Source organism: Anastrepha obliqua, chromosome 2 (genome assembly GCF_027943255.1).
Source record: "Anastrepha obliqua isolate idAnaObli1 chromosome 2, idAnaObli1_1.0, whole genome shotgun sequence".
In the NCBI taxonomy this organism is placed as follows: Eukaryota; Metazoa; Arthropoda; class Insecta; order Diptera; family Tephritidae; genus Anastrepha; species Anastrepha obliqua.
The window spans coordinates 76,252,469-76,324,307 of NC_072893.1; the positions used below are offsets into that span (position 1 = coordinate 76,252,469).

Genomic DNA, 71,839 nt, shown 5'->3' on the forward strand with positions numbered 1-71,839 from the left:
ATTGATTAGTTTTTTTTTTTATAGCCGACTCAAAAAGCAAATTTTACATGGCCCACCCTAGACTCAGAAAATGAGCCCGGCAAACACTGTTTTCGCATTTTTACGGATGGCTCCAAGACCGAGCATGGCTCCGGCTCTGGGGTCTACGTGGAATCCAGCGGGACAAAACTGCACACTTTTATCTTGGAATGCATGCATCTGTGTTTCAAGCGGAGGTCTATGCAGTTCAATAAGCGATGAACTTTGTTGTGGAGAAGCGATGGAGAGGCAGATCTATATGTGTCTGCAGCGACAGCCAAGCTGCGCTTATGGCCTTAGACAGTCTCCAAACCACATCAGAGGTAGTCAAGTCCTGTAAATCTAGGCTAAACTATGTCGGTAGACATAATAGCCAGATGCTAACATGGGTCCCGGAACACGTGGGTATCGCGGGTAATGAGACCTCTGACTCCTTAGCTAAGATGGGCTCTGAGGAAAACTTCTTTGGCCCAGAGCCCGTTTTACCACTCCCTTCTGCGGCCATCACAGCCATGGTTAGCAAATGGGCAACTAACACCCACAAGCGACCACCTTGGCTCCTTGGCACCACAAGATCTACTCAGATTTCTTCGGAGATCGGGTAGATTTAAAGAAAATTAAATGGGAATCCAAGTGTAGTACAATGGACTTAATTAATGTCTGAGTGCTGCACTTGCTAGTTGTCCCGACAAACAAAACAAAAAACAACTAAGAAGCGAAAAGTAGTTGTGATCAAACAGCAAGCAGCCTAACATTGATGAGGGCGCCTTTTTGGTATTGCATGATTTGTATATCTATCTAAAAAAAAACTAAAATTAAATTTTGCCAACTGCTCTGAAATATTAAAATATTTTTTTTTTTTTGTTTTGCCTCCGTGTCATATGCACTAAGTAATTCTTTCTACAGCTTAGATCTCATAACATTAATCATTATCAAGTTGTTATCAAGTTTTTAAGTTGTTGTGTGAGTTTACAAGTGCATGTACATAGCTTTAAATTATTCTAGTTTTCAGCTGAGTTGGGGTTGGTTGTTTGAGCCGCCTGGAGTTTGCCCTTTCTGCTGATGGGAGTTGTCGCATGTCAGTACAGGTATTTGTATGGTTCATTAAACGGACAATATGATTTGTGGCGCGTTTGCGAATGATTTCTGCTACTGCATCGATGTTGAGGTTGCGATGAATATCTTCGTTTGGGACGTACCGAGGTGCTTTGGTTATAATTTTGAGTATTTTTGATTGTAGTCGTTGAAACTGCTCGAAACTGTCATTGCTGAATAAAACCCTTATATACAAAAATGTGATTGTGCCAATCTGGGCATACGGCATAGAAATCTGGGGGACTGCAAGTAAAAGTACAACGACTAAAATCAAAATAAAAACTAATATGTGATTTGTACACCTATATACTATATACAACAAAAATACTATTTCAAATACATACTTACATTTAATTAAATATAACATTTCGAACAAAATATAGCTTTTTTGATATTGCAGTGATTTTGTACAAATGAGCAATTTAGTTTGAGAAAATGCTATGAAACTGTGAAACGAACTCTATAGAACTTCAAAAAGTAAAGGCCATCAATATTTTTATTTTTATTTTGAATGAGTGTTAAACAACAACAAAATATATGAAGTTGTACAGCAAACTCACCATGACGTTCATCATTACCACACTTTTCTCCTAAGTTGGAAATTCGAACCAGTATAAAGTTCTAGGAGTTGTATTCTTCATTTCTGTAATCTTCATTTCTGTAATCTTCACTTCTGATTCAGCTACGGTGTAGCTATTTCAATGATTTTTGTATCAAAATGTACGCTTCATATGCTGATACTCCGCAAAATCGTATGTAATACATAAATCTAATAGAGACGAATTAGTGAGAATCTATTCCAACCATTCTGTGCTTCTCAACTATTTCTAATTTTCATCCAGGAGAACTTTAGAGCATTCACCCTGATATATTTCTGCGCATAACGCAGCCTAAAAAACAATAAACCAGTTACATCTGAAAGTCAATAACCAGTATTGTCCTCCCTTTCTTTTTTTTTTTAAGGAGGTTGAAATCAAAATGTCAGAAACATCTCAAAGGTGCCGTCACACCAATGGTATGTGGGGCGCGCTCCCACTAATACTATAACAATCCTCCACCTCGGCTAATTCTGCCCTGGGACCACAAAAGTATAACTTCTGGGTATAGGTGCGTTTATGTCCGAAGACACAACAAGTACCTGCGTCCAGGTTCCTTTCCTGTAGGCGTATGAAGGCCACACACCATCGATAGTCCCATTTACTCCCACTATGTTTATAGGTGGTTCCAAAGTAATGGAGACATCGGAAAACTTGCAGTAGAGTTATCTTTACTCACTACCGTCTTGTCTTCGGTACGATACTCTATTGAGTGTTTCACTCAAACGTCTGTACTTGTTGTAGGTTCATCAAAACTGCCCGCCTTCTCTGTTGCTGAAACGCTTTGCGTTCCCAATCAATATGGGGAAGTCGCGTCATAATCTTACCTGCGAACGATTGCGCTGCCTCCCACTTACCGCTGGTTGCGCACATATCTCGTATAAGGGTGCTGGAGGACGGTTGATGACCCAGGGCTTGCTCCAGTATAGTTAGAATGGTGCAGGTATTCCTGAAAACAGTCATGTCCGCTGAGCAACTGCGAAAGGTGATAGTCGGTGTCTCCATGTTTTCTCATTAACCATTCATCAACACGTGGTATGAGTTTGTAGGTTTGTCCTCCCTTTTTACATACATATATAAGTATATCCATATTAAGGCTGCAAACACAGTGCACGCTGAGACGAAGACGATGATGAAGACGAAGCTGAAGAGAAATCGCTTGCGTTGCGAGTAAGCGAATGTCACAAAATCAAACACTTTATTTTGATGCACGGTGTCAGGATATCTTTTTTATTAGTTTAATTCACAGAATTCAGGTGGTTTTCTATTAACATTTAGTACAGTTCTATTAAATATAATAAGCAAGTAAAAATATTTCTATAAAGTCCGTTTACGATTCTAACACGTCTACTCGGCGGGAACGTTGCGTACGAAGTGGCCGGTACTCGATAAGCGGTGCTGTAGTATGCTTACGCAGAATCATTTGTTACTATGGCCTTGCCACAGGAGTAATATCATGTAACACTATGGCGTTGCCACAGTAGCAAAATCATATGACAGCTCGGCCTCTCCTGATGATGACATCGCCCCGATGTCAGCAGCTTCGCTGTCTTCTTCGTCGGATGAATTATCGTCGATAGACGGCTCAAGTTCAGGTGGCATAGAACACCACGGTTTCATCTTATCTGCCGAATAGACTGATGAAAATTTTTGTCGACTGTTTTGCATGCCGTCGATATCGGTAAGTAGATAGCGATCTTTTCCAAGTACTTTAGCCACCACAAATGGACCACGGTACTTTGGTTCTAATTTACGAGATTCGCCTGTTGCGGGTGGTTCATTGTGAATTACGACCAAATCATGCTCTTTATAACCAGTGGGCGTTTTATGCTTTTTATCAAAACGCTCTTTCCACAGGTTACGATGTTCTTGAATCGAAGACCATGCGATGTCACGTTTTTCTTGTACAGTTGGTTGTTCACCCTCGTCGTTAACAACTGCAGCCATCAATTGATTTCGTATTATATCGTTTAATTTAAAATCGAATATAAGTTCATTCGGTGTATACCCAGTTGTAGAATTCCTTTGGGAATTTACTGACCATTGCAACTCACGCAAATGGTCATCCCATTCTTTCGGATTTGAAGACGTAGTACGGAGGTATGTTAGAATTAGCTGGTTTACACGTTCCACTTGACCATTAGCGCGTGGAGTTCGGACAGCAGTTTTAATATGTACCAAATTATTCTCAGTGCAATAGTTTACGAACTGTTTTGAAGTAAATGCTGAACCACGGTCGGTGACTATGCGCGCAGGTAACCCAAAATAGCTAGATACTTCGTTTAATGTTTGTATAACCGGTAAAGTTTTAGTACTACGTACCGGTTTCACCACTAAATATTTTGTAAACGCGTCACTAATCGCAAGAATATGTGTATTACCTCGTTTACTTTTAACAAATGGCCCTAAATGGTCAAGTTGTAAAAGTCGAAATGGAATTGGCTCCATGGGTTCGGTATATAACACACCTTCTGGTTTTCCACCTTTCGATTTGTAGTAGCAGCATTCTACACAAGATGCCACGTAATCTTTTACATACTTTCTAATTCTTGGAAACCAAAAATGTTGAAGAATTCGTTTTATGGTTTTCTCGATACCAAAATGACCAAAATCATCGTGACAATAACGAGCTACACGCCATCGTACTGCCTTAGGCACGACAAACAATAAATTGCCATTTATGCGCCTATACAGGCGATTTCGCTGAAGACAGTAATCTTTTCGAATCTGTTTTGATTGCGGTGATTCGTTGTCGCCTTTCAATACTGCTATTGTATCGCGTATGGATTGGTCTTTTAATTGCATTGTCAATAACCAATCATCATCAGCATAGTCAACACGAAGAATTTTGTCCGGCGGTGCAGGGGCACGACTCATTGCGTCGACGTGAGCCATTTTACTCCCAGATCGATGAATTATTTCAGCGTCGTATTCCATTAGACGGACTCGAGATACGTGGTATTGGTGGGGTTTTAGCTTTCAGAGATGAAATCGCAGAACAATCAGTGAAAATTTTAAACGATTTGCCTAATAAGTATATGCGAAACCGCTGCAATGCTTCCACAACTGCCAATACTTCGAGTTCATAGCTATGATAACTCGATTCTGCAGGTGTACAGTGACGACTAAAATACATAACTGCTTGCCACTTGTCACCTTCACATTTTGCTTGTAACAAGACTGCTGCGATACCTACACTGCTTGCATCAGTGTGTACTTGATGTTGAGCATTAAAATCGTATAAAACTAGCACTGGTGAGTTACAGAGTCTATCAATTAAAGTGGCAAATGCTTTCTGTTGACACTCGCCCCATTCAAACTGTTCTTTACACACTTTCGTTGTTAATTTCGTTAACGGTCGTGCAATTAATGAATAATTCTCCACGAATTTCCTAAAAAATCCGGTTAACCCGAGAAATCTCCTCACTTCAGTCTGTGTTGTGGGTATCCTAAAGTGCTTTATCGCTTGAACTTTTCTTTCACCCGGTTTTATACCGTCACGTGATATTTTATGTCCAAGAAAGTCAATCTCATCTTTCAAAAATTCGCATTTATCTAATCGTAAAGTTAGACCGTTTTCTTTAACAACACACAAAAAATTGTCAAGTTTCCGTATACCCTCTTTTACCGATTGACTGGGAATAATTACATCATCCAGATACGCAATAATGTTTTTCGATTCACATGATTTAACAAGTTTGTTCATAGTTTCTTGAAACACGGCAGGGGCATTCACTAACCCAAACGGCATACGATTGTATTCGTAATGACCTTCGGTGGTCACAAACGCGGTGTATCTCTTCGAACACTCACTCACTTCAATTTGGTGGTAACCCATTTTAAAATCCAACGTGGTAAAGAAGTTATTACCCGACAACTGAGCAAAGAGCTCATCGATAATCGGCATCGGGTACGGCTGTTTTACAGTAATCTTATTCAATTGACGATAATCAACACACATTCGGAAGCTGTTATCCTTTTTCTCAACAAGCACGATTGGAGACGCGTACGGAGAACTCGATGGACGGATTATTTCGCATTTCAATAAGTCTTCGATAATGTTCTTTACAATCGACCGGCGCGCGAACGGAAGTCTATAGGGTTTCACATTAACAGGGGTATCTGACGATAACACTATATTCATTTTCACTATACTTGTTTTACCTACTGTACCCATTTCGTTTGTAAAACACTGTTTATATTTTTGCAACATCTTGCTCAAATCACCAAATTCACCATCTTCAAGTTTCAATATTTCGTTATTCGGTTTTTCAATAACCCACATTTGATTTCCTTTGAACACAAAATGTTTATCGTTACCATGTATTACGTTAATACCAAGTAGCACCGGATAATCAATCATATTATCGTCTACCACTAACATTTCTGTGTTACACACATTACCGTCTATATTCAACGCAACATTAAGTTTCGAAGTACACTCGTATGACGCTCCTCCGAAACCCTTCAATGTTATACAACAGTTTTCCAATTGTCCAATTTTACACGCCAAAGATTTTCTAATCAACGTACGACAACTACCCGTATCCACGAACGCATTAGTTTTTAAACCATTTACTTCGATTTCTTTAATGGTAAAATCATTCTCAACTTTGTGGACCGAATTGCAATTTGTCTTTGCTACCGTCGTTTTGCAATTATTCGTGGAATGACCCACCTTCAAACACTTTGTGCATCGTTCACGTTTTTGCGGCTCAGAATAATTTCGCGAAAAGTGTCCGGGATTATTACAATTATAACAAATAGTTTTTTTCGTTTGATTATCTTTCTTTGCACTGGAATGAGTTGGCTCTTCAACGCGCTTTACCCAATTTGACGTTTTCACCGTATTATATTTGCAATAATTAATAATCGCCCGTAAAAGTTCATTACACGTACTGTAATTATTAACCGAAATACTTCTCTTTAGATCAACGTCATTCATTCCGTTTACCATGTATTTTATTATAGATGCATCGTCAATATTACCGCGTCGACCCGTCGCTAAAACTCTATAGTAAAAAGATTCGGCACTTTCACTATAATTTCTTTTCATATTCATTAGTTCCATATGAACGTCAGCAGCATTTACAAAACATGGAAACTCGTTCAAAAATTCATTAGCAAAATGTGACCAATTTAGAAAAATTTCCGCACTGGCATCTATCCACATTTTTGCTACGCCTTCAAGTTTTGTTTGCACTGCATACAACAATATTTTATCGTTCCAATTATACACATTTCGTAGTTGTTCAACACGTTTCACAAATTGTTCAGAGGTTAAATTCTTTTTACTCGGATCGTACGTAGGCAAAATTGCAATAATATCGCGAACGTCACCAAAAAATACTGATTTATTAGTATTCATTTCATTGTTTACATTTCTACACACTTCATGTGGCAGCATTCGTTCTTGTAATGTTGGCATTACATTATTTCGTATTTCATTGCTTCTTACATTCGTTTGTTGTATTGTATATTGGATCGGTGTTTGATTTTTCCAACGAAAATGTTGACCGTTGCCGTTTAAAATTTCGTTTCTACCGATTACGTTAGGCATTTCGACATGTTGTTGCCTGTTCGTGCTGTAGCTATACCGAAGCTCGTTTTGTACTACGTCGTTTCGTTTTTGATCCGCCATGACTGTACTGTCAGCAGAGAACGTCGGCTGCGACATTATCGTTTGCGCACCCCAATGAACGTGTCTGCTGTCTGCGCTAGCAGGTAAATTTTGGATCGGTGGTTGGCTTTGAACACAAAACATAGCGTTGTTTGTGTATGTATGTGCCACGGTTGGTACACTACTGTACTGTACTGTACTTACATTAGTTCGACCATTGGCGTCGGCTGATGACACATATACCTTCGGCTGCCCGTGAACGTTGGGCAAAGTAACTGGGTAGATCGGCGCTGCGTCACCATAATATGTCGGCTGCGAGATGCCATCATTGGCTCCCCAATTACCTCCATATGCATCCGTTTTCAAAGGTGCCGTGAACGTTGCACCATTTGCCGTTGTGGTCACACGCGTATATGAAGGTGAAGGCACCGTCACTGTAACCGGAGACGAGCTACTCAGTGGCCTTTCTTCATCACGCGTATGTTCAAAGGAATTTCCTACTTCCTTACTTTCATTGAATAGCGCACTATGATAGGTAGCACTCGCAAAGCGTTCTTCATTAAAATGTTCACATAGTTTTTCCACAAGTTGCGCTTTATTGCCGGCAGCGGATAACCCTAATTCACGCAATTTCTGCCGCAATTGCTCAACTTTTAGTTCACTGAATCTCGGCATATCGTATGTATTAACAAACAAAAATCTGTATTTTATTTTTTCCGCGTAGGGCGCAAGTAAATTCCACTTCTGAAAATTGTCACAAAATCAAACACTTTATTTTGATGCACGGTGTCAGGATATCTTTTTTATTAGTTTAATTCACAGAATTCAGGTGGTTTTCTATTAACATTTAGTACAGTTCTATTAAATATAATAAGCAAGTAAAAATATTTCTATAAAGTCCGTTTACGATTCTAACACGTCTACTCGGCGGGAACGTTGCGTACGAAGTGGCCGGTACTCGATAAGCGGTGCTGTAGTATGCTTACGCAGAATCATTTGTTACTATGGCCTTGCCACAGGAGTAATATCATGTAACACTATGGCGTTGCCACAGTAGCAAAATCATATGACACGAATAGGTTGCACAGTGCAAGACGAATTGGTTGCGCTTTTGTTATGTTAGTCGCAATGGATTCCTCATCAGATGACGACCTGCTGATTGAGCAAAGCTTATATTTTAAATTAAAACGTATAAAAGTAAATAAAAAAGTACACCCTATAAATTTGGGAAGAGAAGCATTTGGTGAATTTCATCATTTGTATGATGAGCTGCGCCACGATGAAAAGAAATTTGTGGAATATACCAGAATGACAATTAGCACATTTGATTATATTCTAATTAAAATTGAGCCACTTATTATTAAAAATTGGACTAATTTTAATAAAACGCCAATTATATGTGCTGAAAGGCTAATTGTGACGTTAAGGTAAAAAATAATTTAAAATATATTTAGTTTTATGCCTTTTATTGATTATTACTTCTCATTTAATTACTTGTTTATCGACTGTCTTAACTTAATTAACGTGCCAAAGCATAGACAGAACAAACAAACAGAAACCACGGTAACTAGCAAGCGATTCGTCTTCAAATTCAGTACAGCAGCGTTTGAAGCTGATTGCTTGCGTTTCGTCTTCATCTTCGTCTTCGTCTCAGCGTACACTGTGTTTGCAACCTAAGTGTACATTAATGTCACTCATACGACATGTTGCACGGTTAAAAATACTCTTTATTTACATCATATTATTATATTTTATAAGTACAGTAGCAGGTATAACGAATTTAAGCACAAATATTGGGTAGTCGAAAAAGTCTTTTCGTATTTCTACTCAAACTTTAACTCATGTTTTTATATATTTATAATAAACTTTATTAAACCAAATATGTACCATTTTGGTCGACCACCTTTCGCCATTTTTCTTCTAGAGACATTATTCCATCAGTGTAAAACTTTTGTGGTTTCTCGGCGAAAAACTGCGACAAGTAATTTTCACAGGCTTCTCTTGAAGCCAACTTTACCCCATTAAGGGAGTTCTGCATTGACCGAAACAAATGGTAGTCCGATGGTGCAAGGCCAGGGCTATATGGTGGATGCATCAAAACTTCCCACCCAAGCTCTCTCAGTTTTTGCCGAGTCATCAAAGATGTGTGTGGTCTAGCATTGTCCTGATGGAAGGTGACGCCTTTTCTGCTGATCAGTTCTGGCCGTTTTTTTTTCGATTGCTTGCTTCAATCTCATCAGTTGTTGACAGTAAAGTGTAGAATCAATCGTTCGAGCAGGCTGGAGCAGCTCATAGTGGATAATTCCTTTCTAATCCCACCAAACACACAGCATAACCTTTCGAGGCATCAATCCTGGCTTTGCGACCATTTGTTGAGCTTCACCACCCTTGAACCATGATCTTTTCGTCGTATTTTATCCACTGTTCGAACCATTGTTATGCTACACGACTTGATACAGCATCGTCTCCGTAAACTTCACAAATTTCATTGGTGGCTTGCGTGGCATTCTTCCCTTTTTTATACAAAAATTTCAAAATTTAGCGAATTCCTTCGTTATTTTTACTCATTTTTGAACAACTATAACTTTTTTTCAACTTTTCCGAGTTTAATTTTGTTTTGGTTAAATGAAGCTTAAAATGTCACCTTTCTAACACCATATCATATGACACAATGTGATTGGTAGCACTGGAGATAGATGACTCCAACGACATCTATTGACAAAATACGAAAAGACTTTTTCGACCACCCAATATTACCTACACGCACTAAAATAAATTTGAATGTATGTACACACAATTTCGTTTTGCTATTTTTTCACACATTACTTATGCAATTTCGTCTTGTGTTGGTAAGGCAAAGGTTAACTAATCCATGTGTTGCCAACAACCTTGCCAAGTGGAGCGTTTGTGTTTGTGCATGTGCGCATATTTGACTGATTGAAGTATTTTTTCAATGTACATACATTAGTCAGCAAAATCAAAGTTATCATTAAAAATGAAGATAAAGTGGAAAAAGTTCAACAAGGCAAAGTGAATGCCAAATGGTACGCTCATGTATTGCTAACTAATACTACTACAATATAGGTCCACAAGACGGAAAGATCAATAACAAAGCAAGATGAAAAAGATTTGAATTTAAAGCCAAAGGGACTAAGGAAAGATTTTAAAACTAACAGGTGGCGCAAAATTAATCAATTATGGAAAGATTTTTGATATTTGCAAATATCGTCCTACGGCAATCATATTTGACACTTGTGAGCTAGACAGCTGCAGCATACAAACAGACAAGCAATGGAGCACGTAAGGGTCAAAATAAAGACTTCCGTCATTCAAAATAATCTTTTTTTTTTAGTAAACAGTTGAATGGTTAATTTTGCGCCACCCTTTATATAATATTTAGAGGTAAAGTAAATAAACACAGGACTTTTAGGCCTTAATTTTTGTATTGTATATAATATGTATGTATAAAGGCTTGAAAAAATTTTAATTTAGAAGCCTTGAAAAATTATTTATTTTTTTTTAATATACATAGACTACCATTTCTAACGAATCTTATTTTAATTCTAAGAAAATTTACATAAATACATTCACTTGTTAAATGATTATTTAGTGTACATTGAATTATGCCAATATTTAACAGTTACTAAATTCTCATTTATAAACTATAGTTTAGAAGACTATGAAGCTACTCCAAATATTCCTTAGCTTACTCCATTTTCAGTCTTTTCTTTATTTCTAAAAAATTTTATTATTGTACTAAAATTTCTCACAATGTTTCATTGCGGGTTGGTAAAGGCTTTTAGCGCAAACAAATCATAACCCTAATACGTACATTTGTATTACTTAATACACTTCTCAAGTGTCATAACTGGCGATTTCGAAAATTAAAAATCCATGCGAATTTTTAGGTATGGAATTCACGTGGCAGCACTTAAGCGAGGACGAAGGGAAAATAGTAGTATTAAGGCTCAGAAATAGCAAAGCCACCGCAGCCTCTGGTATACCAACTGAACTGTATAAGACAAAACACGTGGGCTAAAAAGTCCCGGGCCCAACAAAGGAAACATGTTTTTTTTTTGTTCAAAATTAGCTTTATTTATCTACATTATTTCCATTAAGAACAACGCAATCATTCCAGCGCCGCTCTAACATTTCAATACCAGAACGATTTAGCTTTTGCCTCAAAATAGGCCTCCATTTCAGGGATAGCCTCTTCATTCGGGCGAAATTTCTTACCGGCAAGCATTTTTTTCTGCGTCTGCGAATAGCCAGTAGTCGCTGGGCGCCAAACCTGGCGAATACGGTGGATGTGAGAGCAATTCGAAGTTCAATTCATGCAGATTTGTTTCTTCATGTTTGTTCGTGTTTTTGGCCAACAGTGTGCTCACTGCGCGGTCACTTTGAACAGAGTTTTCTCATAGTGAAATGCTTGCTTAGCTTGGACGGTATTTTGCCCCATCATGTGTGTAAAATTAATACACAAAATTATTTTGTATTCACTGTTTTAAAAATAACAAAAGTAGCACTCTTAGCACAAAAACTCACGAACAAATGAATAGAATATCATGAAACTTTAACAGCTGCCTTTTTAAGGTTAGTGCTAACTAAAAAAGAGGTGAATGCAATAAAACTAGTGCCATTCATGTGCTAGACCCGGGACTATTCAGCCCATGTGTTGAGAATCCGTATCATTTTTAGGTACTGTATTCGCGTACCACCATTTAAAAGAGTACGAAAGCAGTGTGAGGCTCAGAAAAGCAAAGCCACTGGTAAACAGACTCATCTGTACATTTGTCCCACCTGCTAAGCTGATGAATGCATGCCTAATGATTGGAATTTCGTCAAAGTAAATTAACTATTATCGCTTATTTGGCCTCGGCCAAACATCCAAAAAGGGTGTACGCGACAATTATATGTATGTATATATATATATATCTATATACTATGTATATACAATTGCATGAGCTTCTTTAAGAACTTTAAGGCTAAACTATCGCATAAGGCAAAACACCGCGAATTGGCGTAAATATCGCATCATTTTGTATGTATAACATAAAAAAACGACACACATTAATCTATAAATGCACAACAATCGCCCGTCAAAGCACAATGCAAACTATTCACCATCAGTGCAGGGAGTGGCTCAGTCAATAGCTTCTGCCCGCAACGAGGATTCACTCAAAATTCATTCATTTTTTTCACGTCGCTATGAAGCGGAAACACTCATTCTTCGCAAGGAAACCTGTTCCGGCTGCACTCATATTTGAGTTAGCTGCTTTTGGTGGCAAATGAAAACATGTCTGTGTGTAAAATATAATGCTGCCATATTTTGAGCATTTCTAATTTTAGCTATAGCACTAACAACAGGTGGTCAACAGCTGATGAGGGCCTAAACACGCAGTCGCGAAATTACAGCAATAAACAAATATACTTACATATTAACACTCAAATATATATGTATAACACAGTATATACTGTGCTCTATTTGTTGTGAGTGAATTTTTCGGTGTTGTTAACCGTTGTTTTTGACTATCATAATTTTTTTATGAAATCTTAGATTTTAGCTCCTATACCAAGAATGATAGACTACAACGTTTAGCCATCCCAAGCGAAACTGTAAGATTAACTTTGTCAGTTACCTCTGAAGGGATTTGATGAATTTGGGAATTAAATGAAAACGGAATGTGTAAAGTGAAGTTACAGGGACCGGCACTCGAAAAGGCCATAAATTTAAGGGGGAGCACCACTGTGAACGCGTGAAAATGAAGTGACTTTCATGAATTTTTTTTTTATAAGTAGGGATGATTATTTGAGGATCAGACAAACTATAATTTATTTAACATATATTCAACTATACTGACACAAATTTTTACTAAAAAATATTAAAAATTACAATTGTTATTAATATTAATGCAATGACGTCATAAAAAACGGATGCACCCTGGTGGCCACGATACAGCGGTGAAAAATCATCTGCAAGCAAAACCCCAAAAAACTTCTTAATCTATATATCAATGGCTATCTTCGTACGTGGCGGTTTTTTTTTTTTTTGTTTTTGAGAAAATGGTGCAGGTTTGAAAAATGAGTTTGTGTTTATATGCCTTTTTTTTGTTTTCAAAAGGCTTGAAAAAATATTAATTTTTGGAATACTTAAAAGCGGCTACGTACAACGATAGTCAATACGATAACAAACATTAAAAAAAAAATTAAAATCGGTTCATAAGTCTTCGAGAAATCGAGGCCACCGTGTTCAGAAAAGTCGTTATAACTTCGTCAATTTTCAAGATTTTAAGTAAAATTTTTTTATATAATTTTGAATATATCTACTTTAAGAAAATGCAAAAAAAACTCGATTTTTTTGAAAAATCACAAAAATCAAAATTTGTGCAAATAATACAAAATTAATAATCAATTTACTTTTGCGACATATGTCCACCTTTTGTCTTGACTATGGCCTTGAGACGGTCCAGAAACGAATCGCAAACTGCCCGAATGTGACTTGCAGGTATTTTGGCCCACTCGTGGACAATGGCTATTTTCAGCACCTCGAGACTAGTGAATCTCTTAGTTCGGGCCTTACCCTCCAAAATGGCCCAAAGAGAATAATCCATCGGATTCGCGTCTGGTGGTTTTGAGAGAAATTGTGCGGACGTTATGAAGTTCGGAACGTTAGTTTTTAGCCATTCTTGGCTCTCACTCGAGATTTGTGAGACGGTGACGAGTCCTGTTGAAACGTCCATGGACTGCAACCGAAATATTTATCTGCCCACGGCTTCAAAGTAACCTCCAGAATACTTTTCTGAGAATTTGTCGCATTTACTTACCTTGACGCCAGGCTCGATGGAAACGATTGGAGAGCGCCCATCTGTGGTTACAGCGGCCCATACCATTACCTGTGGCGGGTGCTGCCTCCTGGTGGCCAATCGAGGACTCGAACTCTCGTATGAACGGTTGGTCAAATAAATCCAAGTTTGAAAATTTTTCTCGTCAAAAAACACAATGCTCGGAAATTGACCGCTTTCGGCCGAGCGAAGCACCTCCTTCGCTCTCTCAAATTTAACTCATTGTTGCTTTGGTGTGATATCATGCGCACTTTGGATCTTGTAAGACTTGAGATAATCTTCAGTATGCGGCGGATGCTACGGTTAGATATTTTCAGTTCTTCTCTTCACGTTTTGAACCATTTTGCGTGACGTTGCAGTATTTTGATGACCACCTCCATGACGTTTCCCGATGCTACCAATATCATTGTACGAGTAATGGTGCGATAAAAAAAAAAACTTTATTTAATTTAAGGTGTTCGAGCTCACAAACAATCGCTGATGGTGATTTTCCAGCCAAATATAATGCAATCACACTACTACGTTTGAAAACCATTACTGATTTTCTTATTTCGCGTGTATATGTATATGTATATATATATACATATAACTGGTGCGTACACCCTTTTTTGGCTGTTTGGCCGAGCTCCTCCTCCTATTTGTGGCGTGCGTCTTGATGTTGTTCTACAAATGGAATCACCGAGATTCGAACCTACGTTCTCTGTGATGATCAGCACTAACTTAATGTGCAGAGGCGTCATTAACACTTTTTCCGCTTCAAAAATTGGCTCAAATTTTACGTTTTTTTCTCCCGACACAAAGTTCTGTTCTTACAGGCCACGACCGTTGAGTATAATGCTTAGCATCCGTTCTGCTGTCCCATAAGCACAAATAACACGGATACTTTGTATGTCCGCTTTGGAGTCCCATTAAAAATCCCACCATTTTAAAATCGGCAATCAGCTGCCAGTTATACTCGCGATATTTTACAAAATTTTAGCAAAATTTTAACAATTTCATAATTTTCTTTGTGGTGTACTGAGTGAGCAATTGGAAGACATGGAAATTTATTTCCGTTGTGTAATAAAACAGCTTTCAAACTTTTTGTTGAGCTGTCAATGAATAAACGCTAATATTTCATGTCTAGTCCGCTGATCCGTAATATTAACATCATCAAGCAAATTCCACTGTTTTAAACGAGAGCCTAAAAGCTCTGCTTTACTTTTTGATTAATTGAAATCTCTAACAAAATCTTCTGTAGTGATGAAATGATGTTTTGGTTGTTCTGGTGCCGGTAAAACCTCTTTATCGGAATTACTTTTATTTGAACTAAAAGATGAGCCACTTTTCTGCGATAGTTTTTTCGGTGGCACAGGTACTGGTCGTGTCAGATCATGTGCGACTGGAGCAGAAGAAGATTCTAGATCAGGATATTCAATAGGTTTTGCATTTTTACCTCTACGTCTTTTACTCGGATTCACAATGCAAAAGTAGCAGTCTTTAATGTGGTCTTTTGGTTCTCGCCAGATTCTTGGTATGGCAAATTTCAAAGACCTTCTCTCACCTCGATACCAACCTAAAATATAGAAACAAAAATCAATATGTCTATTAAATTTAATTTACTATGTAAATAAAATTTACTTACCTTCCAAACATCTTTTACAGTAGCTACAAGCAACATGTGGAGCCCATGTCCTGTCTTGATTCCGAACAGGATAGCCAAAGTATGATTCGTAGGCTTCACAGAGGACGAGAGATATATTTAATTCATATTTTATATCTCGAACTTTAATAAATTGTCCACATATATAACAAAATGCATCAGCTTCATATTTACACTTTCGCGACGACATTTTAGGTTATTTTAGATTTGTACATAACACCTGACGGTGGCACTGTGTGATCGTTAAAACCCTACTCTAATCGCGCGGTATTTTTAATATATTAAAATTAATTAAAATTCATAAAAATTAAAAAATGAGTATTGTTACTGTAACTATTAGGAAAGCAAACTTTATACCGAAAAAAGGTATTTTCTCTTCGTTTTTGTTCATAATAAAGCAGAAAATCATAAAATAAACTTTAGGACAAAGAACGAAAATTATTTTGTAGAGTCATGTAATGAATAATAAATGGCTTGTTAGAGTTAATAGACAAAATCTCGAATAATTATAGTTTCAATAATACTTAGCTGCTTGCTCTCATTCGGTTAAAATTTAGGGTCCAATCAAGCTGTATTATACATTTATGGATAGGTGAGTTATTGTGAATAGTAAAGGACACAATATCGTAAGCTCGAAGTGCAAACTCGACTTCATTTTGTTACAAATAAGGTAAACGGGAATTATTTTAGAGGGAAATAAATACCAAGATGTCGAAAAAGTCGGAAGAGGAGTCATCCTAAGTGATTGTCAGTTCGCCCGCAAAGCCCTTTCTCTTGCTATTGGTTCCTAAGTGCGTACAGCGGCTAAATGCCCTAGTTGCAAATTGAACAGAGCTTTCCTAGGTTGCAGGCCTTAAAGGCAAAAAGTTCAGCAAGGACGCGTATAGTTTAGCAAAAAAGCAGTAAACAGATCAATAGAGCCTCCAGAAACCAAGCACGATCCCAAAAAGATCCCAGGAAAGAAGAGGAACTGCACTGGAATCAAGCAATGGGACAAGTCGTGAAGCTACTAGAAAGGTACATTCCAAGTTAAGATATCCTATGAGATGACTCCAAGTAGAGAAATTACTTAAATAGTCAACGGCATTGATCTCTGATGTCGTTCCTAACACAATGCACATTTATCCTTTAAAGAATAAAATGAGTCTAAGATGTGGTCGTTGTTGTTGTAGCAGCATATTTATTCCCCATACATGTACGGGGAATGGTGTTGGAGTGACAAGCCCTTAGCCGACTGTCATGGAAAATGCAGAAGTGGTCGTTGTTCTTGTAGCAGCTTACTAAACCCTGTCAGTGCAATGTAGTTACCGGTCGTCTTCGTCTAGTTGACCTAACGGTGGGCCCAGGAAACTTGCTGTTTCGCCAGGTTGGATCCAGAGGCAAACGGGAGCTAGGTGAGTAGATTTAATGGACACGTGAAAAAAGGGTTAGGCGGGGTGCCTTCACATGCTGGACACATGCTTGGTATGTCGGGGTCAATTCTGGATAGTTAGGAGTTTAACCTGCTACAGTATCCAGAACGTAATTGCGCCAAGGTTACGCGGGCCTCGCGGTAGCTGGAGCTCTTCATCTGCTATGGGTGGTGGTTAGACTCCGATTACGGCATTCAGAGGTCGGGTGTTTAGGAAAGTGGTAAGGGTCTCCAGATGAATGTCATTTAGCGTTAGTCTAAACACCGTTCGGTTCAGTAGTTATAAGTTCGTTTTGTCCTGGATCGCGTCAGAATGGTTGAAGGGATGTCTCTTGATGTGCCTGCCTGGGAGGCGGCTCAGGTTTTAGCAGGTGTTTACGGGGGTGAAGCCTTCCAGTACCCAAGCAGAAACTGTTTGTTGAGCATTTTATTGTGCTTCAGTGCATTTGTGTCTCATTGTATAGGCATTGTAGGGGGGGCATCAGGAGGCATCCCGTGGCAGTCCTGTTGCAGTATTTTGGCATATCTGCGTCCTCTGCGAATCACTAGTCCCAGGTGACCAAACAGGTGCAGCATGGTTCGGAACCGGCTGGCCAATTGCTTTAAATGTCGCCAGCAACATTTCTTTGTCTATGCCCTAAATACTGCCGGCTAGCGATTTGACGAAGATAACTCCCAACATTTTGGCGTTGTTTACTGTCGGTATTGGTGCATCAACTTTAAGCTGTAACTTGACCTCCTTTGTCCAGGTGGTAAAGAGGTTTGCCATGGACTTAGTTGGGGAAAGTTTAAAATTCCTCGCAGTGAAGAAGCGAAAAACACTGGTGAGATAATCGTTTACTTTGGATCACAGACCAAAGTACCTTACCAGAAGTGGTAATCGAAGGGAGTGGTTTCAATGGCCTGTAAAAATTAAGGACTTAGTTGTAATCGGTTTTAGGGTTAGGGTTTGATATTTATATTACCAGAGCTATAGTATAGAGTAACTCTCTCACTCTCTCAGTTTTCTAGTTTTCTCATAAGGCGGATCTCTTCAACCCATTTGCAAAATGCAGTAATCAACTAGTGATCAACCATTCTCATAAATCAAAGCCCACACAGTGGCATTGTTATCTGAACTATTCAAAAATATTTCTAAATGGAGGTTTGAAAAATACCATATCTCGAATGTACTTGATTGTAGCACCATTCTCGATCAACGGATAGAAGGTTTAGAACTACAAAGAAAGTAGGACTTTGAATATTTGCCAACAGCCAAATATTTGGCTTTTAGAAAGAACCGTAACTAGTTTAGGTCATACCCGACCACTTTTCTATGAGCGCTTTTACTGCTCGAACTCCTAAGCGGATTGTATAGAAGGCTAAAGTCAATAGTTAATAAACTGATTCTTCATTATCCGAGTGACTCTAAGACAAGCAAATCCGATATCGACCAGATAGATATTCGCTACGTGCCATACTCTGGAATAGATCTAAAAACTGAGAGCTAATCAAGAAATGTAACGGAGAATCACTCCAACCAGTTGGTGCTACTTTGTACCGGCACGGGTAGCGATTAAAGGAATATAGAGGGAAGCGAAAAGTAGAGCGTGTAATTGATGATATTAGCAATGCGCCGTCTGGTCTCTTTGGTGAGTTCCTCGACTTGTCATGAAAGAAGTGGGCGGCAATAAACAGCATCTACATAACGGCTTATGTACTCCTGAGCGGATCTTAAGGGTTTTACTTATTTTACAAGCCTACACGTAACAGAAGTATGAGTTGAGTTCCATAGCTGAGTTCTCCTGATTCGAGTAGTTTTTTTTGGAGACAGCGCTGACTTTAGCGAATGCTTTCATTCTAATGCCATGAGAGGCATAATTCTTTCACTTAATGTAATTCCATTGCCATACCATTGACGTTTAATATCCTATAAATTATGAAAGTATAGATATGGATGGGAGGAGATGAAGATAGGTTTGTATGATGGTTTCTATATTTTATTGGCGCTTACACCCTTTAATGGAGGTTTCCCATTGCCCGCCGAGGGACAACCACTATTAGAAAAAACGTTTTCTATCATTTGGTGTTGCATGCCCGGAGAATCGAACCTGGACACATCCGAGAATTTTCCGTTAGTATCAAGAGTTCTACTTAACGGGAGTAAAGGTCTGATTAATTATATTCTCCAGTTGTAGCAGGAATCCCAGTATGAACCCGATTGCAGTTATGAGATGCTTCTCTGACGTTTTACAACTTACTCTCCCAATTTCATTGGTCGCTGAAGCATCAGAATTTTAATTTGCAAGGTCAGAGTAATCCTGAAGGGTTTTCCAATAAGGGCGGGTAGATGTGAAAATGGAATAAAATGGCGTTTGCTGTGTGGCACGTAGCGCCGTCCTGCTGGAACCACATTTCGTCTAGGTCCATATGGTTCAATATGGGCCAAAAGAAATTGGAAGGGCCACCACGTCTACCGAAAAATGGGCACAATGCGCGCAACGTTTGCGTTAATGAACACTCATTTTGATAATAAAGTTTTATCATTTGAACGTGCTGTTCAATCGTGTAACTTGCCATGATGATTTGGCATAAACAACTGAATAATAAACAAAAGATTTGACAGATATCACCAAAACAAAATGGCTGCCACAGGGCGCCAAAATCGACCCGCGCCAATTGAAAAACCCTTTAATACTCCTTTTAACTCATCGAAGTAGTGGCTTGTAAAGCTCATCTGATAGTTGGTATATCTACGTCGAGCTCACATGTTTATAAAACGTATTGGAAGTTTAAAAACAATGGTGTGTCATTAAAAAGTTAAGAGTAGCAGAATTTCAGAAAAAATCGTTTTGGACTGATGACCTTTCGATTATTACTGGTATTCTATTTTTGAAATTATTCTTTGAAAATTTCAAATTATTTGAATCAATATTGGCCGAGATGTTCGACAATCAGTGATGTGCTTCCGGACTCTCGATGACAAAAACTTTGAATGCGTTTCTTCGAAACTGCATATTTCCAAAATCGCTGATCCCTGTAATTCGATAAGCACGCGATTGGTATTTATAGATTTCACTATTGAAAGCATAAAAATACTATTATAGTACATGACGTTTCGTTTTTGTTTATGTTGAAAACTTCGATTTCGATTAAAAAAAAGCAATCGATTTAAAAAAAAAAAATGAACTGCTTCATTGATGTTTTATGAACGAGTATAATGGGGTTATTTCGATTTTTTTTTTTTGAAGAATTTTTGGAAAATAAATAAAGTAGGAAATAATTTTTAAAAATACTCCATTTCCATATCCCTGACTCCAACTAACCTCGTGGTTGTTTGGTTAAAGTGGTGATTCATCCAGAATCCAACTACCACTTCCGCACCATTTTGTTGCCACATCCTTGCTACCAACTTGTTTCATGGTTATTTACAGCATGACTATTCCAGTCTATGCGGTTTAAGAACCTTATGAGGTTGTTGACGTCTAAGCCAGACAGTTGTTCGAGACTTGCGAACAGTGGTTTGCCCAGAGTTGGCATTCTCTCCTCCCATAGGGCAAGGCATTCACAGGTTGTTTACAACTGTGGTAGTGTGTGTTGTGAGGGATGCCTATTTTGGGTGCTTGTTTCTCGACAGACCAAAAGCCCGTTATGACTGCTGTGAGTCTCCAGGCGTACCATCGTTTCATGTTTGCCAATATTGACGATTGTTTGAGGTTTTAGGTGGGCCATAACGTTTTGCTAATTTTGCATGTCGTCTGGTCTCTCCATCTACAATCCGCGATTCGGAGGTAGTTTAGGGAAATTGTATGCTTGACTACACTTAACGGCAGATCCCCCTCTTGCCAGTTCAACTGCTTTTTTGTTACCTTCAATGTTGCGTTGCCCGGGACTCAGATCAAGGTAACGTTATGGTTTCCACTCAAAGAGGTAAGGCTATTCCAACTTTGTTTCACCAGTTTAGAGATTGTTGTAGTCGAATCCAGTGCCGGGATTGCAGCTTGGCTATTTGAAAGAATAGAGAAAAGAGAAGTCTGCAATCAGTGACCTACAAGCTTCCCCAATTGCCAGTACTTCCCCCTGGAAGACACTGCAGGGATTAGGAAGTCGTACAGATTTTTCAATTTAAAGTCTGTCAAGAATTTTTTTTTTTTTTCTAGCTCATTATGGGGTAAATATTTCGTAACTTATACATGCGATATTGTTTACACTACGGTGGCATTGCCAGAAACCACTACAATTAATTTTCTTTCCAAGCGATTGTATCCTTAATATCTTCTTCTAATAGACAATAAATTTTGTCCTCTTTCAACTCTGCAATACCCATAGTATTCCAGAATATTTTACAACTATTTTTCCATTGTCGCAAATTGTAAAATCCGCAACATTTTTCCTCACCATCCTTCAGTAAACCGAGGAAACACGGAAATATCTGATCGGCATGCAACTTGGCCAACATGTAATGAGCCTTCTTACGATTCAAGACATCACCGAGTTCACCGAAAATTTGCTTCGCCAACGTAAATGCCTCGCGTGCTTGGTCTTGTTCTAAAGTTTCAGCCGCATAAGCTTTACCAATAGCCACAAGCGCTTCAGCTTCTCTCACCTTACAACCACTCTTCTGGGCCAACTTTAATGCTTGTTCCATTTTGGAAAGTGCATCACTTTTAAGGTTTTGGCTAAAAGTGAGATTTATGTGGGTATTAAGTGCATGAAAAAAATGTGTCTGTATTTAGATTTTCACTTACTTCCATAAGTACAGTCCTTCATATAAGAACAAATCGCTGAGCAATTTGGGCTCTATTACGTTGGCACTATTGGCAACCTCCTTGCGCACCTTTAGCAAGATCTTGTAAGATGCATCGTAATTCTCCGACTGCAACAGGTATTTGGCACGTGATAGTAGGGCGCGCATATATTGAACTTTATTCTTTTCTAAGCCAACTTTTAAAATTAAAAACAAAAAATGGTACGGATAGGTTAAGTAAAGATGGTAAAATTTTAGAGAACCTTTAATATTTTTGAGGTGAACAGAGACCAGTGTCGAGTTTTTTTAGGTCCCTTAAAAGTCAACATCCTCTTTCACTTGAGGTAAACCAGATTCGTTTGGGAATTCGAATGGAGTCTTAATATGCATTTCGGGGCGATATCAAAAAGCCGGTTTTAGGTTTGGTAGACTATGAATCCTTGTGTCCAAAAACACGAGTAATCTGTAACTACAATTGACATCTAACAAGTTTACCATAGTGAGAGTCACTACTGCTCTCATAGAGCTGCTTTCTAAAGCACTACCTGAGCGAGCGGTGTCAGCACAGGTCCCATTTCCCCCGGCATCGGCTGAAAACGTCGTTGTTCTTCAGCTAGCCATATGTGAGTGTTTAAGAATAAGAAACGAGAAAAAAAAGATTGGCGGAAAGGTAGGAGTGTGAAGAGTTTGAGATTACAATATACTTCGAGAGTAGAAGAGAGGGAGAAAGGTGTAAATGTGCAGAGGTTGAAGTGACGATCAACATGAAAAATGCTCGAAAATACTGCCAAAAGTTGCGACAGTCTACAGAAAGCTTTGAAACTAGGATCAGGTTTCTGGAAACATATTAAAGACGATCTGGTGAACGATGACTGGAGCACACTTAAATCACGGAAGGATCATTTCTCTACTCTGAAGAGGAAGATGGTAAATTTAATGAAAATAATGGAAAACCCGAAACCCTAGTTGAGGACGATGAATAGCATAGCATAGCGAATAGCAATAGCGTGGTTAAAAAAACAACAAAGCTGCGGATGCTGATGGATGTCTGAAATGTTACTCAACTTATACGGTTGCTCAAAATGGCTTCCGAAGGACGTTTGCCCGGCAGTCAGCGATTTATCATGTGATTCCTTTCATCTGGCGTGGAAAAAGAAATTCGAGCTGTAGTATTGAATAGCTCACGCACCGTCTTAGCGTAAAGAGCGTGGAATTTCTGACTTCTGCTGATGATGTCGGTGTAAAGGACTTCGTTTACTTGGGACACCGTCAATGCCAGTTTTAAAGTGGAACGAAGTATCAATAATGGCATTCGAAGTGTCAATAATGACATGAGATACTTCGTTCCATTTAAAAACCGACATTGACTTTGGACTGAACAGGTAACTGAGAAGTAACTACTTGACTAATAAATTGCACATCCTATTAATGGCTCAGAAGTTTGGACTTGGCGAAGGCGATATCATACGAGACGGTTCCTGCAGTATACGTGGAAAAATCTGTACGCAAGAGAAATGGGCCGAAGCTATTGAGCTATGTGATCATCGCAGGCACATAGAGATAGTGCAGGCAACTTGAATAGCGTGACACGCTAGAGACCAGAGACTGTCTAATGCAGAATTAGTTGTGGTGGCAAAGGAAGAGGAAGACTTTTCCTGCGTCGGAAGAACCTAGTGGAGCAAAATTGGGTATCACTTGGTGATTCTACTTACAGTAACTTCTGGATATAAGAGCCAAAAGAAAAAAAATCCCCAAAATTCAAATACTTTCACAGTGCTACAAAATTTTTGAACTTATTTATACGGGATTTTTGTATAATTTTTTCTAAATGGTAAATGTACACGAAAATGTTTATATCCGGCCGCGGTAGCCGAATGGCCACCAAATGATAGAAAAAGTTTTTTTCTAATAGCGGTCGCCCCTCGGCAGGCAATGGCGAACCTCCGAGTATACATGCGTCTGCAATGAAAAAGCTCCTCAGAAAAATCCATCTGTAGTTCGGAGGCGGTATAAAACTGCAGGTTCCTTCACCAGGAGGAGGAGCTCGGCCAAACACGCAATAAATGGCGTAAGCGTCAATATACCTATACTTATATAATTGTACTGTACAGCAATTTTACCAGTGAAAGAAAAAAAAAACCAAAAGCAAAACACCAAGGAAAGTCCAGCAGGTATACTTTCATTTCGCAAAACGTTTTACCTACGGCCTCATTCACAGTCAACAACTTTGAAGAACTCTGCAATTACCTTCTGCAAGATTAATCATGGCTTTGTGCGCGAATTCATCTGCAGCATTGGAATCTTCCGCAGCTATATTGTTTGCATAACGTAACAACAAGTCAGCAACTTCGCGCCCCGCTACCAAATGCAGTGTCGGATAAACGCCCCACTCACGTTCAGTGACGTATTCGGAGAGCCAGGCTTCATTCCGGCTTAATTTCATAGCTTTTTCCATAAATTTGATTGCCAGGAGGAGTGCGTTTTCTAAGAGTTTTCATATTTGTATAATCAAAAAAACAAAATAATCTTTCGAGAGTTAAAGTCACTACACTAACCTCTTGTGCTGTGAAATTTTGCAGTTTTGAAGTAAATACGAGCAATGGTCTCGTCAGCGATGGTATCATTGAAACCCTCGATGCTCTCACAAATCGGTATAATTATATCATAAATATGCTCCAACAGCCAATTGAATTTAATTTTATATGGTTCTAGTAATTGAACAATTTGATAAAAGCATTTGACTGTCGCCCGGTAACTGTGCGCTTCTTCTAGTTTTCGTACCTTCTCGGCAACGCGCATATTCTCAAACAATGCCATCAACAGTTCAATGTTATCAGAAACGCGATCTCGTATGACCTTCGTTTCGTAAAAGAAAGCCTCTTTTTCGGCCAAACTTTCAAGATGACGAGCACCTATTCTACAGCCTTCCTCATACAACTCTTTAACCAGAGCACAATAGATGGGTCCTTTAAGGCGACGTGCCTGCACATAATTGAGTGGCACGAGTTCGGAACGGATTTTCTCACGATTGAAGAAAGTCACACCTTTACGGCTCTGCATTTTTATAGCACAGATTTGGAAACTTTTGAATACGCGTAATTGAAAAAAAACGGAAGAATAAGTTGATGTATGTGTTTAGTGTAAATATGTCATTGTAAATTATGTCCTTATGTGTCGGTCTGCTTCGCTATTGCCTGTTTATTAAGAATAATGTAAAATATATTCGTATAAGTGCCAACTTAAAAAAATGAAATGCAACTAAAATTAATGTCAAATTTTCAAAAACTTACTAAGATTTGTGTGTGGCACGAAAGCATTATCAATCATAGAAAGAAATGAAAGGAAAGTCAATCGTGTAGTAATATAAAGCCTGAGTGTCGAATCTTGTTTTAACGTGATAACGTCTTATACTTCGATTTAGCCGGCTGCACGCACGAAAAAATGTGTCGTTATCTTGCTCATGGTCGTTACCTTGCTTGAACTGCAATCGAGAGCGCGAAACGAACGACAAAGAGCACAATCGGCCCCCGCATTCGGCAACGTTCGACATCTGGCTCTGTCCTACTTGAGTGAGCATTAGGGCGGGTTGATTTAAAAATCGCTCATTGCTCTGTGAAAATCGTATTCTAGGGATCAAAATAAGAAACTTTGCCGAAGGAACCATACATCTAAAACGAATTCTGATGTTTCCCGAACGAGAAATCCCACTTTGGGTCGAACGAAAAATCCCACTTTGACCCATTTAGAGTGCTCCAATCGAAGCCAAATGTATGACCGACCCCCACTAACTTTAGCCGATCCACCCATGCCAGTGGCACACCCCCTGGAACTCCCCTGGGGGGTTCCCCATACAATCATTTCAAAATATCACCATTTTTGGCCTTTACGATCCACCCATGCCAGTGGCACACCCCCTGGAACTCCCCTGGGGGGTTCCCCATACAATCATTTCAAAATATCACCATTTTTGGCCTTTACCTGAGAAAAGAAACTAAAAAGTTCGACCCAAATTGGGGGACATCAGAATTCGTTTTAGAGGGATGGTTCCTTCGGCAAAGTTTCTTATTTTGATCCCTAGAATATGATTTTCACAGAGCAATGGGCGATTTTTTTGCCTCCCCACAAATCGATCCGGCCTAATGTATGTAGTACTTGACATTTGCCACAAGCCACATGAATTATTTGCAAGAAAAGTTTTGCGCCTAATAGTATGCAATACCGCTTGTTGGTGCCCATACAAGGTCTGTTCATGTAAAAATTATCCAGTAACTTACCAGTAACTTAATTTCCGAGAAATCTCTCTCAAAGATGAAAATATCAAAAAAAGTGCATGAACGCAAAACCAGTAACAATTTACGAACGTTTACGAACAGCTGATTAAATTGTTGGCAGGAAAAATCACAAAAATTAAAAAAATGTTTCACTTAAAATTAAAAAAAAATCATTTTAGCTGCAATAATTTGTTCAATTTCATCAACGTCGTCAAATGAAGAACATTCCATTAGCAATTGCAATTCGCAAATTTTAATTCGTGTTTATTTTTATATTGCGATCAGCTGTTCTTCTCACTTGCAAATTCTTACAAATGAAAATTTATCCAGTAAAAACTTACAACTTCCCCTCAAAATGAAATGCCATTTTGCTCCACCCTTTGCAAATATTTTGGGTACATGAACACGAAATCGTGATAATTTGTAACAATTGTTACAAACTATTTGCTTTTTATTACGAAGGAGAATGCATACTTAAGTCACCCACCTAAAAAAACCGGTAGACTTTTTAAAAGTAGATTAGAGTATAAGATAATATCTAATACAGATACTCTTCTCATTCGGACTCACTTTCAACAGCATTAAAACAAGAGCATGCCAAGTAGATACCTATGAAAAGAGACTTTTTTTCAATTTCAAACGTTTATTAACCAAAAATGGTTACAAATTCATGCCCATGCCTTTCAAACGTTTGCAAATGGTTTTTTGGTCACTCCCAACTGTTTTGCCATAATTTCTTGCGTTTGACCATCATCTTCATCCAACAATGCTCGCAATTCGGCGTCCTCAAACTTTTTCGGTGGCCGGCCACGGTCCTCGTTCTCCACGCTAAAATCACCACTTCGGAATTTTTCAAACCACCTGAAGCACTGTGCTCTACTTAGAGCACGCCCACCATAAGCTTCTATAAGCATTTGATGAGCTTGAGAAGCGTTTTTCTTCCATCAACGATGTCCGCAAATCGTAGTTTGAAGGCACGAAATTCGACATTTTTAAGAGTAACAAATGCATTATTGTATGAACTGAATATTGTTGACAGATGACAGACGAAAAAAACAAGATATTTGGAAGGTTTAAAAATACTCCTAGCAACATAATTACATAATTTTTATTTTTATTTTCGCATTCACTCATCCAAAGCGTTCTACCATCATAACATATTTACAATTCATACATATTTACAAATTCATTACAAATAAATTCAGTCTCATTACATGAGTATTAGCTTAATATGGTATTTAATTGTCCTTTTAAAGAGAGTCAGTCGTTTACTTAAAGCGTCTCTAATGATTTTTGATACTATCATCTTTAGAATTCATCAGATTGAATTTCCTCCTCTAGCCGTTGTCCATAAACTAAAACTTTCGGATGCACCTTCTTACAACCGGAAGTGACTACATCAATTGTGGCAGCAATTTCGTCAAAATCACCCCCACTCAGCGTTAGATTCTCTAATAGCGCTTCGCGACGTATACAGTCACGCAGTTGTTTTTCATTGAAGGATTTAAAATTTATTGTTGTTGTATCCGGCAAATTTTGTAAGGCATTTATTTGCAGTAGCTTCGAATTTGCATCAATCATTGCGTTTAATTGAAATATATAAAGCACTATAACACGTTTCTTATTTGCATTATCCTGTGTGGCAATCATTTGATTTAAAAGTGGGACCACTTCATCATCACAAGGCGCTAAATTATCAATAATCAACAAATTACCACCACAATCCGAGAACTTTTCTACATAAAAACGTAGCATACGGAATTTTTGAACCTCATTTTCGACATGTGTGTTCCATGCGTAGGTCCACACATTTTCACGCCATGGAAAATGTTCCTCTAAAGCGTTAGCTGTCATAGTTTTGCCAACACCAGAAGAACCTACTATGGCTATAGAGCGGAATTGTGTATTGTTTCCTAGGATAGATTCCAATGTTAGCAATGCTTGCTCTTGGTTCAATATTTGATGTTCACGGATGCGGGCAAACATACTTTGCGCATCTAAATCAGCATCACAATAATGCGGCTTGCCATGTACGATTTGATAGTAGTGTCGCCGATAACTGCTAACGAAATCCTGTATAAGACTGCTTTTCTTGGCGTTATTCTGTGTGAGATGATGCCCCAATAGGACGGCAGCTGCTAGTGACAAGAACAATGTAGCAAATAGAATACATTTCAGCTGTCGCAGAAAGTTGCATGCAATTGATTGCTGCTCTTTGATTAGTTGATCACCAACTCTTGTAGGACTCCGTGCCAAACGACGGAGCTTCAAACGTTTGCGCATTCTGCCCAACTACAAAATATCCAAAAGATACGATAAGGCATTTCAAAGGCAAATTTCGCAGGACTTACTGATAATGCTTGATCGGCTTGCATTTTTTAAATTATAAAGTATATCTTCACTAAAAATTTTAACTAAATACAACAGAAAATGTGGTTACAAACGAAAAAGTTTAAAATTTTAGAAATATTTTGAAGGCAAAGTCAAAGCACAAATTAGTGCAAAATCCGGTATTGCCAGCTCTTAAATTTCAAAAAGCATAAAACTAGTGAAATAAGGCATTTACCAAACTTAAAGCATTATTTTTTTATAAATCAAACTATATTTTTTTTTCATAACGTTTTGCATTTTATAAGGAATTGTGTTTACAGATGGATATTGTTCCTCTTCGGTGTTTGTATTTAAGTAAAATAAACATGTGTAATACGACATTATTTCAAAATTAGGCAAAAATAAGCATCTTTAGCGTTAAATATTCCTATTAGATGTCAATGGTAATTTATAAAAAGTGATATAAATTACAAAGCTGATATGTATATTGACTGCATTTGTGTGTATTTTAAATTAGGTCCCCGCACTTAGACATTATAAGCAAACTTTTGGTGGTAGTAATGGAAAGCCAACACGTTTTTGCTTCATAACGTTTCTGTAAAAACACTCAATACATTTAAAATGGGAAAATTATATTAAAAATCATTTTATACGCGCTTAATTTCTACGTTGGAGTATGGCAATGGCAAGAGCCGAGTCGCCAACTTTGCCACTTTTTGAAATAGGTTCAGACCCGCCAAGGCCTTGTATGGCAGAATTTAAACTCCTTTTAAGCGGATTTAAATATGTAGATTTTCAGCAAATTTAGTGTTGGCGCAGCATTAAATATTTAAAATTATTTTATGTTGTTAAATATCTATGACAAATGACAAATTTCCACACATTTTATGTTTTATATGCTTCAACATTTCTAGATTGACTACTGTAGTATTTTATTATTATTTTTTCTTTCAATTAATAACTGCCGTTGACATATGAATAACCTCCATAATATTGTACAAGAAGAATGTAACAACCCAAAACAAACACAAAAAGCTCAATTCGAAATAAAAATAAAATACAAACAAGTAAAGAGAGAAAAACTACAGTTTTTCAACGGCATCTATGCAATTGCAAATATGTCGGACCATGCCCCACCTTCTATAGCTTATGTTAAAACAGAAGAAACGTCAGGTGGAAACCGCAAATTTTACTGTGAAAACATATTAGTCTTATCGGATTTCTTGCCATCGCTGTTGTGGTTTTTGTTGTGGTAGCAGCTTACTAAATCTTGTCAGTGCAAAAACCGTCGCTGTCTTAACATCGGCTGTCATTTCGTAGTTCGGAGAACAAGGACAAATTTTGATTTTGCCGACTGCAGTGACCCAAATTGCTTAATCGCATTTTGAAAAGAAAGGTGTTAAGACAGCAAGGTGTTCACATGCAAAAACGGCACAAAGTCAAAACAGAAATTTTACGGTTATTAATAGTTCCCGACCACGCTCACTCATGCATGTCCAGCAGCTTATATGTGTATGCAAAAAATGTCATGCGCCATTTGAATTGAGCGTTCGTAGCGTGCGCACGTAAATATGTCGTCGTCGGAAGATGATTTGTTGTTGCTTGTAACTGCAGCAGTTTTAATTGAATTTCTGTAAAGCGAAAAAATCGAAAATTTTTGATTTTCATCATGCAAAAGCCGACAACAAGTATGTGTGACACGAGGCAAGTACGTGTGGCACCCGACACGCACACATATAAGCTGCTGGACATGCATGCAAGAGCGTGCCTGTGAGCTATAAAGCTAAATACACATCAGGCAACCGTTGCAGCAACACGGCATGTTGAAGCAACCGTTGCCTCGTGTGTAGCTGTGTTGCCAATTGATTTTCGTGTTGCTGCAACCGTAGCCTGAAATATCAAATAAATTTGATTTTTGGGATAGGTTGCTGCAACCGTTGCTTCGTGTGTATCATTGTTTACTGCTTTTACTCGTTCAGTTCGTTGAAAACAAGCGAAGAAAAAGGTTCGTGCGGAGTAAAATAAAGTGAAAAAGGAAAAAATGGCAATTGAAAATAATGAAAATTATGTTAATTTTATTAACGAATATAAAAATTTGAGAGAGCTGTGGGATATAAGTAGTGAAAAATATAAAAATAAAAATTTTAGAAAAAAAGCATACGAACAATTAAAAAATGAATACAATAAAATTGATAAAAATGCTACCTTTCCTGCACCACAGTTATACACAATACTGATATTGAAGCAACGGTCGCAACGTGTTTCTTAAACAAAGGCAACACGTTGCTTCAACGGTTGCCTCGTGTATATTTAGCTTAAGATACAATTAGCAGAAGGTGCAGGTTTCCATTACGAAAACCTTCTTTAAAATTCCCCAATACAATATTGCCAAATTGGGGGAAATCTCAATTCTATTGGATATTTATTAAGAAATTCAATTATGTGGAGGATTAGCTATCCCACTATTGAAAAATTTCGATAGTGCATAGCCTATTGATTAATTTCTGATCACAATTATTTGAAGCATGACAATGAACGGCCAAGTCAAAGTGGTATATTTAGAATTCGAGACTTACGCTTTGGTTTTTCACAAATTAAAAGCAATAGTAGAAAACCTTTCGAAAAAGCGCTCTGTTAATATCATGAAAATCAGTTATATGAAGTCCTTAAAAACTGTGCGGGACTACTTGTTCCCAAACTTAACAATTGGGATGCTCGTATTTGTTATACCTGAAAGATAAAAAATAAATATTACCTAAATAGTTGAAATTTATTAAGTTTCTTAAAATAGCTTTGCGGGGAAATTATAGGAATCTGCAGTTTTTTTCCTTCGCCGTTGCACTCCGGCTTTCGGTGCAGTTGTAAAATGTGTGTTGGCAACGCTGCTCATATAGCACATACATCAAGGCAGCCCTGTAACATATGAACTAAACAACAATAAAAATTTGACCGGCTGAGTTAATATAAACATAGACGCTAGAAAATTAAAGTTTTTTTCACACAATGGAAATGTAAGCACTTTGTGTTCATGATAAATCAATTAACTTTTATTCGAAGTTTTACCCTTTGTTTTCAGTGTAAATCCTTGCTTTTCAGTCCTTTCCAACTACGAGGTAATGGAGTCGCTGAAAACTCTTAAGGACACGAAGAAGAAGCAAGGATTGCGGAATTTAGCTACAATCACTTATGAGGTCTTGGCTTGCTTCAAAAATTATGGACAACCATTTTTTTTAAACTAATTGTATATTCTTGCAGTCATTACAATACCTGGAGGATTCACCATGTAAGCAACAATCTCGGGAGACCATTCATGCCTTTTTAACTAAAGTGCGGCAGCTAACCTGCAAATTGACAACCACAGAATGCTTAATGATTGTCAACGATCCACCCACTAGTGCATTGCACATTCAACTGGTAATAAAAAATGTTCTTTTGTATTTTGTCTAAAACGCTCTTGTAAATTACAGCTAATCGAAGACAGTGAAGAACGCTTAACTGAGGAGCAAGTGAATGAACTTTTACAAATTGTTGCTAGGCACTTTCCCAATATATCCAGTGAAAACAGTTGAAAATAAACAATTAGCATTTTTTTATGTAAAGTATGTGTGTAGCTTTATTTGTTGGAAATGCATTTTACACAGCTCATGAAATGCCTTTAGCGTTTCTGGTCGCCCAAATCATCAATAAAATCTTCATCAATTTCTGGCCATTTTTCTGGTATGACATCAAATAGATCATCCTTCACATCGCCTTGTATAACGATCTCATCTTCGCCTGTAACAGATGAACCGCAAGCGAACTTTGTGCCAAAGAACTTAGCCGCTACTTTCAGGTCGATGTCTGTTGAAAAGTTATTAAATACTGATATGCACAAACATTCATTGTATAAGAAATCTCACCGAAAGTATTCAGTCCGGTCACTACCGTAACCGACTTCTTTTTGCCACGAGGTGCTCTTGAAACTGTGATTTTTTTCGGGACATCCTCCTTCTTTTTAATCTTCATCATACCCTTGCCACCTCGTTTTTGACGCTTCTTATCGTCGTCTGTGCCATCAGCAGCGGCTGTTTCATCTTTGATTTTCATTTGCTCGAATTCGCTAGGAAGATGCTTCTCTAACCAAGCTCTACATTTTTCATATTCCGGATAATATTCGCAGTACTATTTAAATACATTTTTATTAGTAATTTTTAGTTATAATAAAAGGCAGGTCTTACTTCAAGTGGCATTGTGCAGTTGCCACAATATTGCACAACCAAAGGGTATGTCACACCTTCACGTGGCCCCAACTTCAGACGTTCAGCTGGGTCTATCACTGCTATTTCTGCTGCCATTATTTAAATTTATTTTAATTTGCTAAAAACTATTAAAATCTTTCTACGATAGATACAATCTAAGAAAGCAATGAAACAAATGTGGATGCCTTGAACAGCTGTTTATGTGCTTCGATAGTTGCTGTTTTTGACATTACAGCCAGCGAAGCAAATAACAAAATGTAATTAAGACATCAACGGTTTGAAACTTTGCTATTAGTACTTAAGTCATTGCCAGAGCAATGCTCTGCTTTAATTTCTATTGATCCTTTTTTTTATTTGTAGCATGGCACAATAAACCAATAGTAGCCTTAAAACAAGAACAATATATGTAATTCGAGAAAAATTAATTGAAAAAAATCATGTTAGCAGTCCCATGGTCATCACTCACGGATGAGAGAAAGCATACATTTGCGCTATCCGTGAACTGTTAACCCACTCTCTATACAAATTTATTCAAATAAAATGCGTCGTGTTGAATTGTGGCAATGGATATTAAAGCAAAAATTCCGAGCGCAGTTACACGGTTTTTCCAATGAATGTGGATTAAATTCTGCTCGAGTCCGGTAACATTTAATTCGGACACTAGCGTCATTTGTAGGCATTTTACATCGACAGCAAAGCATACAATTTACAAAAGACTCGACAACTGTGAAAGTACTCTTACTAAATTCATTATTGTTTATTTTTAATAAAATTATTTTAATTGCATATTTATGCTTTTCCCTCATTGTGTACTTAACCTAATCCTATATTATTTTTTCGATTTTGTAGTTTACTGTAATAATCATAACCTCTTTTTGATATTCTCACATTCGTTTATATCTGCGCATCTTGCATCTCACGAATAATAATTTTTCAATTTACTGATAATATCAAAAACCAGTTTTCGGGAGATCTATACATTGAAGTCTAATTTTCACCAAAGTTATATAAAACAACGCGACTCATCTATTAAAGTGGTGATGTGGTAATGAAGTAGTGGACTAGGTGTTGTGTACTTTTTTTCTTGAGAAATTTAATTATAAGAAATAAAAAAGCAGAGAAGGTACTAATTTTAAGAGACTAATTAGAATTCGGCCGCCGTATCCGAATGGGTTGGTGCGTGACTACCATTCGGAATTCACCGAGAGAACGTAAGTTCGAATATCGGTGAAACACCAATGCAGGCAATTGCAAAGCTCCGAGTGTATTTCTGCCATGAAAAAGTTCCTAAAAACATCTGCCGCTTGGATTCGGCTTGAAACTGTAGGTCTCTCCATTTGTGGAACAATACAAGACGCACGCCACAATTATATATAGAATTAGAATTATTTCGAAAGTGTGTTTTTTTGTATTCGGTGTATGTTTAATCGATGTGGCAACGCCGAGTGTATGAAGAAAGTAAAAAGTAACTGGAAAAACAGGCAAATCGGAATAATACGCTGCAGCTCATGAAAAAATTGACTGCAGCGGAGTTTTACAGTGCAATAAAGTTGGTTTTTATAAAAATAATGGTGATTTCTGGGTGAAAATAACTACTAACATATTCCATATATTGAAATATGAAATTGTGTTAAATGTATAGAAAATACGTCTTTATTAAACCGTTATCTGTGAGTAATCAACGGGGGTATTGCATACGCGCAGACGTTTCCAATTTATTGATTTTTTACATTAATTGTATGAAAAGATAATGCCGAAAAAGGTCAAGATTTTTGTTAAATGTTTAACATTATAATCAATGAATGAGTTGCGATACGATGGGGAAGCGTATGCTGCGGCTGGATTCGTGTAGACAAATCTTTGATGACGGTGAATCAGCAGCAAGCTGATATCCCACCCGCCACCCACAACGCACAGTTGATAAATCGAAAACTACATTTGCTACTCGGTATGGGTTGCACCCATCTAGTAAAGCGTTAAAGGGGTGTTGTTGCATACAAAAGCCGAGTGAGCAAACTGTCAGCTACCCACCCAGTAAAGTAGCACAATTGCGGTGTATTCGTATAACCTAGACGAAGTGCTGCCCAGCGTCATAGTAGTTGTGTATTGTATGCATTTCGGGGTTGGGATGCTGGGATACGTTGTGAACGCTTTGATGTTGGCACGATAGTTGCCTCAGTTAGCTTATATTAGTGTATGTACGGACTACTATCGGTAGTGGTTATGTGGCGCAGACGTTAATTCAGAAAGTTATGCCTCTTTGAAGTTTTCGAGGCCAAGTGCATAAATACGAGTTGGGCTGTTGGTGTGGCGGACATCTCAACTAGGGTGGTGGCTTCGCTGCCGATGACTGGCTAATCGCCTCAGCAGCATGAAATCCTCTTGAAGGACGTCTGCTTGTTTTTGGCCATGAGCCTATATTTGGGTGACTTTGTTAGTATCAAATGTTTATTATTTTTATATAATACATATAATACGGACGTAAATATAATTTAAAAAACTGTGTCTTAATTGAGAAAATGTTTGTGTTCAATAGAAGTAGAATGCAGGCATCGTGATGATATCACTCTTGCATGTCAATGAACTTTTCAAAACAAAGAATCGATGTTTGGTATCATTTTTGTTGTATGAACACGTTAGATGAAATCCATATGCCGTCACAATGCCTCGTATTGTTAAACTCAGTTGGCTTGAAAAAATAAAAATAAAGGTATCACAGCAAATAGAGCGAGTTAATTGAAAGGATTACAAGGACAATAAAAGAGACTTCTCCGTTCCAAACCAGCAATTGTCGAAATAGTTCAAATAACCAATATCCTCAACATAGTTGGCTCTGTAAGGATCCATCAACAATTGTCGGCGCCAAGCAAATAGTCGACAGACGATAGAGACAATTGAAAGCCAACAAGAAAACTCACAAAAAAAAAAAAAAAGGCAAGCGGCTGCCATAACAACAATAGTAAAAAGGCAGGAGTAAACGTTCGAAAAACAAACAAAGGCAGCAACAAACCAGACAGAGAATGAACCCTGATAGCAGTGAATTGGAGACGTCTAACAATGGACGCGTCATATACCACATGCCTCAAAGTGCGGCTACAATGGGGGCGACAGCTATGGCCCGCATATCTGGTTCTGTTGTGGCTGCCAACAATCCAAGCACCACCTCATCAAGCACAATGCACTCTGTTGTCGGCAGTGTAGGTGGCACTGGTAGTGTCGGTACAGCAACAGATGTTGGCAGTGATTACAATTTGAATTTGAATAGCGAAATGAATACACCACCCGCCACATCTGCTGGCAAATTCAATGAAAAACCACAGGAGCGCTATGTATGGGAAATGCGCACGCGTAGTCCCAACGTTACACCCGCCAGCACTGTGCTCAATTCACCTGATTTAAATACAGATGTGCAATATGCGCTGCACCATCATCAACATCGTCAGCATCATCAAATCAGGGTCGGACGAAGTCCCGGAAGTCAATTCGAACAGCAAAACGTGATGCCACAGGTGAGTAAACACTTTGCATAATGCATCAGTGTATATGAAAATAAAAAATAGTTATAAATAATAAAGCAAATTCTTATTAGTAAGAATGTATGTAAATCTGCAGCTCCTCCTAATATTTATAAAATTTCGAACGCTTTTTAACACCCTTAACTCATATCACATATCCTTACATTGCAGGGCCTAGCAAGTCCAGGCGGCTCCCCCACAGATGTTGGTAAGGTCGGTGTACAGTGCTTGCGCGATGGAGAAATAGTCGTTTTTGATGATATTGACACTAATTGGATGAATAAGACAAACGCGGCCAGCATGCCCAACGCTGCGAATAGCGGAATCCCATACATCAAAAACACAAACGACAGTTATGCGTCAGCACATCATCAACATAACAACGAAGACATTTTGAAAGTCACTAAAATGATTGGCCAGCTACCAATAGCTGAGTACGAAGGCTCGCCACGTCGTTTTGGCAATCAACCACAAGGTAATATGAAGCAAGCAGGCACTAGCGCTTACCCCAAGCGGCCACCAGGCTTTCCGCAGCGTGTATCCCCCATTGCAGGCGCACAGCTTCAGCAACAACAATACTCAACAATGCAACAACAACTAATGCAACAAGAGCTTAATGCCCGCTCGTCACAGTATGCACAACTGAGCTTACAGCAGCAACTACAACAGTATTATACCGCTACACCATCGTCCGCATTAGCAACCACAGCTGCTATAGGCACAAATAACTATCGCGATAATAAGTCAATGGGCAATTTAATTGATATCGATGATGGGGGCGTACCTGTCGCCACCGTTGACGGGGCACAAGTTAAAACTCCGGCTTTTGATTACTTGTACGAGTGTTCTGAAACGCGCAAAGTATTGGAAGAGTTCTTCAAGGCGAATTCAGAAGATGAAAAACGTTATACAGACTATACTGAGAGCGGTGACGATGTGGGCAGTTGTGTACGTTTGCCTGTTAGTTATTTTTTGCTGCAGTATAAATTGTTTTTCGTTTTCTTTTATCAGGATACTCATTTGGAGTATGAACGAGAGCGTCAACGTGAGCGAGAGGAGGGGAAACATATGGAGCAAGCGTATATTGGACAACGTTTAGCTAGAATACCCAAAGATGAATTGAATATGGTGCATCGTTCGCCACGCAAACAAGTGAGTATGGTCGGTTGGACTCCTAAGAGGTGTTAGAAATAATTTATTCATCAAACAAACACATGCACAAGTGGGAAGCAAGTGGGAAATGAACACTTGTATGTGAAAGTATTGGTGTCTTTATTAGTGATTGCAATTATACCAATCGAAATAATGCTGTTGGTGTTGTTGTAGCAGCATAAACATTCCTAATGCATATACGAGGAATGCTGCTGAAGTCACAGTCCTTGGCCGGATATAAATCCGGGTCGTTCCAGTTACGTAGAACCGACTGTCGTGTCAAATTAAAGCTAAAAACTGCACACCACACATCTACAAAACATTAAAAACGTATAGTCAGGCCATTGAATTGCATACCCCGCAGTATGCTGGTGAAGTGACAGTCCTTGGCCAGATAACTATCCGGGTCGTTCCGGTAATGTAGAATTAACTCTTTTTGCTGTTGTAGTAACAGCATAAAACATTTCTCACACATTTTTGGGGAATGCTGCTAAAGTGGCATTCCTTGGCCAGATTTAAACCCGGTCGTTCTGGCAACGTAGAAGGGTGTACACCATACAACTCTTTTGATCTGAGTATCTGTAAGTTTTTACTTTTTAGATATTCCTTTCATCTTGGCACACTGTATTCAGATATATTATTATGTAATTAAATTTGCCTTTTTTGACATACTAATGTATTCTTATCAATATTAATTCTACTTATCTTATTCTCTTCTCCGCCCTCTAATTTACAGCCCTGTGAGTCAGTTTATAATGAAAACAATGACATCGAGTTGTACATAGACTCGAATAGTCGCAGCAGTGGCGATTTGGCCGACACCGAACTGGAAGCAAACCTCCGTCGACATTCGCGCAATTTCACCTTATCCCCCGAGACTACTGATTACGATTCAAATTGCGGTGATCTGGATAGTTTGTCGAATGATATAAATTGTCCCACTGACTATGGCAAATTATATACTAGTATGCCAGTGTTGGAGGATGGTCTTTCCAGTGGTCATGCATCAGATACGGATAATAATGTGAATGCCGCGGTTGAGAGTGAAAAACAAATACTTGAGAGCAACAGTACTGATAATGGACAACCTCAAGTTCCACCGACGGCCCAGACACAATCGTTACAATATCAGCTACAGCATCAGCATACGCCTCCTACAATTTTGCAAAATAATGAGTATACCGCGAATTTGTCACTCGAGTGCAATGATAGTTGCATTTCAAATAGCATTGCCGCCGCTGTTGTGATGGATGACAATTTAATAAGCGATTTAGTTGAGGTCCCTGACAAAATAAATCAACAGCAAAAGCAACAACTACAGCGACATCAGCCAGAGCTTCAAGTGCGCAGTCATGAACTAATAGAGAACGACGTTGGGTGTTGCAATAACAATGGCGCTGCCTGTTTAAACACATCGAATGAGCTCAGCCATAACGATTCTAATTACGATGCCGTCTACGCACCGGCAATGAGTAAGTACGGGAAAATACATATGTATGTGTATACGTATATATTACTCTCCAAATAGGCACATACCTATAAATAGTTTATATTCACTTAAGTATATGTTTATGTAAATGTCATACAATTGCTTTGTTTTTATTGCCGTTCTGCGTATTGAATGATTTTGTATATCTATCATAATCATTCCAGCAACAAAACAATCTCCGCCACCCCCTCCAGCGTCTGCAGCATATCGGCAGTGTGTTCGTGCTAAACAGCAACGCGAGTCGGCAGACATACAAGAAGCAATGAAGGAGATACGATCGGCGCTGCAACGTGCCAAAACGCAGCCAGAGAAATTAAAATTTTGCGATGAGGTCTTGCCGCCCGATCCAGAATCGCCAGTTTGGGTGCCACGTAAAACTTCGCCAACGAATACTTCATTGGCACCCAATCGGATGGGAAGTAATCATTTGAATAAGTTGCATGGTGGCGCTAACGATGGCAGTGCGAACGTAGCGACCATAGGTGATGAGGAAGAACCGGATACTGATTTGGAAACCGATCGATTATTGGGGCAACAGCGACTCGATGAGCAAGGCTACTACGATGATAAGGTAAGTAGATATACGTGTCAAATTTGTTTAATAATTTTCCAGCATACGACGTGATGCATCTTGGGATCCCTTTAACTCTTACTTTTTCGGATTTGATACATAATGTCCTCTACAACAGGCAATTTGGCCGAAGACATCACGTATTGGCGGGGGCACCGATTCGAATGACCAATCGCCCAGCACATCGGACATCACAATGCTCACCACAAACTCTGTCAGTATTAAACCGCAGGCATTCTCCTCGGCCACCATACGTCAAGGCATTGGCACAGCGCTGACGCCCAGTTCGCCGGAGCAATGCCAAATTGTAGGCAACGCAGATATAACGCTCACCTCACCCGAAAAATTGCAATACACAAAAAGTCCAACGGGCTCTATGAAGTCGCTGAAAGATTCAGCGAACAGCGATAAGAAAGCGAAGGCACGCAATAAAGAGGGTAAGTAGAGCGAACAAATCCGCCATGTCTGTCAATGTCTATATGTATAATCTCTATTTGAGACTGTCTCTTTGTCTCTTTGATTGTCTTTGCACGCTAACATGATACGAATATAATTAAATAATAAATCAAACTAAAACGTTAATGAAAATACAAATATACAACGTAATGCGTGTGTGTGTAATGTTCGTGTTTACATACATAAATGTAAGTCTAATGTAAAGTAATTAAGGGAAAAATTGTTTAAGCGTAAATTATGGTTTGCTTTTATTAGCTTTTGTTGCTATTTTTAATGCTTATATAACACAAATTAAATTTAGTCAGTCGTTAAATGCATTTTTTAAGTTGGCTTTGGTTTTTCAATAGCGGGATATCAACCTTAAAACAACACCTAGTATAGGGTTTTTCAGTAAGAGCGCTTCAACTTTTGAACTTTTTTGAATAAAACACAAGCGGTTTGACTTTTTTAACTAATTTTTTTTTTATTATCGAGTTTGAACATATACATTTAAGTATGAAATTCGATTTCTTTTGCATGACCACCGCGTGCACGTTTTACGAAGTCTAATCGTTGAACCCAATTTTCGACCACTCTTTTGCATAAATCGGCCGAAATTCCAGCAATTTCGCGTTCAATATTGGCTCTGAGCTCACAAATCGTCGCCGGCTTGTTACTGTAGACCAATGACTTCACATAACCCCAAAACGGGACGGCTTGTTAAATGGACCGTAAAATGGCCGTAATGCTCTTAAAGTAGCAGCAACAGAACGATTATTTTCATAAAAAAATTGCACGATTTGTGTGTGTAGCGTTCCATGATGAAATGTATACTAATAAAGTTTACAAATGACAAGCGAAAAATAAAAAATATTGCGTCGTTCGCCCTCCCTATCGGAAAAAAGTTGAAGCGCACCTAGTGAATAACCCTATATATGAGCTTCCCTTAAGGGGTGCCGGTGGTCTAGAGCTCGAAAATTTAGGGTATTCTCAGGATTTTTTTTACAATACAAATTTAAAAACTATATTTAATGTTTTTAGACTTTTTATTTAACTTCTTTTACATACAAAAATGAAAAAAAAATTAAAAAAAAATTTTTTTAATTTTAATAATTTTAAAAATGGCGCTGAAGTTGGCCCTCCCGAAAAATTGGACCTGGACGGTGTTGTCCATTTTGGCTCTTCTATTTATCTGAAACACAAAAACAAAAAACAAAATTATTAATCAGAATGCCTGTAGCTATGTCCCGTACTAGAATAAAAAAAAAAAAATAAAAAAATTGACAAAATGGCGCGGTTTTGAATTTGACGCTCTAAAAATCGGGGGTTTTTCAGATTTTTAATCAAAAAATTATGATATAATTGAAATAATAATATGATTCTAGTACGAGCGATAGCCATTCTTGTTGTGAATGACATATTAAAATTCCAGACGATTCGCTTGAATAATTTTTTTTTACAACAGGCGCGCGGACCACTCTCTACCGAGGTGGATAGATTGGGAGTGGGATACGGTACACTAGACAGGGCTTGTTTACTGCGCCGGCAGCCCTTGGCCGGGAAAAACTCGAGTCATTCTGGTAACGCAGAACCGGCTGCCATGGGAATACCACAACTACTACCCCTTGGCACAACTACGTTCTGGATACTGTAGCAGGTTAAACTCCTACTTATCCAGAATCGACGCTGACATACTAAACATATGCCCGACATGTGAAGGCACCCCGCACGACACTAAGGGGCCGTTCATAAACCTCGTGATGCGCTGGGGGAGGAGTATCGGTTATATTACGAATTATCACGTGTCTTTCAAGGGGGGGATGTAAAGATTTGTCACAGAGAGTCACAAGGGGGGATGGGGGGGGGTCAATTTTTTTCTGAAACTCGGGACACGAGGTTTATGAACCACCTTTTCACATGCCCCATCAAACCCATTCATCTAACACCCCCCTTCCTCTGGATCCAATCTGTCGAAACAGCAAGTTTCTTGGACCTGTTAGATGAGCTAGACGAAGACGACTCATGATATGCCCTACACTGGCGGTGCAAAGTTACTGCTACAACAACAACAACCGCTCTCTACGTAGTTATTGGGCTGTAGAAGCTATAATATTGGGAATTTCCGTATGAAAATTTCACAGTATATTTTAAGATACTACAATTTCGAAATATCGAAAAAAAAAATTTCTAGACCACCGGGTCCCCTTAACTTTAAATTTGTGATTTTGCCTAATTTTTTCATTGCTTCATTCATTGCTTTTTTTGTGTATATTAAAAGATCTATCCTTACTTTATGAAATTGTATTGGCTTCAAAAAATAATTGCTCATTAAACAATCGATTTTCCTTTGCTTGCCAGGATTATTGGATCCTGCAGTGCTAATTGAGGGCGTCCTCTTTCGCGCACGCTACCTAGGCTCTACACAGCTGGTGTGCGAGGGGCAGCCTACGAAATCGACGCGCATGATGCAGGCTGAAGAGGCTGTGTCGCGTATAAAGGTAATATATAATACATATAAACATCCATACATATATTCCTATATAATTATTTGTTTACACCCAACCAAATTTTCTATCAAGCATTTGACTTAATATTAACTAAAAAAATTCTATAAATAATTAAGCAAACTAAATATACATTTTTATCATTCCTTGCTGCTCGTATATTAAATGCGTAAACCCTGTAGGCTTTGGTAAGTGTTGCTTGCTTAGCCTCGTACTCAACACTTAGTTTTTTAATATAATATTAGTTTGGGGAAAAAGAAATCCATTATTGCCGGTCAACTTCGATTATTTTTGTGATTTTTTCGACATTTTCTTTAACATCAAAAATGCCTGAACGGAATCGACGAAACTAATTTGTAACGGCACCATAAACATCATCCACCATTTCAGCGCCCTAGCTTGCATTTTCGTCTTTATCAAAGAAAAACTGTAAAATATACCAAATTTTCTCTTTGCTGATTTCCATTGTTAACACCCTGAAACTCACAACTGCATGGAACAAAAAAAAACAGCAAAGGAATTTTTTTTAGTGTGAAATGTCACCTTGACAAGGAGCAGGTCGTTGATCGGTACTTTACGAGATATCGATCACTACAGCCATCTACCAGGGAAATAATGTATTTATTTTCTCCCAAACGAATATTATCTGAATGTTTATACCAAACTCGCGCTTTTTCATTATTACCAACAATTACCAGAGCTCTTTAATTTTAACAAATTACGATTTTATTTCCTTAAAGGCTCCGGAAGGCGAAAGTCAACCCTCCACCGAAGTCGATCTATTCATATCAACCGAAAAGATTATGGTGCTCAACACTGACCTCAAGGAAATTATGATGGATCATGCTTTGCGTACAATCTCCTACATTGCCGATATCGGCGATTTGGTTGTGCTAATGGCACGCCGTCGGTTTGTGCCATCCGATTCCTGTGGCTCGGACGCTGATGTGGCTAATGGCTGTGGTAATGGCAATAAGGAAGCTCAAGAAAATGGTACTGTAGTTAGTAGTAATGCTATTGGTAGTGGTTGTGGCAGCGGTAACGGTAATGGTAACGGCAACGGCAACGGTGGTACCGTCAATGGCGTTAGCTGCAGTGTTGGCAATGGCAGTAATAAACATAATCGCACACCCAAAATGATCTGTCATGTCTTCGAGAGCGATGAAGCACAATTTATTGCGCAATCAATTGGACAAGCCTTTCAAGTGGCCTACATGGAATTTCTGAAAGCGAATGGCATTGAAGATCATAGCTTTGTAAAGGAAATGGATTATCAAGAGGTGCTCAATAGTCAGGAGATATTTGGTGATGAATTGGAAATATTCGCTAAAAAGGAATTGCAAAAGGAGGTTGTTGTGCCGAAGGTGAAAGGTGAAATACTCGGTGTGGTGATTGTAGAAAGTGGCTGGGGTTCGATGCTGCCCACCGTAGTGATAGCGAATCTAATGTCGGCCGGTGCAGCGGCGCGTTGTGGTCAATTGAATATCGGTGATCAATTGATTGCCATCAATGGCATGAGCTTGGTGGGATTGCCGCTCTCGACGTGTCAGAGTTATATACGCAATGCGAAAAACCAGACAGCGGTCAAATTTACTGTAGTGCCATGCCCGCCGGTAGTCGAGGTGAAAATCAAGCGACCGAATACCAAGTATCAGTTGGGTTTTAGTGTGCAAAACGGTGTGGTAAGTAGTGGAGAATTTCTGAAAGTTTATTAGTTCATCAAATACAGGGTTTGATTGAAAAGTAATGAGCCTTATTTTTTTTAAGTAGTTTTATTAAACCTTTTGGCTTATACAACTAATATTCTTCAAAATAGGACCCTTAAGCGTCAATACACCGCTCGTAGCGGTGCTTCCACTGCAGGAAACATTTTTTAAACTCATCCGCCGGAGTCGCGTTTAATTCGGCTGTCACAGTTTTTTGGAGTCGAAACGCCTCCCCTTCAGCTTTCTTTTCAGGCGCGGCAACAAGAAGAAGTCCGGAGGGGACAGGTCTGGGCTGTAGGGAGGGTGGGGAAGCACCAAAACCCCCATCTTGGCCAATGCAGAGGTGCAGAGGAAGGCGGTGTGCGCCGGCGCATTGCTATTGTTCATCAGTCAAAACCTTTGGAACCAATTTGGCACACATTTTGCGCATTTCAAGTTTTCCGGTCACGATTTCCCGCACATTGTAATAAGTTAAATTTAACTCTTCACTAATCTCACGTAGACTAGCACGACGGTCAATGTTCAAAAATTCACGAACCCGGTTCACATCTTCGTCTGTTTGCGTCGTCGAAGGCCTTCCAGATTGCTGTTCGTCTTCGATGTCCTCCCGGCCTTCCTTGAACGACTTGTGCCACCGTTTTACCTGGGCACTGGACAGAGATTGTTCCCCGTAAGCCTCCTTGAGTAGCCCAATGGTTTCGAAACTCGTTTTGTTTAGCTTTACGCAAAATTTGATCGAGTAACGTTGCTCCAACGATCGCTGCATTTTCGCCGCTGCAAAATCCTAACACACTTTTAAAACAGCTTTCACGCGCGGAGCGATGTTGACTGCACCGCTGTTGCCAACGAACTGAGACCGTTTTCTAGTGGAAGGGGAAGGCCCAACGTTCATTTTCCCCCTCCAGCCGATTCGGTTGATCGCTTGGCAGACGCTCCGCGCGGAAAGGCTCATTACTTTTCAATCAAACCCTGTATAAATTCTTAAGTGTTCGACAAATCTAATTTTAAACTTAATTTTTTTTTTAAATCCACAGATTTGCAGTTTGCTGCGCGGCGGCATAGCGGAACGTGGTGGTGTACGCGTTGGGCATCGCATTATTGAAATTAACAATCAGAGTGTGGTGGCGGTGCCGCATGAAAAAATTGTTAATCTGCTCGCTACATCTGTGGGCGAGGTAAATGAGAAATGAGAAAAAATACGCGCTTATAGTTAACTTTTTTTTGCTCTTACTTTCTCCCGCAGATTTTAATGAAGACTATGCCAACGTCAATGTTTCGCCTACTCACGGGACAAGAGAATCCCATATACATTTAAATTAAGCTTAATTGATACGCTATTACACATACATGCATACAAACATACATACATACTATACTAGTATTTATCAAGAGATTTTTCAATTTAATTTCGCTACTAATGCGCTAAAAAAAATTTATAATACTTTCTTACTCAATAACTAACAAATATGTAAGTACTATTTACACTCAAATACGCTGTACTATTAGCTAAGTAAGTGCAAAAAAGCCGCTGCAAATGGAAGCTGAAGAAAAGAACAAAAAATAAAAATGCTTAAAAAGAACAAATTTGTAACGAATGTAAACAAACGCATACAATCAATGCGCTTAAACTGTTAATCAACCACTTAATTAATTAAGCGCGTAAAACAAAATCACAACGGGGTACGCAAAAGTACTTTACTATAAAAACAATTAAGCTGATATATTGAGAGAGAATTGCAAAAACACATGCGGTAATACTTTCCCGTATACACACGCATACACAGACGGAATGTTTCGTTTTTGTTTTTTACTAATAACTTACAAGTTATAACTAATCGCTAAACTATGAACTCTACACAAACGTACATTTATAAATATTTGCTTTTTCTACTTAAACGCAATAATTTAAAGTCATGGGGGAAAAAATAAAAAATAAAAAAATTTTTGTATTAAAAATTTGTAAGCGGCTAAAAGTGTTGATTGGCCACAAACTCAGATATATTCTTGCGAAGCAGGATTAAGGACCGCTGGCTGATTAATAAATTCGGCGTGGCACGCCAGCAACAAACACAAGATCACTGCTACAATAATGAAAACAAAATCACCAATTGCATAAAAAATATTTAAAAAAAGACTGAAGATGTTTTAAGTATTTATTTATTGCGCAAAAAAAGAATGATGGACAAAAGCAAACAAAATACAACTATGCAATGCAGTATAGACTAATACAAGAGCACACAGTTTTTTGTTTTTTACTAAGAAAAAGCAAGCAATTATACTTTGGTGCCTCTGCATGGTTAAACATGGTTTTACAATCGAGTTCGAATTTGGTTTTTATAAATTATGAAAATTCATATGCGCTCGAAATTGATGCGGTTTCACAGCGTAGGCCATATATATATATGTACGGTATTCAAATAAGTTTGTAAATGCAATTTTTATACATTAATATTTTTAATTTTTATTTAAGTTAGCAGATTTTAGTTGAAACTAAAGTGAATTGATTATTTAGTTCTAATAGTGCCATTGCATATCAATTGAAATTGATATTTTTCCCAAACGATATTTAGATATGCGAAGCGGAAGCTAAATAAAAACATGCTTCTGCGTTTTTTTATATTTTTTTTTATCAACTTTTAAAATGTCTATTTTTCGCAAACGCATTTTTAAGCAGCACTTACATATACATATGTAATATTGTTTTCTATTTGTAATGTTTTAGATATTAATTGGAAATTTTATTGAATTTAATTAATGTTCTATTAACTACATTTATAATTTTATACCAAAAATAAATTTATCTAGGTACATAAAACATATTATAAAATGCTTACGTGCATTAATAAATTTTGTATGATTTCAATGTATGCAAATGCAGTTTTTCTTTCAAGTTATTAATGGTTTCAATTCGAATGAAGTGGTGGTGTAGGCAAAGAAATTTCAAAGGCAAGTCGATACTCTAATTTTCAAACACAATATTTGTATGTAATTGTTTTATTTATGTATCCGCGTGGTGTACGAGTATTTGAAGAAAAATAACAGTAAAGTTTTTATTTATTACATACACATTTCAAGACAAATACTTTTCGCAATTGTTTCGGTTAGGCACCAAAAGTTTTATTTTATTATTTATTATTTGTTTTGTTTTTGTTTGGGGTTAAAAAAAGGCAGCAATTAAGTAGCTAGAAAAAAAAAATAAAAAAACAAATCATATATTACAGTAAATATGAACGGAAAGCCATCTGACACAAATATTTTAATACTTAAATAAAAAAAGATATTTAAAATACTAAAATACATTAAAAATGATTAAAAGAGAGAGAGAAGTAGAGGCAAAAAAAGCTTAAATAAAAATTGAAATGCGTAAAGCTGAACAGCAACTATTAGCAGCGCAACGGGCGCCAATGCAGAGCTAAGCGCTCTCTTGGCTTCAATTTTGTGTACTTATATTAAGGCATCTAACTTGTTTTCAAAACCTACTATTTTGGAAAGCGTGTAAGCGATTAGTCGAAAATGAATTTACCATAAGAAACTAAGGAGTCAGTTAGCATAGACTTAACCACAAATCAACCTGCTATTTGGAAAGTTGCGTAGGCGATACGTCATAACTCAATTTACCGTAAGAAATTGAAGAACCAGTCAATGCGGACGTATCCTAACTTAAAGCCAACTTACTATAAGGGACGCAAGTGTAAATTATTCCAGTTGTAACGTAACTTAAAGAAACACAGAAACACTGTTGGTTTTAGACGCTTAAATTGCGGACTTGATTTGTAAGTGTTAACAGTTTTGTGAGAATCCTTGAAATGAATTTATTTTGTTTTAAATTTCATAAGCCTTCAAAAATATGTACGTGAGAATAGTTTCTCTCCTAAATTTGATTGAAATGTCAACAAATTGCCAAGGCTCACATGCCTAGTATAATAAAAAAGTAATATAAAAAATACGTTGCGGTATGCTAGAGAATTTTGAGCCCAGCCAAATTATGAATTGCTAACAAAGAAGTCATTATTCAAATAATTAATGATAAGCAACTTTAAAAAATTTATTGATTTCTTTTTCTTCCTTTAAATGACTAATTATGTAATACAAGGTGGCACAAAATTAATCATCCATTTTATTTTCGAATAACTTTTTTAAATATAAATAATTAATTGACGCGTACACCACTTTTTGGTGTTTGGCCGAGCTCTTCCTCTTATTTGTGGAAAATGGTTTTTTATGAGGAGCTTTTTCATGGCAGAAATACACTCGGAGGTTTGCTATTGCCTGCGAGCGCTATTAGAAAAAACTTTTTCCATCATTTTGTTGCTTCATGTACGGAGATTCGAACCTACGCACTACCAAATGGTAGTCACGCACCAAGCCATTCGACTACGGCGGCTGCTAGGGCTCATCATTCCTGATAAGTGGAAATTAGGGAGAGTGGTCCCACTACTGAAGCCTGGGAAACCCGCCAACCAAGGGGAGTCTTATCGCTCGATAACTCTCCTTTCCCCAGTAGTGAAGACTCTTGACGCCCTTCTACTCCCACTCTTTACGAAACACACACCAGCATGGCTTCCGAAGAGTGCTTAGCACCACCACGACACCCACCGTCATTAACACCCAGGTAAACCGCGGCCTCAACCAAAACCGCCCCTGCGAGAGGACTGTCCTATTAGCGTTGGATCTAAAAAAGGCTGTCGACACAGTCAGCCACGCCACGCTACTAGATGACATTTTACAGTCGACACTCCCGCCAGGGCTGAAGAAGTGGATCGCGAACTGCCTGAGTGGTCGTCATTCGTCGGTGATATTTCGAGACCAAACATCTAAACAGAGGAAAATAAAGCAAGGCGTACCGCAGGGTGATGCCCTTTCTCCCTTGCTTTTCAACTTCTCCCTTGTCTCATACGCCGACGACTGCTCGATAATGGCTCCAAGGAAAACGACTACCTCGCTAGCCTTTTCGCTTCTTCACTGCGAGGAATCTCCAACTTTCCCCCACTAAGTCCACGGCGACTCTCTTCACCACCTGGACAAAGGGGGTCAAGCTCCAACTTAAGGTAAAAGTTACCGCAGGTTTCACCCCTGCAGACACCTGCTTGAGCCTGAGCCGCCTCCCAGGCACGTCAGGAGACACCTCTTAAACTACGCCGACGAAATCCAGGACAAAACTAACCGTAATCTACTGGATCTGACAGTGTTTAGACAGTCAATAAACGACATTCACCGGGAGACCGTCACCACCTTCTTAAGTTCCCGACCTCCGAATGCCGATATCGGAGTCCAACCACCACCAATCGCAGACGAAGAGCTCCAACTTCCCCGAGAGTCCCGCGTAACCTTGGCATAATTACGTTCTGGATATTGTAGCAGGTTAAACTCATACCTATCCAGAATCGACCTCGACATACTTAACATATGTCCGGCATGTGAAGGCACCCCGCACGACACTAACCACCTTTTCACATGCCCCATCAAACCCACTCATCTAACACCTCTCTCCCTCTGGACCCAACCCGTCGAAACAGCTAGTTCCCTGGGCCTACCGTTAGATGAGCTAGATGAAGATGACCGGTGATTACACTACACTGACAGGGCAAAGGTACTGCTGCAACAACAACAACTACTGCGGCTGCCACTTTTTTGCTAAACAAAAAAAGAAGAAAAAGATGTGATACAAATCTTTATTTTGACCTTTATGCGCCATTGCTTATCTGCTTGCATTCTGCAGTTGTCTAGTTCAGAAGTGTCATATAGGATTGATGTTCGACAGGCATTTGCAAAAATTATAAATTTTCCGACAGAGTGATTAATTTTGCGCCAACTTGTTTTATTTGTATTACTTGTATTTATAATATAATAATACGTTCTAAGAAGGGTTTCACATTGCTTAGAAAGATTTGACTACTTCAGTAATCGTCGTTAAGTTTGAAATAACTAGGCTTTAAGAAAACTGTGGATTTTGAACTCTTATGCTAAGGAAGGACTTACGTTGAGAGAATAACGCTTGCCAGACGTTCACTTCAGTGCATAGTCTACCAAGAAATATTTATATTTATATATGTTGATACAACTATTTGCAAAGGAATTTATTTGATGTGGCACAGTTGCCATGGTAAGAAAATCGTTCAACAGCTGGAAAAGAAAAAATAATTAAATGCCTACACAAAAGTTGACGTGTTAAGCAATTACGACTAATTTCTTACGGTAAGTTGTGTTACGGAAACCAATTCCAGTCTGACTGGCCCTTTAGCTTCAGGTTAGTGATGGAAGAACAATTCAAATTGTACCTTCTATTTATTTGTACAAATCTATTTATTTTTCAAACGCTTTAAAGGCCTCTAAAGTGATATAGTTTTCGAAAATGACTTCGAATATAAATTGAGGCACTAAAACAGGTATGGCTGTAGGAGGATGGCAAACCACTTTTAATATATACCAACACTTTTATTTTAGGTACAGTTGTGTATATAAATTAGGTACAATTTCCAATTAACATTTCTATCACTGATTCAAACATGAGCAAGAGAATATTGCTATTTTAAAAATGAGCGAGCGCTATCGGGTTTTTCTCTCATGAGCCATGACTAGAGTCGTACGAGTAGCGGTTAAGAGCTGGGTAAGAAGTTGCTGCGTTGCAATTTGAAAATGAATTTGAGTGTGTAACAACAAATAGTGTTGATATTTTCGCAAGAGGTTTGCTATTAAATGTAAGTATGTATTCACTTTTAAGTTATTTTTTTATAGCAAACTGAAGAAAATAGTTAAGAAAATTATTGAATTATTTGCGCCAGTGCCAATAGACTTTGAAATAACCAAACAGACAAATTAGTGTAAAATTATTGTAAAGTAAAAATCGTAACCGAGCTTATTTTCCACAGCTACATGTAGTTCAATAGATTAAATTTTGCAAATATGTAGACTAAATTTAAAGTAAAGTAAATTTTGATATGTAGTGCAACTTTGGCCAACAATAAATATTTATCCAATGCAAAGTATTTGTATAAGAATTACAATTTTAAGATTTCATAATATTTCGTTGCAATTTTCCACAATTGGCTTTATATGTATTTACATACCTGCACTCACTCATATACAAATATGTAGGGATGCATATGTACATTAGGGTGCATCACACCATCCATACCAAAAAAAAAGTGGTACTGTTTTTCTAACGGAATTATAAAATTTATTATATTTTAAGACACCCACCAAGATGTCTCAGAAAAATATTATATTAAGGATTACGTGTGCTGGACTGACTTGAAAGCATGCCCGAAAATTGCATTATTTTGATTTCGTTAATCAATTTTTTAACATTTTTAAGCAGTCCTTTTAAAATTAAAATTTTGATTTTTTTTTCTTAATTTTTAAAAACAGATTTAATTTATTAAAACACTCTATTTCGGGTGGTATTTAAAAACAGTCCAGTTCCCATATATCTAAATATTTTTCTGAAATCTTTTGGTTGAAGTCTTAGAATATAATAACTAATAATTTCGCCGGAAAAACCATCGACCTTTTTTACTTGGACACCCTAATGCACATTCATACCATCTTTTGTATAAGCTTCCGCGTTTAATTAAATGGTTTTGTTGAATGCCTGTGGGAGCAGAAGACTAGAGGAAAAACGATAAGCCGAAAAGCTCACGCTTAGCTATTTATACGAGTAATAATAAAATACTAAGCTACTATCAGCAAAAATATGTCTGTATGTATTTTCGAAAAATTACAAAAATATTAAATTTCTTACTTGTGTATTGTTACTGTGTAAAAATTTCAAAAACTCAAAAACGAAAAAAAAATATATATATACGTACTATATAAAAAATCAAACAGATGAGCCGCAGCTTTTAAAGCGAAATTCTCAGCTAATGTAAAAAAATCAGTAAAATAGAAGAAATATAAATAAAATGTGAACATTTAAAATGATATGGCTAAAAATGTTTATTGCATTTCAAAAACAAAAACAAATGCTATAAATGAGATGGTAGTTTAAAGCCAATTATGAAATGCAAATGGACAGCGCAGCTTCTTTCCAACAATAATGCAATCAAATACAATAATAAAAATGTAATAATTAAAAAAAAAAAACAAAGTGGAAATAATAAATGCTGATAAGCAACTAATTAAATTAAAAACAACTCAGTATTTTTTATTTGAAACTTTTTCAGGTTATGGTGTAGTTTTTTTAAAACACTCTGAATATTTTTGAAATTCATGCGCCCCTACACATGCCCGCGGTTTCACTTGCATATACAGCCATGGACAAATAAATAGCACAAATGTGAACCTTATATGTTAAGTTGTGTTTTTAGTACAAACTCCGCTTTGATCAAATAAATTTGTTTGTTTACATTTATTATCCTTATTCATCTTACATTTATGCGAGGAATTTACCGTTTTTTTTCGATGAAATTTTTTGCGTTCTATTTTATTTACACTTATTGCTGTTTTGAAGTGGAAAACACCGACTTGCCTTTGCAAAAGTCCACAAAGACAAATCTATTCAGTTTTGGAAAAACGTACTTTGGACATACGAAACCAAAATAAATAGGATGGGACCAGATGGGAAAACTATTGTACGTCATCCAAAAAATCAAGCGCTAAATCCTAGGTTCACAAAAAAGACGATTAAACACGATAGCTTTTTCCTGGCATGGCGGTGGGCTGATTGTTCGCATGGTTGGTAAAATGGATAGATTTCAGTATCTGGATATACTCCAGAATAAAGTGGAGCCATTTGTGTTTGAGTTTATGCCATTTAATTGGACATTAATGCAGGACAATGAACCAAAGCATACTGCAAAGACAGTGAAGCAATGGTTCAGAAGAGAAAAAATTAATGTACTGGATTGGCCGGCGCAGAGCCCTGATTTCAATCCAATAGAAAATTTGTGGAATGACATTAAAGTCAAAATCGCTAACAAAAATTTTGATGATTTGTGGGTCGCAGTTGAGGAGGCTTGGTACTCAATTCCAAAGGAAAGATGCCACAAGCTTGTAGAAAGCATGGAGCGACGGTTTGAAGAAGTAATCAAAAACGGTGGATACAGTACGAAATACTAATCTGGTAAAACACTATTATTACTTAACTATCTGATTTGTTTACTATTTTTGCTTTTATTTGGAGTTTTTTAGGATGTGCTATTTATGTGCCCAGGAGGTTTCGTGAGTTATCAATCGCCTCGTAAGTTAAATCAGAACTGAAATTCTTTGTGATTTTTTTTTTTGTTTTAGAGTGGAAATAAAAAAGTTTTTTATTTTACTTTTTTCCAAATAAAAAATAATTATTTAAAAACATATTCAACTCTTTGCTTTCAAAGTCTAAATGTGCTATTTATATGACCATGGCTGTATGTAAAAGAGGATACCGAATATATTTAATACTCATAAATAAATTTCTATTGTGGAACAACATCAAGACGCACACCACAAATAGGAGGAGGAGCTCGGCCAAACACCCAAAAAGGATGTACGCGCCAATTATATATATATATATATAATATATATTAGGCCGGGTCAATTTGTGGGGAGGCAAAAAAATCGCCCATTGCTCTGTAAAAATCATATTCTAGGGATCAAAATAAGAAAATTTGTCGAAGGAACCATACCTCTAAAACGAATTCTGATGTCCTCCAATTTGGGTCGAACTTTTTAGTTTCTTTTTTATAACTCACTTAAATTAATTTTTTCATTTACATACATATGTTCTGACTAAATAAATTTCTTAAGAGAAAAAATAGATATTATTATAAATAAATAATAAATATTATTATAAATAAATAAAAATAAAGAAAAAACATAGCCATTTAGCTGATTTTTTCATGTAAAGGCCAAAAATGGTGATATTTTGAAATGATTGTATGGGAAACCCCCCAGGGGAGTTCCAGGGGGTGTGAAACTGGCATGGGTGGATCGGCTGTCCAAAGTTAGTGAGGTCGGTCATACATTTGGACTCGATTGGAGCACTCTAAATGGGTCAAAGTGGGATTTTTCAAAATTTGCCCCTACCCAAAAGTTCGACCCAAATTGGGGGACATCAGAATTCGTTTTAGAGGCATGGTTCCTTCGGCAAAGTTTCTTATTTTGATCCCTAGAATACGATTTTCACAGAGCAATGAGCGATTTTTAAATCGACCCGCCCTAATATATATATATATATAAATAAATTTCTAAATTGTGATTTTTGTCTAGTGCAGCCTCAAAAAGTGGATGTAAAAAGAAAGAAAAATATGTACACATTTTTATTGTAATATAATATCATCATGTTGGTCTCCTTGCCGCGGGGATGAGGCTTAAGTGTTGGTTTAACTCCCATATCATGGAGGTTATCCCACCACGAACTAAGAGGGAAGCTCCCTATGAGCATTGGCTAGCCACCCATCCGCTAAACGGTGGCGGTGGCCCTTCAATCAGCCTGCGGAGATTACCGTACCGACGATCCCACTATTACTCTTTAGCCTGGTATCCTATCATTTCCTTCACTAAGCCAGGGCCTAGTTCCCGCTCTGTCCCTTCAGGGACTGCCTCCACGGCAGCGAGGTCTTTTGCTGGCCACCAAAGCAACAATCCCAACCCTGTCATAAGACTAGTTGGGGACGACACTCTATCCACGTTTGGTGCCAGCAGAGTGTCACGGCAAATAAGTTCTTCACGGATATAGCGAAAGAAAGCTACATACGGGCGGTGATTGATCGAAGAATTAGGTGGCAGCGCTATGTACAAATAATTTTAATTAAAGCTTTGCTCATTTTGTTCAACACATTTTGGTTGCTAAATACATGTATTCTAACCTCTTATTAAATTAAGTTTTCCATTAACATTTTTGGGGCAAATTAGATAGTAACGCAATTTACTATTGTACTTAAGATATCTTAACATTACACTTATTTAGTATACACATATCTTTTTCTACAATTAACTAACAAATTTTTGTAACAAATTTTTCAAAAAAAAGAAACCAAAAATAGGTGGCAACACCAGCCAAAAATATTTTTTTATTAAAGCTTGTTTAAAATGCTTTTTAAACATATATTTTAACCTTAAACTGAAATTTGTAATAAATTGCTACTTTTGGAGTATAATTCTAGTGGCAATGCTATTAAAAAGAAATTGCTTGTGGAAAAAAAATTGCTTTTGGGAATTTTTTTTATATTTTCCCTGATACCCATGCTGTAATACTTAGGTCTATTAGTCTATTACTTAACGAACAGTTTTTTTGTTTACAAACAGGTGGCAACACTTTGCTAAAATAAGTGTCACATTCATATCATTTTTCCACATGGGCTTTCCAACGGTGTAAGAACTGACAAAACCGTTTTTTTAGTGATGTTCTTTCGAAGAAATTTTCTAATCTATTATATAATTTTTAATTACTTTTTTACTAAATAAAAAAAACTGATTTTGAGTGATGAAATCTTTATTTTGACTTTTGCGCGCTCCATTACTTGTCTGTTTGCATACTGCAGTTGTCTAGTTCACAAGTGTCAAATATGATTGAGGCATGACGTTATTATTATTATCAGTCTTTCAATAGGGTGATTAATTTTGCGCCACCTTCTATGTACATACGCATATGTAGAGATGCATTATCAGTGTCTGTTTTTCTCTGGCAACGTACTTCTATAGAATATAAAAATCTTGGTTAAGAAAGAGCGTACAAGGAAGCCGTCTTCGGCTTCACAGTAGGAATATTCAGCTTCCACGGCGAAGCTTCCGCTAATGGTCTGAGAGTGAACGAGTTCGACGGGGTTTGAGCAATATTTCTGATTTTTGCCCAAAAAAAGTATCAACGCGTTTCTTAATCTAAAATTTTTAAATTAAAATCTACTTGGGTGATTATTAAGATGCGAAAAGCTGTAACCGCAGCACTGCCACTGCTCAACAAAGGGATGAGCCTGAGTAGTACGGTCAGACGTCTCTTAATCGGCGTGTTATCTGGGAAGAAAAAAAAAAAAACCGCGGTAAGTCTAACGAAGCAGATGGTATCGTTCCCACGAAAGTCGGTTCTACGTAACCGGAACGACTCGGATTTATATCCGACCAAAGACTGTTACTTCAGCAGCATTACTCGTATATGCACGGGGAATGTTTATGATGCTACAACAAAAACAACGAGAAAAGGGAAGACGCAGCATTACGTTGCCCTCAAGCGAAACACGAGCCGTATAAATAGTATCGCTACCGGGAGTTGAGAAGGGAGGAAAGATGTATGGCGATGAAATAGTTCGTGCCAAAATCACGACGAGTCGACCCAAATGATCACCAAGTTCGATTTAATGGCTAAAAAGATTTTTCCGCGTGATTAATGCAATTAGAAGAGTTAATGGGCGATAGACGATCGATCATGACGTTCTGACTGCGAAAGATTGGAGGCGGTCCTTGGGCATCTCTAGGTATTGAAGTGTGTTTTAATTAAAGGCTGTCTATTGGGACGGTCTGTGTTCAGACTCAACATATTTTGAGTTTTTTGTGCAGTTGCTGCATGGAGCATAACGAAGTGGAATGATTACTAACTAAGGTGTCGTCGAGACTATGATTTAGACACTTTGACTCTCACTTTTTAACTACATTTTGATATCGACTGGCTTTTGCGAGACTATGATTTAGACATGTCGCAGCATTTTCTTTTCCGTAATTCCTAGTCATCTTCAACTGACGTCTATATCCTTGTCTATATTTACTTTTCCTTACCTATTTTTCATTGTTTTATAAATATTACTTGGTAGGGATGTTGGTTACTTCTACGACAAATTTTGTTGAAACAAATTTCGTGTGGTTGGATGAAAACAAATGTTTTATTACAAATTTGTTCGAGTATTTGCGTGGCTTTAAGAATTATTCCTAATTTAAAAACAGAGTTTTTTTTTATAAACACATAGTTATTAAATAATTTGTTAATATTTTAGTCACGGATAGCACGTAAATGATTTGATTACGACAGTGCAATACACAATAAATTGTAAGTGTTGAAAAGTTTCCTAACATCGAAATTGCTGACATGTAAAAATACTGATAAAAATGCGTCTACATACATACCTATCTTATATTTGTACGAGTATACACTCGTATGTACCTATACAGGGTATTGTGTCTTCAAAAACTAAGTGGCCACTTGAATTTCTAAACCTAAGCAGGTATCTCACACAGACTTAAATGCATTACAAATAGATACTTATGTGTTAAAGTGGTCGGTAAGTACAAAGAAAGCGAAGACTACTGACTTCTTGTAAGCCATGCAATGAGGATAAAGTAACAAATCGTTAAAGGATATTGGAAAAAAGTAATGTGAAAGTGGCTAGTGTTGTCAAAAGCAAATCTGGTCTCATACGAAGCAAAAAAGTCAAATAATAATGAAAGAGAGAATAAGACAAAAAAAGATTAAGGAAGGGGAGGAAAAAATCAGAAATGAAAGCAAAAATACTTTGAGCGCAGCAAAACCAACATAGATACCTAAATATGTATTTACTTGTATGTAAAGAGTTAAGCTGCAATGTGCAATGCATACATAAGCACACATAAATATGTGTGCACGAACAAGTGGAAATAAGAGTCGAAACATACGGTTGCGGCTACTGAAATCCGACCACAAATCAAAAAAAAAAAAAAAATCTCATTCATGGGTTTCAATATTTTTGCGGCTGAATGTTTTATAACTACACTATCCCTTAATACTCGGTATCTGAGGGCATAGGCAGCCCCCTCATTGTGGAGCAGAAGGAATAAATATATATTGCCATGCGCTGCTCTACACTTAGCGCAAAGTTATGACCGATTCCATGTCAAGTGATCACAGTATTTTGGACATTATCTTCAATTCTTCTTCAAATTGGTTTATTTTTGTATGGTAGGCTGGAGTATATACATATATATATATATATATAAGAAGTAAAGTGAAACAATTTAAAAAAAAATTCTATAATTTTTAAAATTTTTATATAATTTTTTTTTAATTTTTTAGGATAAAGTAATTATGCTTTAAACTTTTTTTTTTGGGAAAACATTATACTTTTCATTTAAATTTTTTGGAATTTTTTGAACGGGTTTTATAAATCTTTTTTTATAATAATTTAGGACAAAGTATGCGGCCGCCGTAGCCGAATGGGTTGGTGCGTGATTATCATTCGGAATTCACAGAGAGGTCGTTGGTTCGATTCTCGGTGAAAGCAAAATTAACAAAAACATTTTTCTAATAGCGGTCGCCCCTCGGCAGGCAATGGCAAACCTCCGAGTGTATTTCTGCCATGAAAAAGCTCCTCATAAAAATATTTGCCGTTCGGAGTCGGCTTGAAACTGTAGGTCCCTCCATTTGTGGAACAACATCAAGACGCACACCACAAATAGGAGGAGGAGCTCGGCCAAACACCTAACAGAAGTGTTGATATTTTTTGATTATTTTTTGTAAATCGTGTTTTTTAATTATTTACGGTGTGTTTCAAGAACCTTTTTTTTTAATTACTAATTTTTTTTAATGTTTTATTAAACAATTGTATTTTTTTAGGATAAAGTCTGCTTAAAAAAATTTTTTTTGGGGGAAAAGAATATATTTTGTGTTCGAGATTTTCCCCTTTTTTTTGTTTTATTTTTTTATTTTTTGGGTTAAGTATATTTATATATACTAATTGGTGCTTATGCCATTTTTGGAGCTACTCCTCCTATTTATGAAGTGCGTTTTGATGTTGTTTCACAAAAGGAGGGACCTACAGTTTTAAGCCGACTCCAATTTTTTTTATAACGAGCTTTTTCATGGCAGAAATACACTCGGAGGATTGCCCTTTAGGCTTTAGGCTTATTACTTTTTTCTTCATTTTTGTGTTTCACCGAGATTCAAGCCTACGTTCTCTCTGATTTTCAAATGGTAGTCACGCACCAAACCATTCGGCTACGGCGGTCACCGTATAGGTTAATCATACTTTAATAAATTTTTTTTTAAAAATACTCGCTGTTTAAAGTTTTTGATAGTTTCTTTCTAATATATTTATAAAAAATTTTATTTTCATTTTCAAAGATAAAATATACTTAATAAAGAAAAAGTAATTTGTTAATTTTTTTTTCGATATTTGTGGAAGAAGCATTTTTCATTTTATATACACCTTTTGTTTGTAGTATTTAGTCTAATCTTTTCGAGTTATATTTAAATGAGTACAGCGAATCAGTGAAAAATATCGCTGTAGCGATGTACTAAATTATATACTCCCGTACGAGTATTTACAAATCGATTGGAAATCGATCGAAGTGTTGCTACGTACAGTAGTAAGCAGATAAACAATACACACAGCTCCATATTTTATCACCTCAAATTTGCAAAAATTTAATAAAAATTAGTCCATCATCTTCCTTGTAAAAAGTGTAATAAATTACACTTTCTCTTGGGCTCACTCGTGTATTTTCATAGAGATCGAAATGGAATTGCTTGTTCCTTTTAATTTGAGAGCCAAGTGTTTGTAGTTTTACGCTTCTTATTAGCCTTAGGTCTGCGAACAGCCAGTAGTCGCTGGGAGTCCACTCTGGCAAATACGGTGGATGTGGGAGCAATTCTAAGATCCATTCATGTAGTTTTGTCATTGTTTTGATTGAAATGTGACACGGTGCATTGCCTTGATGAAACAATATTTTTTTCTTTGTCAAATGTGGTGTTTTCTTTGAAATTTCGGCCTTCAAACACTTAAAAAGTATATATATCCTTAAAAACAAAAATTATTTACAAAAGACTAAAAAACATTTATAAAAAAACAAACAGTTTCTATATTGTTTATACTAACATAAAATTAAAAAAAGATTTTCCACATTATATGTTATCCTAAAAACTGCAAAACAATTATTTATAAAAAAATTAAATAAAAAACAATTTTTAAAAATGTAAACATTTTTTTTTTCCAAAAATTTCAAACAAAAAAATAATATATGTTTACTCAAATAATTCTTTTATTAAGTACTAGCAAACCCGGCCCCCTTCGCTGGGCATACTAAAATAGAATAGATATGGTTTAGAACAGAAAATATATGGTTTTCATATTATTTATTTCTTTATTCTTTATTCAAGCGCTTTGGCATAAACAATATTTTTTGTTTTTCTATTTGTTTTTGAGTAAATATAAAATATAAATTGAAAATCAGGAAAAAAGAAGATTGTTTTTAAATTTCAAATCAACGCATATGAATAAACAATCGTCTTTTTTCCTGATCATCCATGAATTTTTCGTTTCAATTTATATGTTTTATTAAGCATTGGAGCTTTATCCATTTATATTTTTCAAAAAAAAAAAAACGAAAAAAATTGTTTTTTCCACGAACACATAATTTCATTCGGATTTCACATTAAATTCTCAAATTTCGTAAGAAATTATTCACTGTTCCAAAATCCACTCCAAAAAAATTCACAAACAATTTTTACATGTTGCACTTACGTTTTTTCCTTATGGCATCCAAATCAGAAAGAAATATTGACACATTGTTTGTTGTAAGTTTGGTTTAATTCGGTGCAAAGACACGGCGGATCCACGTTTTGGCATATATTTCGAGACCCTAGTCATCAATAGGTATGAAAATTACCCCGTATTAAAGCACATATCAACAGCTTTCATTTGATACCCATATTGTACATACACAACCAAAGGTTACCCGGGTCCACGTTTTGACCTATATCTCGAGACCCCAGTCACGTAGCGGCATGAAAAATACTCTGTACTAAGGCATTCACCAACAGCTTCAATTTGATATCCATATTGTACAAACACATTCTAGGCTCCACGTTTTGGTCTCTATCTCGAGACCCTAGTCACGGAGCGGCATGAAAAATACTCTGAACTAAAGCATTCACCAACAGCTTCCATTTGATACCCATATTGTACATACACGTCCGAAGGTTACCCGGGTCCACGTTTTGACCTATATCTCGAGACCCTATCTACCTATAGGTATTCAAACTATACGGAAATCATCTTCAATACCTACTTAACAATGTGTGTAAGTTTGGTTTAATTCGGTTCAAAGATACGGCGGGTCCACGTTTTGGCGGGTCCAAGTTGACTTTATTTTATATATAAGATTTTTTTCAGTTTGTGTCCGAAAAATCCAAACATCTTACGGAACCCTATTTTTTTCCAAAATAAAATGTAATCCATGTTACTCGTGGATAATGTAGTTTTCGAATGGTGAAAGAATTTTTAAAATCGGTCCAGTAGTTTTTGAGCCTATTCGTTACAAACAAACAAACAAACAAACAAACAAAGTTTTCCTCTTTATAATATTAGTATAGATATGTTTTCCTAAAAACTTAAACCCGGAACTTTTTTAAATGCCAAAAAGAATCAAAGATATTTCAATCTAAAGAACTTTATACCAAAAGTTTTAACATAAAATAATTCTCAAATTTATAAATTTATTGGCGACAATGTCCAAAATACTTGAATTACTTGAAAATTTTGAAATATTGACTCGCTCATCTCATTTTTATAGCTCAAGAATTTTTCTTAATTTCTTTGTAGTTCTTCAAGGTGTGGTGCCCTGAGGCGGCCAAGTTGAGAAGTTGTGTCTTCTTTATAATATATTATATTCACATACAGTGAAACCCTTTATTTGGCGGACATTCACCATCAGCCAGCTTTTGATTGTCCAAGAGAGATGATCACTCAAAAGCGAGTAATTTCTTCTGATACATAAGATTTGGTATTGAAAAAAAATTCCGCTCAAGGGAGATGTTCGGCTAACTGAGGTGTTCGTTAAGAGCGGCTATACTGTTAGCCCCTCACAAAGATATGTCTAATAATAGTTTTCTGGAAGGAGGTTAAATGTAGCTGGAGTTGATTTTTTAACATAGTGAGCTGAAAGGCAGAAAAAGAATTGTTTTACATGAATAGGTGCGATAAGCCCATTTTATACTTCATACCACCAGCGGTTGTTCCCAAAATCATTAAACTGGCTATGACAAGAAAAAGCAAATGGAATCGAGATTTCTGAAAATACCATGTCAAGGGAAAATCGGTTAATATAGGGTATCAGTTCAAAGCTTCTATGTATATCAGGAAGAAATTCAATGCACATATTTGTACCTACTAAAACATCTGCAATAACCGAGCAATGAAGAACTCGTTTTGCTGATTAATACACTCGACTCATAATAAAGAGAAATGATAATAATTTCTTAAAAAAATTGTATTTTATTCAAAATCAACATCGGCCCTTTAAACTTAACCACCCTTTATATTTTTTTCTTTCAATATTTAAACCCACTTTTATTATTCTTTATAATACTCTTGTAACGTTTTGTTATCTTCCTTGCATTATTACTTACTTATGCCAATCTGACTAACAAATTATCAGTCTCTTTCAATATTTAAACCCACTTTTATTATTCTTTATAATACTCTTGTAACGTTTTGTTATCTTCCTTGCATTATTACTTACTTATGCCAATCTGACTAACAAACTATCAGCTTACACACTACATATTTACATGTAATACTACTAGACTTGAGATGAGATATTTCCTTTCCTTCCGAAAGCTTACTGACCACTTTAATGCATAACCATCTGTTTGTAATGCATTTTAGTTTTCTTCAGACACCTGCTAATATTTGTTATTTGCACAGTAAGCTGCATTTCATACTACAAATGGCTCTAATGGGTAGAAAAAAAGAGCAAAATTCAATATCTTAAATTCAAGGTCGCTGCACACTGTCGTCATGCAAAAAATATTATACAAGTATAATCGTTCTTGCTGAAAGGCTTGGAAGTGCTTTTTGCTTTTAAATTTTGTACTGCTTCTAATAATGATATTAATAAAAATAAATAAATAATGAAATAAAAAAGATGCAGCTACTCTCCATGAAAGTTAAAATTTTGCGTTTAGAATATTTTACATTAAAATCTAAAAATTTCGTTTTTTTGTAAACAAATGGTACAAATATTAAAAAATAAAGCTTCAATGCTTCATATTCTGTAACATATTCTTTCCCTTTTTTTTTGATCAAAACTAAATATCTTTGAGGCCGGAAAAGAATTCAGTTTAGAATATCTCTTTCATACTTACTTCAATAATCTTGGAAACTGTCTGTCAGTTGGTGCAAACAACATTATATTACAATTGATTATAAAAATTTCAGTAAAGTAAAACTAAGGCTTTCTTACAGGTCACTACAGACTGGGCAGCCGCTGACACAAACTCCTGTCGTTTCTGTGTGCAATTCTCAGACATATTTTCTTCTCAAATGCGATGCCTTATGGATAAATACATGTAAACATCTCGGCACCATACGCCCAGAAGAAAGTCACATACTCTTAGCCCAACCTAGCTCTGTTCTGGGCTTACTATGGAAACTGGGCTTAAATGAAGAATTGTGAAAAGTGGTGGGCCTCAAGATCTTAAGGTCGAAGTGCAAACCTTCCACTATTCAATTCTATTTCAAAAACTAAGACATCTCCTTTTTTCATGATCTAATTTTGAAGAAATAATAGATAGTTTTCGTGGAACAACATCGAGATCCATACCACAAATTGGAAGATGAACTCGGCCGAACACCCAACAAAGGATGTATTAAAATTGCCTGTGAAGCCATCATGGAAGTCTGTTTAGTAGTTTCGTCAGTTAGCGTGTTCAAGCAGGCAAACAAAGTATTTTTTTTTTAACAAACTTTTATATCCTGCATTTTCATCAAAACTAGAGATCTATCGAATATCACATCTCATTCTATTCAGCCTTACTGGTCAAGATCAAGTGCACGAAATTTTATCACGCTCATTTATTTTAGCACTTCTGCATATAGCCTTAACTCAAGACATATATAATGTCAAAGTATTAGAAGAGTCTGCTCAGACTACAGTTCTTTAGTGGAGCTGTTACCATATTACCCTATTCAAGAATGATAGAATACTAGATTTGGCTAGCCAAAGCGAAATTGTGAGAGTAATGCAGTAATGTCATATGGGGCTTGATAGCACAATTGCACACAGCAATGAACAGGAATTTTCGCGTCGATATATGACAATGCATGAATCATGGATTCATGACTTCACTCCGGAATATAACGATCGTCATCTGAGTGGACAGCAACTGGTGAACCTCGTTCAAAGTACCCGAAAGCAAATATTTTTCTGTAATTTTTGAAAAGCATTTTGTATTTAAATACTTTTTAAAGTGAAACAAATTTTGATGTTCTTTTAAATGCAGATCACATTGACACCGCATTGAGGATCACGCTTTGTATCTATAGTTGCCTACACCTTCGGCTGTCCTAGGTTTCGGTATCGATCTTGATAGCCTTGCTGATAATTTTACAATTTTTAGGTTGCGTAGTCTACGTGCAATTTGAATGTAAGTCTTGCAGCGATCTACGCAGAGTGGCTGGCGAATCCAAAGTTCGAACTGGAGCCTTTTCGGCCTTTTGGCACATAATAGTCGAATTCGAGGAGTAGTCGCTATTGAGCTTGAAGAACAGTAGACCGGCTCCAACCAAGCGCTAAAATACTTTAGTATTAATGTTCAATCCATGCTCACAACCTTTTTTTTCCGGGATGCCGCTCGTGAAAAGGAAACTCTCATGAGTACTGCTATACCGGCATAGCAGTGTGCACGACTTGTAGCCTCACAGCTACACCTACGTACTACACACCTCTCCACTATCTACCACTCTCCCCGTGGAACTGTCCAAAAAGGAATTACTTCACGGGGCTAGTTATGTCATAGGCTGCTAGTTATTTTGCCTACGAACCTCCGCGCGTCTTAGATCATTGTGGATATATTTTGCATGCGCGCAGATTCGCTTCCAGTTATCACTCGATTTTAGCATAAAATTTATAATATTTTCTCCATTTAATATACCACAGGTTTCGGGAGCATGGGAAGCGTGGGCATTGGAACAAAACGTGATCAGCGTCTTCTTCCCTCTCCGTGCAGATTGGGCAGTTTGGAGAAATGTCATGGCCAAATGTCAGGTCCTGAAAGAAATTGGGTTAGGTGGAAGTTCATTTCCCCATGGTTCCTTTCTAAACACGTCGTATGAATGGGTATTATCCCATGCGTCCATCTACCTTTCGGTGATCTGTTCCAACGGTCTAGCCAGTGGATGATCAAACGACGCCTTTCTTCTTCTACAATAGTTTTATGACTTGCTCGACCGTCGTGTTCAGATAGCCTCATATACACTCTCTGCATTTCTTGCGCCAAAATGCCTATCGGGACTAGTCTTGCTATAACGAAGGAAGCATCGTCCGAAATTGTACGGAAGTTGCAGATAGTCCGCAAAGCGCTTAGTCGATAGACGGCTGTCTGTTTTTTTGTGAAGTTCAGTGCATCAGCCTAGATCGGTGCGGCACACACTGGGGATTTTTGTACAGAGATGCGGAAAAAAGTATACATCCCAAAAAATATTTACATTTTTACTACTAACGAAGTTGTATATATTTGTGTATGGAAAGAACATGTTTAAAAACTATTTTTTAAAAAAATTAAAAAAAAAAATGTTTTTTAAAATTCATAAATTTTTTTTTTTTTTATTAATATAAGCCAGCAAATATTTACGCACAGGATACATGTAAGTTCATAATTCTGAATTATCCTCAAAATGTCAAAACAAAATTAAAAGTGTTTCGTTATCATTATGCACACACTAGAAAGCGTTTAGTTATTATCATTGCCAAAAAATAATCAGTGGCGCCTGGTGGCACCTGCAATTGATTAAAACTGAAAGAGACGCTATTAAGAAACACGTTGATACTAGTTTCTAACCGTAGGTAAATGTAGCTCAACTTGCAGATCCAAGAATATGAAGGAATATGATTTTTTTTTTTTCGTAAAATTAATTATAAATAGATAATCAAATGCTTCACAGCCTTTGTTCTTCCGGTTAAAATATATAAAAATATCATACCCTAAATGAAAAATAAAAAATTGGAAGTCGGCTCAAGCAAAAGGAAAAAAAACCACCTTGGGCTTTGAAGTTTTTTCTTAGTCAGTTCAATACTATAAAAAAATTATACTTTTGACATATCTATAAAAAAAAAACTGTAAGTCGGAGTTTATTAATTCTTTTTGATTTTATTGTTGGTTCTATTCTGGAATTTAGAAATATCATTAAACATTGCGTAGGTGGTATGTTGCAAATTTGACTTTTTTCCGCTAAATCCCCAGTGTGCGGCATACAAAAGAACCGAACTGACTACCTTCTATATAGTATTTTTTTGCTGTGGCTAGGCCCGCCATTGTTTGGCATTATTCGCGGCAGACAGAACTGTACATTCGATGCCTTCTTCTTAACGTATTCCAGTTGCGTTTGAAGTTTAAATGACTGTCAACCATCACTACTAGGTATTTAATAGCGGGTTCTGAACTAATACCACAGTCCCTACATTTACATTTAGAGTGTCTACTATCTTCCTGCTATGTATTAGACTTTAGCCAAGTTATGCCCACCACCTGAGCGGATTTCAGTGGGTGCCTCTGTCTCTGTGTATGTACATATGTGTATGTGAAAAAGCTCTTGTGCTTTGTGTGAAGGCAAGTTGAATGGGAATCAAATGTTGATCGCCAACTAAAGCAGAATTTTATGCAATGCTATGCGCGCACTTGACTTTGATTTTTCCACATATGTATGTACTTTTATATGAAGTGTGTGTTGAACTGTGTGTATGAACGATAGCAATTTGATGCTGAAAAAATCGACACCCTAGAGTAAATAGAAAAATGTAAAAAGGAACCACTGCATCGAAATTACATACATGTAGATATGAACGCTTTTTATGTCGTTTGAAATTACATACAGATTTTCTTTTTTTACTTATTTTTTTCTTCGTTTTTTTGTTTTTTTAAGAATTACTATTTTTCCAACTTTAACCACTTTCTTAAATTGCTGCGGGCACGACAACGACTCATGGGCTGCCATGATACATATCTGAAGCATTGCAAGATGAGCCGAATCAATCCCACTTCCGATGCCTTGTTTGCCTTGTTGAATGTGCAACTGATTGCATGGGGGGATTGTTCACTTGCCTTTAAACTCATCCATAATGTGATATTTTATTTGCAATTCAATTCCAATAGCAATGAGCAACTTGTCTGCGGGAAGGCAGTCAATATCGGGATAAATATGAATACACACATACACATACACACATATGAACGTGTAGTATTAATGTGGTTGAGTGCATTGCTGCATGTATGCCAATTGATGTTGAGGAGTCGCGAAATACACACACACACACACACACATACATACATACATATACATATATACAATGTATTAATGCAAGCATATAGGGCGTAATATATATCTGCAAGCATCCAAAGTGCAAGTACATGTCGCATGCATCATTGGTTGCGTTTGAATTATTACCATTTTATGTAATTGCATATTTTGTTCTTCTTCATGTGAGAATGTGCATGTGGGAGTTGGTGTCTCAGTCGGCTGCAAGCCCACGGGGTCTCAAAGCCATTATTTATCTAAGAATCTACTTTTAGTACGACTATGTATACATTTTTGCACAGTAGGCAATTAGATAAGTTTGTTTTTAAAACAATTAATGTAATTTAGAATATTATATGTACATAAATGTATCCAAATTTGAAAATAATAAAAAATATCATTGCATTTACAGTTTATATTTAACTGGAATATAAGAGATTCTAAATCAGTATGAAAGGCTTAACTTAATGTACGAAGGTTGCCTTTTATATTTTGCGCCCAATAAGAACGAGAACACAGTAAAATAACAATGCAAATGACCTTATTGGGTTTCAAAATATTCTCCTTGGAAGTCAATACACGTCTGCATTCTCTTGAACCAATTTCAAAGCACTTTCGCCACTCATAAGTGGATACCTCCAAATGAGCTCTTTGAAGGTTTCAACATCTTCTTCAGGCGTTTGGAAGCGTTTACCTCGCATTTTATTTTTTACATTTGGGAATAAAAAGAAGTCCTTCTGTGCCAAATCAGAGCTGTATCGCGGATAACTCTTAATTTGGTCTTTTGAGTGCTTTGCATCACCGCGGCTGAATTTATTCAACATTTCTTTACACCAATCGACACGAGTCCTTTTTTTTGGCAATTATCAATTTATGCGTTATCCGACGAGAACAAATCTTTCTGACGACCAAATACTCATGCAATATTAAATATATGCCGATCTCACTAATACTAAAGATGCCTCTATCTCGTGATATATCATATGGCGTTCTTCCGATATCAATTAACGCACAGCACGGATTATTTCTAGCACAGCAACCGTTTTCGAATGGCCTTCTTCAGACGGAAAGAATAGACGGCCAGGTAGAACTCGTTACAATAGCGTTTCATAGTGGCTAATGGTGTTTCAATGTCAAAAGTCGAAGTGATCAATGCACTCTTGTCTTGATATTCCACGTTGAATATTATGTCAACAGTTTTCACGAACTAATTCCATCTTTCGGCCTTAACAACTGCGCTGTTAGTTCTGCCTTCTCTAAACTAGATAAAGAGGTAAAGCGAATGGGTCTGGTGGTGAATGAGGACAAAACGAAGTACCTCCTGTCTTCAAACAAACAGTCGGTGCACTCGCGTATCGTCACCCACCTCATTGCTGACAGTTATAATTTCGAGGTTGTAAAGGACTTCGTTTGATTAGGAACCAACATTAACACCGATAACAATGTCAGCCTTGAAATCCAAAGTAGAATCTCTCTTGGCAACAAGTGCTACTTTGGACTAAGTAGGCAACTGAGCAGTAAAGTCCTCTCTCGACGAACAAAACTAACACTCTACAGGACTCTTATCATGCCCGTGCTAACGTATGGCGCAGAAGCTTGGACGATGACAACATCCGATGAAGCGTCGCTTGGAGTGTTTGAGAGAAAGCTTCTGCGTAAGAGCACGAGAAAGAAACGACTGGCGCGCTTTGTTAAACTCGGTCAAAATCGCATAAGCGGTTATCGCGCCAATTAAGAAGAAGAGAATTCCATCTTTTGGGTGAGATGAATTTTTCAACCTACTAAACAAATAATAAATAAAGCTTGTGAGTTATCTATATGCAAATGTATGCTAAAAAATACAAAACTTTTCGACCAAAAAAGTCAAATTGCAGCTTATTACACGTAGTGTCGCAAAGGCGCAAAATATAAAAGCCAGCCCTCCTACAGGCGTTTTTCTAAAGAATCGATGTAGTGTGAATTATATTACTAATACTGACTGATAAGTTCACGGGAATGGCACCATTTTATATTATTAAATATAATACTCTTTGGTGAAAAAAACTGATGGGCGATTGTAGCCATAAATATATAAGGCATTACTAAATCTATTTTTAAAGCGATCGTGAGACTTCAGGAGGGATAAGAAAAAAGAAAAAAAAAATTGTTTCAAATTATTGTACATTAAGCGGTACACGGAGTCCATAACAGTGATATCTGAAACTCTCACTAATATTTCTCCCAAAAATCGCTCATTCTGTTCTTGACGTCTTTCTCTGCCCGCTGCTATAGTGCAGCCCAGGTAGCAGAAGCTATCAACGCTCTTCACTTCTTTGTCCTCCAACATTATGTGGCTATTGTGGGTGTGGCTGATACTTGATGCTTTGGTTTTTTCGACGCTTACTTCAAGCTTGTCTTTACATGCCAGCCTAGTAATGCTAGCCTTCGTTCGCTTTCGCTTGCATATCGGTCAACTGGTGCGGTAGCAGACAAATCGTCAAATCCTCAAGCGTTGGTCGAGAATGCGTTACTTATAGTAACATTGTGCAGTACTGCCAGTTTGCTTTGATCAAACGAATTATTTCCGGTGGGAGTCTTCAATGCTAGCCAAATTGCGTTGCGTTTAATGGTGTCGAATGCCTTCTTGAGGTCAATCAATAGAAGGTATAGCGGCGAGCACTATTTGACCGACTGTTCGACTTTGACGCGTAGCGTGTTTGGTTGGTCGACGCATCCGAGTTGCGGGCGGCGCAATCCCGCTTGGTCATCTCTTAAAGAGCTTTCGGCGTATTTCAGCCTTCTTGGAAGAATTGTTGCTAGTATTTCGTAGATGGTGTTGAGAAGGGTTATGCCTCTCCAGTTATCACATTTGCGTAAGTCGCTTTTCTTCGGAAATTTAACGATGATGCCTTTGGTCCTCGAATGTGACAGCTGGTTGTTGATCTATACTGCGGAAATAAGCAGATATGTACATAGTATTGCAGCCATTGTTTGTGCGTCTGCTGATATAAGTTCCGGTCGGATTCCATCTTCACCCGTTGCTTTATTTACTTTTAACTTGGCGATTGCATCCTTACTTTCTTTTATGCTTGCGGTTGTTGTTGGGATCTACTTGTTCGTGTTGCTGCTGATTGCTTCGCAGTAGCCATCGCCTCCATTGATCACTTTGTTTGTAGAGCTCCCTCCCTCCATCAGCGGACTTGGCTGGCAGAACTGGTAAGCAGCCTGCGGTTCAAATCCTTGATTGGCTGAGAGATATAACTCTCAATATTTCTGGAGATCTCTGGGAATATCCTTTAGTTTTCGACTTTCTGACTACTGCAGTGTCTTTCAGGCTAAACTAATGGCAATAATGAAAGTCCTAACTCTGGTACAGTGCGATATGATACCTGGAGATAAGATCTATATTTTCACTGATAGGCAGGCGGGAATAAAATCCTTCACCAAACAGTTGACTACCTCCAAGTCAGTCATGAAATTTCGCACATCACTTCAAGAGAAAGCTCAGCCATTTAACCTAAAATCAATATGGATATCACAAAGGCCAGGTGATATTGAGGGTAGCTGCGAAGCCGATGAACTAGCTAAACTTGTCGCCAAATTGACACAGACAATGCTATAGGCATACCCTTACTGACTTGCAAGCTACTTATTTTTGAGGAAATCTTAAGAGTAGCGAATAAAAGATGGCGTAATGAAGCAATGCTAAACTCATAGAATCTCTGCTAAACTAAAATAAGCACAGTCTTAGCACACTGATTTCCGTTATAATGGACTCTTTCTAATAGGCAGCCACGTTCCAAGGATGGGCATGCAAATCAGGACTTCTGCAGAAGTTATTTTTATGAGAAAGAGGAAGGTATAATCTCGCATCTCCTGTGCCATTGTCCTGCTCTATCTAGACGTAGATTTACCATTTTAGGTAAACAGTACAGTTTACAGTTAAATAAGGACAGTTTAAATAAGGAATCTTCAAAAATTTCTGTAAAGTACATATTTGTTTTAGGAGAGATAAGGACAAGTCCCCATGGGCCTTGAGCCTAAGTGTTTCCTATAATGGGCAACGGCTTCAACCTAACCTAATCTGTTATGGAAAAACACAACTAACAAACTAAGCCTCGCCCAAAACAAGATATAGCACACCCATAAAACTTACCAATACCAGCTGACACTTTCTGAACTAACCTTAAGAGGAAGGCCTATTGAGATGTATTTTTTATATTAAGATAGAGCATTCTAGCTTTAATAGTTATGAAAATATGACAATTTAAAAACTAGTGTTATATGGGAGGTGGAGGTATTTGTGGGTGGGTTTTGTTCATATTAACATATTTTTGTACCAAATTAGAAGCTTTTAGCTCAATTTTTGCAATTAAGGGTAATTTTTTATAAGGGCCTACTTACCCCTGCCATCATTTCATTAGTGACACTAGAATAAATTTTGAACCACGAGTTTAGTGGTGGTGGAGACAAAAAAAAAAACAATGCCTATTCATTTCCTCTTAATATTTTGTAAAAACAAAACCAAAA

The 71,839-nt window shown here is 37.3% G+C and overlaps 6 protein-coding genes across 14 annotated transcripts; 2 read left to right on the forward strand and 4 right to left on the reverse strand.

The window, feature by feature from the left end:
- Positions 1–4,629: 4,629 nt before the first annotated feature.
- On the reverse strand, positions 4,630–8,004 carry LOC129238219 (uncharacterized). The gene has a single exon (XM_054873260.1). It carries the CDS (start codon positions 8,002–8,004, stop codon positions 4,630–4,632), a length of 3,375 nt encoding a protein of 1,124 aa, XP_054729235.1.
- Positions 8,005–21,335: 13,331 nt separating this feature from the next.
- LOC129239265 (uncharacterized) lies at positions 21,336–25,220 on the reverse strand. The gene is made up of 4 exons (XM_054874633.1): positions 24,506–25,220; positions 24,198–24,434; positions 21,952–22,147; positions 21,336–21,882 (listed from the first exon to the last, which is right to left on the reverse strand). Exons 1-4 carry the CDS (start codon positions 25,008–25,010, stop codon positions 21,444–21,446), a joined length of 1,377 nt encoding a protein of 458 aa, XP_054730608.1. The 5' UTR covers positions 25,011–25,220; the 3' UTR covers positions 21,336–21,443.
- A 2,211-nt stretch (positions 25,221–27,431) lies between these two features.
- LOC129239699 (uncharacterized) lies at positions 27,432–44,270 on the reverse strand. The gene is made up of 3 exons (XM_054875432.1): positions 44,258–44,270; positions 28,573–28,608; positions 27,432–28,513 (listed from the first exon to the last, which is right to left on the reverse strand). Exons 2-3 carry the CDS (start codon positions 28,594–28,596, stop codon positions 27,530–27,532), a joined length of 1,008 nt encoding a protein of 335 aa, XP_054731407.1. The 5' UTR covers positions 28,597–28,608; positions 44,258–44,270; the 3' UTR covers positions 27,432–27,529.
- On the forward strand, positions 31,454–32,151 carry LOC129239701 (DNA-directed RNA polymerase III subunit RPC9). Of its 2 annotated transcripts, none has more exons than XM_054875435.1 (4): positions 31,454–31,563; positions 31,629–31,743; positions 31,808–31,966; positions 32,020–32,151. In XM_054875435.1, exons 1-4 carry the CDS (start codon positions 31,556–31,558, stop codon positions 32,119–32,121), a joined length of 384 nt encoding a protein of 127 aa, XP_054731410.1. In that variant the 5' UTR covers positions 31,454–31,555; the 3' UTR covers positions 32,122–32,151. The 2 variants fall into 2 exon arrangements, with proteins under 2 accessions (XP_054731410.1, XP_054731411.1); XM_054875436.1 differs by having other exon boundaries at positions 31,474–31,563; positions 31,610–31,743.
- LOC129239700 (density-regulated protein homolog) lies at positions 32,138–33,007 on the reverse strand. Its single transcript, XM_054875434.1, has 3 exons — positions 32,770–33,007; positions 32,452–32,713; positions 32,138–32,392 (listed from the first exon to the last, which is right to left on the reverse strand). Exons 1-3 carry the CDS (start codon positions 32,884–32,886, stop codon positions 32,208–32,210), a joined length of 564 nt encoding a protein of 187 aa, XP_054731409.1. The 5' UTR covers positions 32,887–33,007; the 3' UTR covers positions 32,138–32,207.
- On the forward strand, positions 34,265–45,746 carry LOC129239698 (amyloid-beta A4 precursor protein-binding family A member 1). 8 transcript variants are annotated; one of them, XM_054875427.1, is made up of 11 exons: positions 34,265–34,361; positions 35,431–36,299; positions 36,477–37,253; positions 37,317–37,457; positions 38,194–38,929; positions 39,111–39,517; positions 39,636–39,954; positions 42,311–42,450; positions 43,197–44,138; positions 45,197–45,337; positions 45,406–45,746. In XM_054875427.1, exons 2-11 carry the CDS (start codon positions 35,811–35,813, stop codon positions 45,475–45,477), a joined length of 4,164 nt encoding a protein of 1,387 aa, XP_054731402.1. In that variant the 5' UTR covers positions 34,265–34,361; positions 35,431–35,810; the 3' UTR covers positions 45,478–45,746. The 8 variants fall into 8 exon arrangements, with proteins under 8 accessions (XP_054731402.1, XP_054731403.1, XP_054731399.1 ...); XM_054875428.1 differs by having other exon boundaries at positions 34,271–34,339; XM_054875424.1 differs by having other exon boundaries at positions 34,272–34,460; positions 35,327–36,299.
- Positions 45,747–71,839: the final 26,093 nt, after the last annotated feature.

Coding starts and splice junctions, on each gene's coding strand:
- LOC129238219 (XM_054873260.1), bottom strand. CDS start 8,004: ATGCCGAGATTCAGTGAACTAAAAGTTGAGCAATTGCGGCAGAAATTG.
- LOC129239265 (XM_054874633.1), bottom strand. CDS start 25,010: ATGCAGAGCCGTAAAGGTGTGACTTTCTTCAATCGTGAGAAAATCCGT. Junction 22,148..24,197: donor CATGATTAATCTTGCAGAAG/GTAATTGCAGAG, acceptor TAATTTTAAAAG/TTGGCTTAGAAAAGAATAAA. Junction 21,883..21,951: donor GAAGGACTGTACTTATGGAA/GTAAGTGAAAAT, acceptor TCTCACTTTTAG/CCAAAACCTTAAAAGTGATG.
- LOC129239699 (XM_054875432.1), bottom strand. CDS start 28,596: ATGCAAGCCGATCAAGCATTATCA. Junction 28,514..28,572: donor AAGCCGATCAAGCATTATCA/GTAAGTCCTGCG, acceptor GATATTTTGTAG/TTGGGCAGAATGCGCAAACG.
- LOC129239701 (XM_054875435.1), top strand. Junction 31,744..31,807: donor TAGCTACAATCACTTATGAG/GTCTTGGCTTGC, acceptor ATATTCTTGCAG/TCATTACAATACCTGGAGGA. Junction 31,967..32,019: donor GTGCATTGCACATTCAACTG/GTAATAAAAAAT, acceptor TGTAAATTACAG/CTAATCGAAGACAGTGAAGA.
- LOC129239700 (XM_054875434.1), bottom strand. CDS start 32,886: ATGGCAGCAGAAATAGCAGTGATAGACCCAGCTGAACGTCTGAAGTTG. Junction 32,714..32,769: donor ACTGCACAATGCCACTTGAA/GTAAGACCTGCC, acceptor GTATTTAAATAG/TACTGCGAATATTATCCGGA. Junction 32,393..32,451: donor GACCGGACTGAATACTTTCG/GTGAGATTTCTT, acceptor ACTTTTCAACAG/ACATCGACCTGAAAGTAGCG.
- LOC129239698 (XM_054875427.1), top strand. CDS start 35,811: ATGAACCCTGATAGCAGTGAATTGGAGACGTCTAACAATGGACGCGTC. Junction 38,930..39,110: donor CGTCTACGCACCGGCAATGA/GTAAGTACGGGA, acceptor TAATCATTCCAG/CAACAAAACAATCTCCGCCA. Junction 45,338..45,405: donor TCGCTACATCTGTGGGCGAG/GTAAATGAGAAA, acceptor TTTCTCCCGCAG/ATTTTAATGAAGACTATGCC.